Source organism: Cherax quadricarinatus, chromosome 67, assembly GCF_038502225.1.
Source record: "Cherax quadricarinatus isolate ZL_2023a chromosome 67, ASM3850222v1, whole genome shotgun sequence".
NCBI classification, from domain to species: domain Eukaryota; kingdom Metazoa; phylum Arthropoda; class Malacostraca; order Decapoda; family Parastacidae; genus Cherax; species Cherax quadricarinatus.
Window position 1 is genome coordinate 22,469,821 of NC_091358.1, and position 72,089 is coordinate 22,541,909.

Consider the following 72,089-nt stretch of genomic DNA (forward strand, 5'->3'; position numbering starts at 1 on the left):
GGGGAGACATGACATCGACATGCAAAATACTGCTAGAAATTGACAAGGTGGACAGAGACGGGATGTTCCAGAGATGGGACACAGAAACAAGAGGTCACAATTGGAAGTTGAAGACTCAGATGAGCCACAGAGATGTTAGGAAGTATTTCTTTAGACATAGAGTAGTCAGGCAGTGGAATAGTCTGGCAAATGATATAGTCTGGCAGTGTATATACTGCCAGAGTGTATATACACTCTGGTCTGTATATCTCAGTGTATATACACTGAGATAAACACGCCCCTTATTATATATATACTAAGATATTCGTGTCTCTAAGTGTATATACACTGAGATATATATAACAGAAAAAAGGCACAATACCGTGACTGGAACAATGAACAGATAACCCGCACATACGAGACGTTTACGACGACGTTTCGCTCAGACTTGAACAATTTACAAAGTCACGTTAACGACAAGGAGAGCAGGATATACACTTTAATACTCATTTCATGAATATTCCTTCATAGTAACAGTCCAGATATACCCTTAATAAACCTAGTATAGCCAGTAGATATACCCAGCTACTTCTAGGAAGCAACAACCTGCGTATATACGCACTAGGTATTCCCATCCCCTTCCAGTATTCTTGGAATATATTTATTCTGTTCACAGAGCATGAAGATGACTCAGAGAATGTCTGGCAACTTGTATATACATTGAGAGGCGTGTATATACATTGAGAGGCGTGTATATACATTGAGAGGCGTGTATATGCATTGAGAGGCGTGTATATACATTGAGAGGCGTGTATATACATTGAGAGGCGTGTATATACACTGAGAGGTGTGTATATCTCAGTGTACATACGTTGAGAGGTGTGTATATCTAAGTGTGTATACACTGAGAGTATGTATATCTATGTGTATATGCACTGAGAGGTTCATATCTCAGAGTATATACACTGATAGTTTACATTAATCAGTATTTTAGGTATTAAAGTATTCTTGACCCTGGTGTAGTAGATAGACTTTAAACCTCATTAACCAAACAACCAGTCTTAATGACCCTGGTGTAGTAGATAGACTTTAAACCTCATTAACCAAACAACCAGTCTTAATGACCCTGGTGTAGTAGATAGACTTTAAACCCCATTAACCAACCAACCAGTCTTAATGACCCTGGTGTAGTAGATAGACTTTAAACCCCATTAACCAACCAACCAGTCTTAATGACCCTGGTGTAGTAGATAGACTTTAAACCCCATTAACCAACCAACCAGTCTCAATGACCCTGGTGTAGTAGATAGGCTTTAAACCCCATTAACCAACCAACCAGTCTCAATGACCCTGGTGTAGTAGATAGACTTTAAACCCCATTAACCAACCAACCAGTCTCAATGACCCTGGTGTAGTAGATAGACTTTAAACCTCATTAACCAACCAACCAGTCTTAATGACCCAGGTGTAGTAGATAGACTTTAAACCTCATTAACTAACCAACCAGTCTTAATGACCCAGGTGTAGTAGATAGACTTTAAACCCCATTAACCAACCAACCAGTCTCAATGACCCTGGTGTAGTAGATAGGGTTTAAACCCCATTAACCAACCAACCAGTCTCAATGACCCTGGTGTAGTAGATAGACTTTAAACCCCATTAACCAAACAACCAGTCTCAATGACCCTGGTGTAGTAGATAGACTTTAAACCCCATTAACCAACCAACCAGTCTCAATGACCCTGGTGTAGTAGATAGACTTTAAACCTCATTAACCAACCAACCAGTCTCAATGACCCTGGTGTAGTAGATAGACTTTAAACCTCATTAACTAACCAACCAGTCTTAATGACCCTGGTATAGTAGATAGACTTTAAACCTCATTAACTAACCAACCAGTCTCAATGACCCTGGTGTAGTAGATAGACTTTAAACCTCATTAACCAACCAACCAGTCTTAATGACCCAGGTGTAGTAGATAGACTTTAAACCTCATTAACCAACCAACCAGTCTCAATGACCCTGGTGTAGTAGATAGACTTTAAACCTCATTAACTAACCAACCAGTCTTAATGACCCAGGTGTAGTAGATAGACTTTAAACCTCATTAACTAACCAACCAGTCTCAATGACCCTGGTGTAGTAGATAGACTTTAAACCCCATTAACCAACCAACCAGTCTCAATGACCCTGGTGTAGTAGATAGGCTTTAAACCCCATTAACCAACCAACCAGTCTCAATGACCCTGGTGTAGTAGATAGACTTTAAACCCCATTAACCAAACAACCAGTCTTAATGACCCTGGTGTAGTAGATAGACTTTAAACCCCATTAACCAAACAACCAGTCTTAATGACCCTGGTGTAGTAGATAGATTTTAAATCCCATTAACCAAACAACCAGTCTTAATGACCCTGGTGTAGTAGATAGACTTTAAACCCCATTAACCAACCAACCAGTCTTAATGACCCTGGTGTAGTAGATAGACTTTAAACCCCATTAACCAACCAACCAGTCTTAATGACCCTTGTGTAGTAGATAGACTTTAAACCCCATTAACCCACCAACCAGTCTCAATGACCCTGGTGTAGTAGATAGACTTTAAACCCCATTAACCAACCAACTAGCCTTAATGACCCAGGTGTAGTAGATAGACTTTAAACCCCATTAACTAACCAACCAGTCTTAATAACCCTGGTGTAGTAGATAGACTTTAAACCCCATTAACCAACCAACTAGCCTTAATGACCCAGGTGTAGTAGATAGACTTTAAACCTCATTAACCAACCAACCAGTCTCAATGACCCTGGTGTAGTAGATAGACTTTAAACCCCATTAACCAACCAACCAGTCTCAATGACCCTGGTGTAGTAGATAGACTTTAAACCCCATTAACCAACCAACCAGTCTTAATGACCCTGGTGTAGTAGATAGACTTTAAACCACATTAACCAACCAACCAGTCTCAATGACCCTGGTGTAGTAGATAGACTCTAAACCTCATTAACCAACCAACCAGTCTCAATGACCCTGGTGTAGTAGATAGACTTTAAACCCCATTAACCAACCAACCAGTCTTAATTACCCTGGTGTAGTAGATAGACTTTAAACCTCATTAACCAACCAACCAGTCTCAATGACCCTGTTGTAGTAGATAGACTTTAAACCCCATTAACCAACCAACCAGTCTTAATTACCCTGGTGTAGTAGATAGACTTTAAACCCCATTAACCAACCAACCAGTCTTAATGACCCTGGTGTAGTAGATAGACTTTAAACCCCATTAACCAACCAACTAGCCTTAATGACCCAGGTGTAGTAGATAGACTTTAAACCCCATTAACCAACCAACCAGTCTTAATAACCCTGGTGTAGTAGATAGACTTTAAACCCCATTAACCAACCAACTAGCCTTAATGACCCAGGTGTAGTAGATAGACTTTAAACCTCATTAACCAACCAACCAGTCTCAATGACCCTGGTGTAGTAGATAGACTTTAAACCCCATTAACCAACCAACCAGTCTTAATGACCCTGGTGTAGTAGATAGACTTTAAACCCCATTAACCAACCAACCAGTTTTAATTAATGACCCTGGTGTAGTAGATAGACTTTAAACCCCATTAACCAACCAACCAGTCTTAATGACCCTGGTGTAGTAGATAGACTTTAAACGTCATTAACCAACCAACCAGTCTTAATGACCCTGGTGTAGTAGATAGACTTTAAACCCCATTAACTAACCAACCAGTCTTAATGACCCTGGTGTAGTAGATAGACTTTAAACCCCATTAACAAACCAACCAGTCTCAATAACCCTGGTGTAGTAGATAGATTTCAAACCTCATTAACCAACCAAGCAGTCTTAATAACCCTGGTGTAGTAGATAGATTTCAAACCTCATTAACCAACCAAGCAGTCTTAATAACCCTGGTGTAGTAGATAGATTTTAAACCTCATTAACCAACCAACCAGTCTTAATGACCCTGGTGTACTAGATAGGCTTTAAATCCCATTAACCAACCAACCACTCTTATTGACCCTGGAGTAGTAGATAGACTTTAAACCCCATTAATTAACCAACCAGTCTTAATGACCCTGGTGTAGTAGATAGACTTTAAACCCCATTAACTAACCAACCAGTCTTAATGACCCTGGTGTAGTAGATAGACTTTAAACCCCATTAACCAACCAACCAGTCTTAATGACCCTCGTGTAGTAGATAGACTTTAAACCCCATTAACTAACCAGTTTTAATAACCCTGGTGTAGTAGATAGACTTTAAACCCCATTAACCAACCAACCAGTCTTAATGACCCTGGTGTAGTAGATAGACTTTATACTTAATAAAGTCTGGAAGAAGATACCTGGAAACTGGAATGTATGAATGGTATGCGTGTATATATATGTGGGAGGAAGACTGGAAGACTCATTCTGCTGGACTTCCTGGAGGTAAGTTGAAGTGTATCCTCTTGTGTACACACCTAGTTGTGTTTGCAGGGGTCGAGTCACAGCTCCTGGCCCCGACTCTTCACTGATCGTTTGTGTGTATATGTTTGTGTGTGTGTGTGTGTGTGTGTGTGTGTGTGTGTGTGTGTGTGTGTGTGTGTGTGTGTGTGTGTGTGTGTGTGTGTGTGTGTACTCACCTAGTTGTACTCACCTAGTTGAGGTTGCAGGGGTCGAGTCCAAGCTCCTGGCCCCGCCTCTTCACTGGTCGCTACTAGGTCACTCTCCCTGAACCATGAGCTTTATCGTACCTCTGCTTAAAGCTATGTATGGATCCTGCCTCCACTACATCGCTTCCCAAACTATTCCACTTCCTGACTACTCTGTGGCTGAAGAAATACTTCCTAACATCCCTTTGATTCATCTGTGTCTTCAGCTTCCAACTGTGTCCCCTTGTTACTGTGTCCAGTCTCTGGAACATCCTGTCTTTGTCCACCTTGTCAATTCCTCTCAGTATTTTGTAAGTCGTTATCATGTCCCCCCTATCTCTCCTGTCCTCCAGTGTCGTCAGGTTGATTTCCCTTAACCTCTCCTCGTAGGACATACCTCTTAGCTCTGGGACTAGTCTTGTTGCAAACCTTTGCACTTTCTCTAGTTTCTTTACATGCTTGGCTAGGTGTGGGTTCCAAACTGGTGCCGCATACTCCAATATGGGCCTAACGTACACGGTGTACAGGGTCCTGAACGATTCCTTATTAAGATGTCGGAATGCTGTTCTGAGGTTTGCTAGGCGCCCATATGCTGCAGCAGTTATTTGGTTGATGTGCGCTTCAGGAGATGTGCCTGGTGTTATACTCACCCCAAGATCTTTTTCCTTGAGTGATATTTGTAGTCTCTGACCCCCTAGAATGTACTCCATCTGCGGTCTTCTTTGCCCTTCCCCAATCCTCATGACTTTGCACTTGGTGGGATTGATCTCCAGGAGCCAGTTGCTGGACCAGGTCTGCAGCCTGTCCAGATCCCTTTGTAGTTCTGCCTGGTCTTCGATCGAATGAACTCTTCTAATCAACTTCACGTCATCTGCAAACAGGGACACCTCAGAGTCTATTCCTTCCGTCATGTCGTTCACAAATACCAGAAACAGCACTGGTCCTAGGACTGACCCCTGTGGGACCCCGCTGGTCACAGGTGCCCACTCTGACACCTCGCCTCGTACCATTACTCGCTGCTGTCTTTCTGACAAGTATTCCCTGATCCATTGCAGTGCCTTCCCTGTTATTCCTGCTTGGTCCTCCAGTTTTTGCACTAATCTCTTGTGTGGTACTGTGTCAAACGCCTTCTTGCAGTCTAAGAAAATGCAATCCACCCACCCCTCTCTCTCTTGTCTTACTGCTGTCACCATGTCATAGAACTCCAGTAGGTTTGTGACACAGGATTTCCCGTCTCTGAAACCATGTTGTCTGCTGGTGATGAGATCATTCCTTTCTAGATGTTCCACCACTCTTCTCCTGACAATCTTTTCCATGATTTTGCATGCTATACATGTCAGTGACACTGGTCTGTAGTTTAATGCTTCATGTCTGTCTCCTTTTTTAAAGATTGGTACCACATTTGCTGTCTTCCATGCCTCAGGCAATCTCCCTGTTTCGATAGATGTATTGAATATTGTTGTTAGGGGTACACATAGCGCCTCTGCTCCCTCTCTCAGGACCCATGGAGAGATGTTATCTGGCCCCATTGCCTTTGAGGTATCTAGCTCACTCAGAAGCCTCTTCACTTCTTCCTCGGTTGTGTGTACTGTGTCCAGCACACGGTGGTGTACCCCACCTCTCCGTCTTTCTGGAGCCCCTTCTGCCTCCTCTGTGAACATTTCTTTGAATCTCTTCTTGAGTTCCTCACATACTTCACTGTCATTTCTTGTTGTCTCTCCTCCTTCCTTCCTTAGCCTGATTACCTGGTCCTTGACGGTTGTTTTCTTCCTGATGTGGCTGTATAACAGTTTCGGGTCAGATTTGGCTTTCGCTGCTATGTCGTTTTCATATTGACGTTGGGCCTCCCTTCTTATCTGTGCATATTCGTTTCTGGCTCTACGACTGCTCTCCTTATTCTCCTGGGTCCTTTGCCTTCTATATTTCTTCCATTCCCTAGCACACTTGGTTTTTGCCTCCTTGCATCTTTGAGTGAACCATGGGCTCATCCTGGCTTTTTCATTATTCCTGTTACCCTTGGGTACAAACCTCTCCTCAGCCTCCTTGCACATTGTGACTACATATTCCATCATCTCATTAACTGGTTTCCATGCCAGTTCTCTATCCCACTGAACCTCATTCAGGAAGTTCCTCATTCCTGTGTAGTCCCCTTTCCTGTAGTTTGGTTTCATTCGTCCTGGCCTTCCTGCTTCCCCCTCCATTTGTAGCTCTACTGTGTATTCGAAGCTCAAAACCACATGATCGCTGGCCCCAAGGGGTCTTTCATATGTGATGTCCTCAATATCTGCACTACTCAAGGTGAATACTAAGTCCAGTCTTGCTGGTTCATCCTCTCCTCTCTCTCTTGTAGTGTCCCTTACGTGTTGGTACATGAAGTTTTCCAGTACCACCTCCATCATCTTAGCCCTCCATGTATCTTGGCCCCCATGTGGCTCCAAGTTCTCCCATTCGATCTCCTTGTGGTTAAAGTCGCCCATGATCAGGAGCTTTGCCCTGCATGTATGAGCTCTTCTGGCCACTGCAGCCAGTGTGTCAACCATCGCTCTATTGCTCTCGTCATACTCTTGCCTTGGCCTCCTGCTGTTCTGTGGTGGGTTATACATTACTGCAATTATCACCTTGGGACCTCCAGAGTGAAGCGTTTCCGCCATGCAATCACTTTCTTCTCCGCTGTCTCCTCTCTCCAGCTCATCAAAATTCCATCGGTGTTTGATCAGCAATGCCATTCCTCCCCCCCCCTGTTCCTTCTGTCTTTCCTCAGGATCTGGTATCCCGTTGGGAAGATGGCATCTGTTATCATACCTGTAAGCTTTGTTTCTGTGATTGCTATGATGTCTGGTGATGCCTCTTTGACTCTTTCGTGCCACTCCTCCCACTTGTTTGTTATTCCATCAGCGTTTGTGTTCCATACCTTCAGTTTCCTTTCCAACACTGTGGTTTGGTGGGCCTGTGGGGGTGGGAGACCTGGTAGCATACTGTGGGATTCTATGGTTGGGGGTTGGGTGGAAGCTGTGGGTATGGATTGTATTGTGTGTTGAGATGGTGTGGTAGGTTGTGGGGTTCTGAGGATAGTTGTGTGTGTGCTTGCTCTTACTGCTCTGTTCTGCTCTGACTGACCTCTGCTGGTTCCATCCTTGTCTCCTTTCCTAGCTCCTTTCGCTTTTTTGTCCTCTCCTTCAGCTGCTGTCTCTTTTTTTGTGTTCTGTCTCTCTCTAGGAACACCTTCTTGTACTCTTCCGAGCTTCTCAACCGTGGTTTTTCTTGGAGGATCCTGTTCTGCACTGTTTCTGTCCTGAGAATCAACTTGATCGGTCGGTTTCTCCCCTTCAAGTACCCCCCTATTCTCTGAAAATTTACAATCTCGTCCATGTCTTCCCCCCCTATTTCCGTGATGATTTTCTCAATCTCCTTTCTTTCTTCCTGCCGTCTTTCAGTGTGTGTCCTTTCCTCTCTCTCCCGAAGCCAATGGATAAACACTGATTTTGCCCTTTCCTCCTCCCATTGCCTCTCCCTCTGTGACTTTGGTTCCTGTCTGTATGTGGTCATTTTCTCCCTTGATTTTTCCAGTGGCTCTTGGTAGCATGGTTGTGCCTCAGCATTCGACCTATCTCCCTCTCCATCTGCACCCATCTGCTCTTCCCTTCCACTCCCTGGCCCTTCTTTGCAGGCTGATAGGACCTTAGCATATTTCATATCTCCTTCCTTCCTGTTCAGCCTCTCAGCTTCGTATGGTGTGTCTTCTCTGGTCACTACCCCTGAGACTTGCTTCAGCCTGTTTTCCTCAAATTCTAGGACCTTTACCCTGGCTACTGCAGTTTCGACTTGTGCCTCCCAATTCTTCGTCTCCTTCTCCAATCTCTTTTCCCATTTCACAGAGAGCTCTTTCTCCATTTTTTCAGAAAGTTCTCCTAATTTTCTCTCCCATTCTTGCTCTATCCTTTTCCACTGTTCCTCCATCCATTCCTCCCTACCAGTACCATTGTCATCTGATCCCTGATTCCTGCGAGTCCCAACCATTTTTTTTTTTTTTTAGTAAAAGAGAAAGTGAAAAAGAAAAAGGGGGAGAAAGTGAGAGAGAGGGAGAAAGAGAGAGAAGGGGAGGGTAGAAGGAGGGGAAAAAGGGGAGAAATTGAGAGAGAGAGGGAAAAGGTATGAGAGAGGGGGGAGTGACAAGGGAAGAGAGGGAGAGAGAGAGAAGAGGAAGAGAGAGAGAAAGAGAGGAAGAGAGAGAGGGAGAGAGAGAGAGGGAGAGGGAGGGAGAGGGAGAGAGAGGAAGAGAGAGAAAGAGAGAAAGAGTGAGAGGAAGAGAGAGAGGAAGAGAGAGAGGAAGATGGAGAGGAAGAGAGGATGAGAGAAAGGGGAGAGAGAGAGAGAGAGAGAGAGAGAGAGAGAGAGAGAGAGAGAGAGAGAGAGAGAGAGAGAGAGAGAGAAGGAGAGAGAGGAGGGGAGAGGGAGGCGGGGGGGAAGGAAGGGTTAGAGGGTCACTTCACAGGAAGGTGTGAAATCCTGTATATGGGTGTGTGTGTGTCTGTATGTGTGTGTGTGTGTGTGTGTGTGTGTGTGTGTGTGTGTGTGTGTGTTTATGTGTGTGTGCGCACGCTCGTGTGTATGTGTGCCCCCACTTCTAAGTATTCATACTGCTAATAAATATCAGTAGTAATACCTGTATTTCTAAAACTACCAACAGTGATTCTAGCACTTATCACTTCTACTTATAAAACACAGAAAGTAATTAGGTTGTAAAATTTAGCTTGTCTCAGCTTCTAGGAGTGTCTGACGTCACCCTCACTAGGCTTCCCCTCGCTAGGCTGCTCCTCGCTAGTCAACACTATCTTCACCTTATCTATGCTATTTCTGCTCTAATTCTGGTAATAACTTGCAGGAGTGAGTGACCAGTATCTAACAGTGACGCAAGACCAGGATTCAGAACCCCCAAAACAACCCCAACAGGTGAGTGATACTTAAACTGGCAGTGATGCGATGACAAGTTGCCAGATGCTGATGACGTAGTCGTACACACGCCTTCTATCACTATTTTGAAAATTCTTCACCCGTGATCTTTATAACCGTATATGCTCATGCATCCCGCGTCCATCAATGTCACTTATGATAGAATACACTTCACTTATATTGGAATACACTTCACATTCGGTGTTACACTTTATATGTATAATGTCACACAACTGTTGTGACATCACTGTTTCAGCAGGCCTACTGCCACCTTCCCTTGTTATATATTATATTTTTCCTTTCTACTTTTGCTTATTAACTTTTTCACTCTCACTGTATGGTGCCCCACATTTCACTTGTTATCCAATCTCTCGAAATTCTTGAACACCCGCTTCCACACTCACTTGAATCTTTGTATATTTGAATCTGTGTAGCAACAGAAGCCTACTAGCCACTAACGGTTTGACACTTTGAAATATTAAAGATTTCAGGCTTCCTCTCGACTTTTTTTAACTAATAACTCTGGTTATCACTCGTAGGATTGTTCACTGACGTTGTCACTACCACTGATTACTGCTAGCAGTTACTGCACGACTTAAAAACCACTAAAGTTCTCGGAGCCTTGTGACCCACGTCTGCTGACTGACTGTGTGTGTATATGTGTGTGTATGTGTGTGTACTCACCTAGTTGTACTCACCTAGTTGAGGTTGCGGGGGTCGAGTCCGAGCTCCTGGCCCCGCCTCTTCACTGATCGCTACTAGGTCACTCTCCCTGAGCCGTGAGCTTTATCCTACCTCTGCTTAAAGCTATGTATGGATCCTGCCTCCACTACATCACTTCCCAAACTATTCCACTTACTGACTACTCTGTGGCTGAAGAAATACTTCCTAACATCCCTGTGATATATCTGTGTCTTCAGCTTCCAACTGTGTCCCCTTGTTACTGTGTCCAATCTCTGGAACATCCTGTCTTTGTCCACCTTGTCAATTCCTCTCAGTATTTTGTATGTCGTTATCATGTCCCCCCTATCTCTCCTGTCCTCCAGTGTCGTCAGGTTGATTTCCCCTAACCTCTGCTCGTAGGACATACCTCTTAGCTCTGGGACTAGTCTTGTTGCAAACCTTTGCACTTTCTCTAGTTTCTTTACGTGCTTGGCTAGGTGTGGGTTCCAAACTGGTGCCGCATACTCCAATATGGGCCTAACGTACACGGTGTACAGGGTCCTGAATGATTCCTTATTAAGATGTCGGAATGCTGTTCTGAGGTTTGCTAGGCGCCCATATGCTGCAGCAGTTATTTGGTTGATGTGTGCTTCAGGAGATGTGCCTGGTGTTATACCCACCCCAAGATCTTTTTCCTTGAGTGAGGTTTGTAGTCTCTGGCCCCCTAGACTGTACTCCGTCTGCGGTCTTCTTTGCCCTTCCCCAATCTTCATGACTTTGCACTTGGTGGGATTGAACTCCAGGAGCCAATTGCTGGACCAGGTCTGCAGCCTGTCCAGATCCCTTTGTAGTTCTGCCTGGTCTTCGATCGAGTGAATTCTTCTCATCAACTTCACGTCATCTGCAAACAGGGACACCTCAGAGTCTATTCCTTCCGTCATGTCGTTCACAAATACCAGAAACAGCACTGGTCCTAGGACTGACCCCTGTGGGACCCCGCTGGTCACAGGTGCCCACTCTGACACCTCGCCACGTACCATTACTCGCTGCTGTCTTCCTGACAAGTATTCCCTGATCCATTGCAGTGCCTTCCCTGTTATCCCTGCTTGGTCCTCCAGTTTTTGCACCAATCTCTTGTGTGGAACTGTGTCAAACGCCTTCTTGCAGTGTATGTGTGTGTGTGTGTACTCACCTATTTGTACTCACCTATTTGTGGTTGCAGGGGTCGAGTCCTAGCTCCTGGCCCCGCCTCTTCACCGGTTGCTACTAGACCCTCTCTCTCCCCGCTCCATGAACTTTATCAAACCTCGTCTTAAAACTGTGTATGGTTCCTGCCTCCACTACGTCATTTTCTAGTCTATTCCACTGCCTTACAACTTTATGACTGAAGAAATACTTCCTACTATCTATCTGACTCATTTGTGTCTTCAACTTCCAATTGTGGCCTCTTGTTTCTGTGTCCCCTCCCTGGAACATCCTGTCCTTGTCCACCTTGTCTATTCCACGCAGTATTTTATATGTCGTTATCATGTCTCCCCTGACCCTCCTGTCCTCCAGTGTCGTCAGGCCGATTTCCCTTAATCTTTCTTCATAGGACATTCCCCTTAGCTCTGGAACTAACCTTGTTGCAAACCTTTGTACTTTCTCTAGTTTCTTGACGTGCTTTATCAAGTGCGGGTTCCAAACAGGTGCTGCATACTCCAGTATGGGCCTGACATACACGGTGTACAGTGTCTTGAATGATTCCTTACTAAGGTATCGAAATGCTGTTCTCAGGTTTGCCAGGCGCCCATATGCTGCAGCAGTTATCTGATTGATGTGTGCTTCCGGAGACATGCTCGGTGTTATACTCACCCCAAGATCTTTCTCCTTGAGTGAGGTTTGCAGTCTTTGGCCACCTAGCCTATACTCTGTCTGTGGTCTTCTGTGCCCTTCCCCTATCTTCATGACTTTGCATTTGGCAGGATTAAATTCGAGAAGCCAGTTGCTGGACCAGGTGTCCAGTCTGTCCAGGTCTCTTTGAAGTCCTGTCTGGTCCTCATCAGATTTAATTCTCCTCATTAACTTCACATCATCTGCAAACAGGGACACTTCTGAGTCTAACCCTTCCATCATGTCGTTCACATATACCAAAAATATGTGTATGTGTGTGTGTGTGTGTGTGTGTGTGTGTGTGTGTGTGTGTGTGTGTGTGTGTGTGTGTGTGTGTGTATGTGTGTGTGTGTACTCACATATTTGTACTCACCTATTTGTGGTTGCAGGGGTCGAGTCATAGCTCCTGGCCCCGCCTCTTCACTGATTGCTACTAGGTCCTCTCTCTCCCTGCTCCATGAGCTTTATCATACCTCGCCTTAAAACTATGTATGGTTCCCGCCTCCACTACTTCTCTTTCTAGGCTATTCCACGGCCTGACTACTCTATGACTGAAGAAATACTTCCTAACATCCCTTTGATTCATCTGAGTCTTCAACCTCCAATTGTGACCACTTGTGTCTGTGTCCCTTCTCTGGAACATCCCGTCTTTGTCCACCTTGTCTATTCCGTGCAGTATTTTATATGTCGTTATCATGTCTCCCCTGACCCTCCTGTCCTCCAGTGTCGTCAGGCCGATTTCCCTCAACCTTTCTTCGTAGGACAATCCCCGTAGCTCTGGGACTAGTCTTGTTGCAAACCTTTGCACTTTCTCTAATTTCTTGATGTGCATGACTAGGTGTGGATTCCAAACTGGTGCTGCATACTCCAGTATGGGCCTGACGTAAATGGTATACAGAGTCTTAAACGAATCCTTACTGAGGTATCGGAACGCTATCCGTAGGTTTACCAGGCGCCCGTATGCTGCAGCAGTTATCTGATTGATGTGCGCCTCAGGAGATATGCTCGGTGTTATACTCACCCCAGATCTTTTTCCTTGAGTGAGGTTTGCAGTCTTTGGCCATCTAAACTATATTGTGTCTGCGGTCTTCTTTGGCCTTCCCCAATCTTCATGACTTTGCATTTGGCAGGGTTAAATTCAAGGAGCCAGTTGCTGGACCAGGCTTGTAGCCTGTCCAGGTCTCTTTGTAGTCCTGCCTGATCCTCATCCGATTTGATTCTTCTCATTAACTTCGCATCATCTGCAAACAAGGACACTTCTGGGTCCATCCCTTCCGTTATTTCGTTCACATATACCAATAACAGCACAGGTCCTAGGACTGACCCCTGTGGAACCCCGCTTGTCACAGGCGCCCACTCTGACACCTCGTCGCGTACCATGACTCGTTGTTGCCTCCCTGTCAGGTATTCTCTGATCCATTGCAGTGCCTTTCCTGTTATGTGTGCCTGATCCTCTAGCTTTTGCAGTAACCTCTTGTGAGGAACTGTGTCGAAGGCCTTCTTGCAGTCCAAAAATATGCAGTCGATCCACCCCTCTCTCTCTTGTCTTACTTCTGTCACTTTGTCATAAAACTCTAGTAGGTTTGTGACACAGGATTTTCCTTCCCTGAAACCGTGCTGGTTTTCAATTATACACTTGTTTCTTTCCAGGTGCTCCACCACTCTTCTCCTGATGATCTTCTCCATGACCTTGCATACTATACATGTTAGTGATACAGGTCTGTAGTTTAGTGCCTCATGTCTGTCTCCCTTTTTAAAAATTGGGACTACATTTGCCATTTTCCATACCTCAGGGAGTTGCCCAGTTTCAAATGATGTGTTGAAGATCTTTGTTAATGGCTCACACAATATCTCTGCTCCCTCTTTAAGGACCCATGGAGAGATGTTGTCTGGTCCCACCGCCTTTGAGGTGTCAAGTTCGCATAGCAGCTTCTTCACCTCCTCCTTGGTTATATGTACCTCATCCAGCACTTGCTGGTGTGCCCCCCTGTTCTGATTTCCTGGAGTCCTACTGATTTCCACTGTAAATACCTCTTTAAATCTTGTGTTGAGCTCCTGACATACCTCTTGGTCGTTTCTTGTGAATTCCCCATCACCCTTCCTCAGTCTGATTACCTTGTCCTTGACTGTTGTTTTCCTCCTGATGTGGCTGTAAAACAGCTTCGGGTCAGTCTTTACTTTTGATGCTATGTCATTTTCATATTGTCTCCGAGCCTCCCTTCTTATCTGTGCATATTCGTTTCTGGCTCTTCGGCTGATTTCTTTATTTTCCTGAGTTCTCTGTCTTCTGTACCTTTTCCATTCTCTAGTACACCTAGTTTTTACCTCCCTACACATTTGGGTGAACCAAGGACTCGTTCTGTTCTTCCCATTATTTATATTTCCCTTGGGAACAAACCTCTCCTCTGCCTCCTTGCATTTTGTTGCCACATAGTCCATCATATCTTGTACTGGTTTTCCTGTCAGTTCCCTCTCCCACTGAATGTCTTGAAGGAAGTTCCTCATGCCTGAGTAGTTCCCCCTTTTGTAGTTTGGTTTTTCCCACCCTATTCCTGCTACTCTCTCCACTTGGAGCTCAACTATGTAGTCGAAGCACAGAACCACATGATCACTAGCTCCCAGGGGCCTTTCATACATGATACCCTCGATGTCCGAACTACTCATGGTGAATACAAGGTCCAGTCTTGCTGGTTCATCCTCTCCTCTCTCTCTGGTAGTGTCTCTAACATGTTGATGCATGAGGTTTTCCAGTACCACATCCATCATCTTGGCTCTCCATGTTTCGGGACCCCCATGGGGCTCCAGATTTTCCCAGTCAATCTCCTTGTGATTGAAATCACCCATAACTAGTAACTTTGCTCCCCCCATGTGTGCTCTCCTGGCCACCTCGGCTAGTGTGTCGATCATTGCTCTGTTGCTCTCATCATATTCTTCTCTTGGCCTCCTGCAGTTCTGTGGTGGGTTGTACATTACTGCAATTATCACCTTATGTCCCCCAGACTGGATTGTTCCTACTAAGTAGTCCCTTTCGCCCGTGCCATCCATTCCTTCCATTTTCTCAAAACCCCACTGGTTTTTAATGAGCAGTGCAACTCCTCCCCTTCTCCTCCCTCTGTCTTTCCTGAGGATTTGATATCCGGATGGAAAGATTGAATCTGTTATTCTTGTGAGTTTTGTTTCTGTCTGTGTACTCACCTATTTGTGGTTGCAGGGGTCGAGTCATAGCTCCTGGCCCCGCCTCTTCACTGATTGCTACTAGGTCCTCTCTCTCCCTGCTACATGAGCTATATCATACCTCGCCTTAAAACTATGTATGGTTCCCGCCTCCACTACTTCACTTTCTAGACTATTCCACGACTTGACTACTCTATGACTGAAGAAATACTTCCTAACATCCCTTCGATTCATCTGAGTCTTCAACTTCCAATTGTGACCTCTTGTGTCTGTGTCCCATCTCTGGAACATCCTGTCTTTGTCCACCTTGTCTATTCCGCGCAGTATTTTATATGTCGTTATCATGTCTCCCCTGACCCTCCTGTCCTCCAGTGTCGTCAGGCCGATTTCCCTCAACCTTTCTTCGTAGGACAATCCCCGTAGCTCTGGGACTAGTCTTGTTGCAAACCTTTGCACTTTCTCTAATTTCTTGACGTGCTTGACTAGGTGTGGATTCCAAACTGGTGCTGCATACTCCAGTATGGGCCTGACGTAAATGGTATACAGGGTCTTGAACGACTCCTTACTGAGGTATCGGAACGCTATCCGTAGGTTTGCCAGGCGCCCGTATGCTGCAGCAGTTATCTGATTTATGTGCGCCTCAGGAGATATGCTCGGTGTTATACTCACCCCCAGATCTTTTTCCTTGAGTGAGGTTTGCAGTCTTTGGCCATCTAAACTATATTGTGTCTGCGGTCTTCTTTGCCCTTCCCCAATCTTCATGACTTTGCATTTGGCAGGGTTAAACTCAAGGAGCCAGTTGCTGGACCAGGCTTGCAGCCTGTCCAGGTCTCTTTGTAGTCCTGCCTGATCCTCATCCGATTTGATTCTTCTCATTAACTTCACATCATCTGCAAACAAGGACACTTCTGAGTCTATCCCTTCCGTTATGTCGTTCACATATACCAAGAACAGCACAGGTCCTAGGACTGACCCCTGTGGAACCCCGCTTGTCACAAGCGCCCACTCTGACACCTCGTCACGTACCATGACTCGTTGTTGCCTCCCTGTCAGGTATTCTCTGATCCATTGCAGTGCCTTTCCTGTTATGTGTGCCTGATCTTCTAGCTTTTTCAGTAACCTCTTGTGAGGAACTGTGTCGAAGGCCTTTTTGTGTGTGTGTGTGTGTGTGTGTGTACTCACCTATTTGTACTCACCTATTTGTGGTTGCATGGGTCGAGTCCTAGCTCCTGGCCCCGCCTCTTCACCGGTTGCTACTAGGCCCTCTCTCTCCCCGCTCCATGAGCTTTATCAAACCTCGTCTTAAAACTGTGTATGGTTCCTGCCTCCACTACGTCATTTTCTAGGCTATTCCACTGCCTTACAACTCTATGACTGAAGAAATACTTCCTACTATCTATATGACTCATTTGTGTCTTCAACTTCCAATTGTGGCCTCTTGTTTCTGTGTCCCCTCCCTGGAACATCCTGTCCTTGTCCACCTTGTCTATTCCACGCAGTATTTTATATGTCGTTATCATGTCTCCCCTGACCCTCCTGTCCTCCAGTGTCGTCAGGCCGATTTCCCTTAATCTTTCTTCATAGGACATTCCCCTTAGCTCTGGAACTAACCTTGTTGCAAACCTTTGTACTTTCTCTAGTTTCTTGACGTGCTTTATCAAGTGCGGGTTCCAAACAGGTGCTGCATACTCCAGTATGGGCCTGACATACACGGTGTACAGTGTCTTGAATGATTCCTTACTAAGGTATCGAAATGCTGTTCTCAGGTTTGCCAGGCGCCCATATGCTGTAGCAGTTATCTGATTGATGTGTGCTTCCGGAGACATGCTCGGTGTTATACTCACCCCAAGATCTTTCTCCTTGAGTGAGGTTTGCAGTCTTTGGCAACCTAGCCTTGTCTGTGGTCTTCTGTGCCCTTCCCCTATCTTCATGACTTTGCATTTGGCAGGATTAAATTCGAGAAGCCATTTGCTGGACCAGGTGTCCAGTCTGTCCAGGTCTCTTTGAAGTCCTGCCTGGTCCTCATCAGATTTAATTCTCCTCATTAACTTCACATCATCTGCAAACAGGGACACTTCTGAGTCTAACCCTTCCGTCATGTCGTTCACATATACCAAAAATAGCACTGGTCCTAGGACCGACCCCTGTGGGACCCCGCTCGTCACAGGTGCCCACTGTGATACATCATTACGTACCATGACTCGTTGTTGCCTCCCTGTCAGGTATTCTCTGATCCATTGCAGTGCCCTTCCTGTTATATGCGCCTGATGCTCTAGCTTCTGCACTAATCTCTTGTGAGGAACTGTGTCAAAGGCCTTCTTGCAGTCCAAGAAGATGCAATCAACCCACCCCTCTCTCTCTTGTCTTACTTCTGTTATTTTATCATAAAACTCCAGAAGGTTTGTGACACAGGATTTGCCTTCCGTGAATCCGTGCTGGTTGGCATTTATACTCCTGTTCCGTTCCAGGTGCTCCACCACTCTCCTCCTGATAATCTTCTCCATAATTTTGCATACTATACACGTCAATGACACAGGTCTATAGTTTAGTGCCTCTTTTCTGTCTCCTTTTTTGAAAATGGGAACTACATTTGCCGTCTTCCATACCTCAGGTAGTTGCCCAGTTTCCAGGGATGTGTTGAAGATTGTGGTAAGTGGTACACACAACATATCTGCTCCCTCTCTAAGGACCCATGGAGAGATGTTGCCCTGGCAGTCTTCAAGCTGGCACTGGACAAGCACCTAAAGTCGGTTCCTGATCAGCCGGGCTGTGGCTCGTACGTTGGTTTGCGTGCAGCCAGCAGCAACAGCCTGGTTGATCAGGCGCTGATCCACCAGGAGGCCTGGTCACAGACCGGGCCGCGGGGGCGTTGACCCCCGAAACTCTCTCCAGGTAAACTCCAGGTCCCATTGCCTTTGAGGTATCGATGTCCCTTAGCAGTTTCTTCACCTCCTCCTCATCTGTATGTATGTCGTCCAACACTTGTTGGTGTATTCCTTGTTGGTGTCCCCATCTGGTCTGTCCCCCCAGAGTCCTTCCTGTCTCTACTGTAAATACTTCCTTAAATCTCGTGTTGAGCTCCTCACATACCTCTTGATCGTTTCTTATGAGTTCTCCACCTTCTTTCCTCAGCCTTATCACCTGGTCCTTGACTGTTGTCTTCCTCCTAATGTGGCTATACAGCAGTTTCGGGTCAGATTTGACTTTCGATGCTATGTCGTTTTCATACTGTCGCTGGGCCTCCCTCCTTATCTGCGCATACTCGTTTCTGGCTCTTCTACTAATCTCCTTGTTTTCCTGGGTCCTATGCCTCCTGTACCTTTTCCATTCTCTGTTGCACTTAGTTTTTGCCTCCCTACACCTTCGGGTAAACCAAGGACTCGTTTTGGTCTTCCTATTATTTCTGTTTCCCTTGGGAACAAAACTTTCCTCTGCCTCCTTGCACTTTGTTGCCACATATTCCATCATCTCGTTTACTGATTTTCCTACCATTTCTCTGTCCCACTGAACCTCCTGCAGGAAGTTTCTCATACCTGTGTAGTCCCCCCTTTTATAGTTTGGCCTGTCCCCTTCAGTTCCTGTTACCTTCTCCACTTGTAACTCTACTATATAGTCAAAACTCAGAACCACATGATCGCTAGCTCCAAGGGGCCTCTCGTAAGTGATGTCCTCAATGTCTGAACTGCTCAGGGTGAACACAAGATCCAGTCTTGCTGGCTCATCCTCCCCTCTCTCTCTGGTTGTGTCCCTGACATGTTGATGCATGAGGTTTTCAAGTACCACATCCATCATCTTGGCTCTCCATGTTTCGGGACCCCCATGTGGCTCCAGGTTTTCCCAGTCGATCTCCCTGTGGTTGAAATCGCCCATTACCAGTAACTTTGCTCTGCTCGAGTGAGCTCTTCTTGCCACCTCAGCCAGTGTGTCCACCATCACCCTGTTGTTTTCTTCGTACTCCTCTGTGTGTGTGTGTGTGTGTGTGTGTGTGTGTGTGTGTGTGTGCGTGTGTGTGTGTGTGTGTGTGTGTGTGTGTGTGTGTGTGTGTGTTTGTGTGTGTGTGTGAGTGTGTACTCACCTATTTGTGGTTACAGGGGTCGATTGATAGCTCCTGGCCCCGCCTCTTCACTGGTCACTGCTGGGTCACTCTTTCCCTGCTCCATGAGCTTCATCATACCTCGTCTTAAAACTATGTATGGTTCCTGCCTTCACTACGTCACTTTCCGAGCTATTTCACTTTCTGACAACTCTATGACTGAAGAAATACTTCCTAACACCCCTGTGACTCATAGGAGTCATCAATTTCCAAATGTGACCCCTTGTTTCTGTGTCCCATCTCTGGAACATCCTGTCTTTGTCTACCTCGTCAATTCCTAGCAGTATTTTATATGTCGTTATCATGTCTCTCCTAACTCTCATGTCCTCCAGTGTCGTCAGGCCGATTTTCCTTAACCTTTCTTCGTAGGACAATCCCCTTACCTCTGGAACTAACTTTGTTGCAAACCTTTGCACTTTCTCTAATTTTTTGACATGCTTGACCAGGTGTGGGTTTCAAACTGGTTCTGCATACTCCAGTATGGGCCTGACGTACACGGTGTACAGTGTTTTGAACGATTCCTTACTAAGGTATCGGAACGCTATTCTCAGGTTTGCCAGGCGCCCGTATGCTGCAGTAGTTATCTGATTGATGTGCGCCTCAGGAGATGTGCTCGGTATTATACTCACCCCAAGATCCTTTTCTTTGAGTGAGGTTTGCAGTCTTTGGCCACCTAGCCTGTACTCTATCTGTGATCTTCTTTGCCCTTCCCCGATCTTGACTTCACATTCAGCGGGGTTAAATTCGAGGAGCCAAGACACCTGGACCAAGCTTCCAGCTTGGCCAGGTCTCTTTGTAGTCCTGCCTGATGCACATTCGATTTAATTCTCCTCATTAACTTCACATCATCTGCGAACAAGGACACTTCCGTCAAGTCATTCACATATACCAAACACAGCTCTGGTCCTAGGACTGACCCCTGTGGAGCCCCGCTCATCACAGGCGCCCACTTTTACACCTCGTCACGTACCATGACTCGTTGTTGCCTCCTTGTCAGGTATTCTCTGATGTATTGCAGTGCCTTCCCTGTTATGCATGCCTGACCCTCTAGCTTTTGCACTAGCTTCTTGTGAGGAACTGTGTCGAAGGCCTTCTTACAGTCCAAGAAGATGTAATCTACCTACCCCTATTTATTGTGTCTTGCTTCCGTTACCTGTCATAAATCTCCAATGGGTTTGTGACACAGGATTTGCCTGCCCTTGAACCATGATGGTTGTCGTTCATCAGCTTGTTCCTTTCTATGTGCTCCACCACTCTCCTCATAATCTTCACCATGATTTTGTATACTATACATGTCAGTGACACTAGTCTGTAGTTTAATGACTCGTGTCTATCTCGTTTCATAAAAATTTGGGCTACATTTGCCACCTTCCATACTTCAGGTAGTTGCCCAGTTTCAATGAATGTGTTAAAGATTTTTGTAAGTGGCACACACAACGTCTCTGCTCCCTCTCTAAGGACCCACAGAGAGATGTCTGATCTCACTGCCCTTGAGGCATCAACTTCACAGAGCAGCTTCTTCACCTCCTCCTCAGTTGTGTGTATTTCATCCAGCACTTGTTGGTGTATCTCTTGTTGGGGTATACCCCTATTCCGACTTCCTGGAGTCTTTCCTGTCTCTACTGTGAACACTTCTTTAAATCTCATATTGAGCTCCTCACATACTTCTTGGTCCTTTATTGTGAATTCCCTACCTTCCTCCCTCAGCCTGATTACCTGATCAGTTGACTGTTGTTTTCCTCCTGATGTGGCTATACAACAGTTTCAGGTCAGACTTGACTTTTGATGCTGTGTCATTTTCGAATGATCCATGTGCCTCCCTTATCTGTGCATATTCGTTTCTGGCTCTTCAACTAATCTCTTAATTTTCCTGGGTCCTTTGTCTTCTGTATTTTTTCCACTCTCAAGCACAATTAGTTTTTGCCTATCTACACATTTGGGTGAACCAAGGACTCATTCTGGTCTTTCCATTATTTCTGTTTCCCTTGGGAACAAGCCTCTCCTCAGCGTCCTTGCATTTTTTTTGTCACATAGTCCCATCATTTCGTTTGCTGATTTTCCTACCAGTTTTCCTTCCCACTGTACCTCTTGCAAGAAGTTGCTTATGTCTGTGTAGTTCCCCCTTTCGTAGCTTGGCTTTTCCCATCCTACTCCTGTTACTCTCTCCATTTATAACTCTGGTAAATATTCAAAGCCCAAAACCACATTGTTACTAGCTCCGAGAGGCCTTTTGTATGTGATGTCTTCAGTGCCTGAATTACTCAAGGTGAATACGAGGTCCAGTCTTGCTGGTTCATCCTCACCTCTCTGATAGTGTCCCTGACAAGTTGATGCATGAGGGTTTCCAGTACCATATCCAGCATTTTAGATCTCCATGTTTTGGGTCCCCCATGTGGCTCCAAGTTTTTGCAATCTCCTTGTGATTAAAATCACCCATAACTAGAAACTTTGCTCTACCTATGTGAGCTCTTCTGGCCACCTCAGCCAGTGTGTCTACCATTGCTCTGTTGCTCTCTTCACATTCTTCTCTTGGCCTCCTGAAGTTCTGTAGTGGGATGCACATCACTGCAATTACCACCTTAGGTCCCCCAGACTGAATTATTCCAACTAGGTAGTCCCTTTCGCCCATTCTGTCCATTCCTTCCATTTCCTCAAATCCTCACCGGTTTTAATGAGCAGTGCAACTCATCCTCTCCCTCCGCTCCCACTATCTTTCCTCAGGGTCTGATATCCAGGAGGGAAGACGTGTCTGTTATCATCTTGGTGAGTTTCGTTTCTTGGTGAGGAGCTATGGCGGGTTGCTGTTAAGGTGGAGCTTGTGTTGAGGAGGGTGGGGGCAGTGGATATGGCATGTGGGTTAGTTTGTTTGGATGCATTAATGTTGTCAGGGTTTATGGCCTTCTGTAGGTGGCTCTGAGGAAGGTCGTATTTCTTAATCCTCCTGAGTCTGGGTTCTCCTGGCTATCTCCATCTTTGCCTCTCTTTCCTCCTTGCATCTTTGTACCCTCTCTTTCAGTGTCTGTCTTCTCACGTTCTGTGGTGATCGAGGTACACCCTCCCATATGCTGATATGTCCCTTAGTCATGCTTTATCCTGTAGGATCCTATTTCACATATGTGCATATATGTACTCACCTAGTTGAGGTTGCAGGGGTCGATTCCTATCTCCTGGCCCCCCCTCTTCACTGGTCGCTACTAGGTCACTCTCCCTGAACCGTAAGCTTTATCATAACTCTGCTTAAATCTATGGAAAACGTACGGAGGAGGATGACAAAGATGATCCCACGTATCAGAAATCTTCCATATGAGGACAGACTGAGGCCCTGAATCTGCACTCTCTCCAAAGGCGTAGAATTAGGGGGGATATGATTGAGGTGTATAAATGGAAAACAGGAATAAATAAAGGGGATGTAAATAGCATGCTGAAAATTTCCAGCCAGGACAGGACTCACAGCAATGGTTTCAAGTTGAAAAAATTCAGATTCAGGAAGGATATAGGAAAGCACTGGTTTGGTAATAGAGTTGTGGATGAGTGGAACAAACTCCCGAGTACAGTTATTCAGGCTAAAACGTTGTGTAGTTTTAAAAATAGGTTAGATAAATACATGAGTGGGTGTGGGTGAGTGTAAGTTGGACCTAACTAGCTTGTGCTGCTGGGTCTGGTGCCGTGCTCCATCCTTGAGTGGAGGTGGCCAGACTGGGGGGGTGGGTCATTGGTCTATTCCGGGGGAGGGACATGGACCTGCTCTTCATGGGTCAGTAGGCCTGTTGCAGTGTTCCTTCTTTCTTATGTTGTTATGTTCTTATGTATGGATCCTGCCTCCACTACATCGCTTCCCAAACTATTCCACTTCCTGACTACTCTGTGGCTAAAGAAATACTTCCTAACATCCCTGTGATTCATCTGTGTCTTCAACTTCCAACTGTGTCCCCTTGTTACTGTGTCCAGTCTCTGAAACATCCTGTCTTTGTCCACCTTGTCAATTCCTCTCAGTATTTTGTATGTCGTTATCATGTCCCCCTATCTCTCCTGTCCTCCAGTGTCGTCAGATAGATTTCCCTTAACCTCTCCTCGTAGGACATACCTCTTAGCTCTGGGACTAGTCTTGTTGCAAACCTTTGCACTTTCTCTAGTTTCTTTACGTGCTTGGCTAGGTGTGGGTTCCAAACTGGTGCCGCATACTCCAATATGGGCCTAACGTACACGGTGTACAGGGTCCTGAACGATTCCTTATTAAGATGTCGGAATGCTGTTCTGAGGTTTGCTAGGCGCCCATATGCTGCAGCAGTTATTTGGTTGATGTGCGCTTCAGGAGATGTGCCTGGTGTTATACTCACCCCAAGATCTTTTTCCTTGAGTGAGGTTTGTAGTCTCTGGCCCCCTAGACTGTACTCCATCTGTAGTCTTCTTTGCCCTTTCCCAATCTTCATGACTTTGCACTTGGTGGGGTTGAACTCCAGGAGCCAGTTGCTGGGCCAGGTCTGCAGCCTGTCCTGCCAGATCCTCATCCAGTTGAATTCTCCTCCTTAGCTTCACATCATCTGCAAACAAAGACACTTCTGAGTCTATCCCTTCCGTCATGTCATTCACTTATACCAGAAACAGCAGCAGTCATAGGACTGACCCATGTGGAACCCCGTTCTTTACAGGCGCCCGCTCTGACACCTTATTTCATATCATGACTAGTTGTTGCCTCCCTTTCAGGTATTCTCTGATCCATTGTCATATCTTACCTGTTATTCGTGCCTGATCCTCTAGCTTTTGCGTTAATCTCTTGTTTGGAACTGTGTCAGAAGCCTTCTTGCTGTCCATGAAAATGAAGTCTACCCACCCATCTCTCTCTCTCTCTTGTCTTACTTCCGTCACCTTGTCATAAAACTCCAGTAGGTTTGAGACACAGGATTTCCCTTCCCGTGCTTCACTACTCTTCTCCTGATAATCTTCTCCATGATTTTGCATACTGTACATGTCAGTGACACTGCTCTGTAGTTTAATTAATGCCATGTGTCTGTCTCCTTTCTTAAAAACTGGGACTACATTTGCTGTCTTCCACACCTCAGGTAGTCACCCTGTTTTGATGAATGTGTTGAAAATTGTTGTTAGTGGCACACACAGCCTCTGCCTTCTCTCAGGACCCATGGAAAGATGTTATCTGGTCCCACCGCCTTTGAGGTATCTAGTTCACTTAGCAGCCTCTTCACCTTCTAATTTGTTGTGTGTATTGTGTCCTGCACTTGTTGGTGTACCCCACCATTCCAGCTATCCAGAATCCTTTCTGTTTCCACTGAAAATACTTTCTTAATCCTCATGTTGAGCTCCGTTCCATGTGAACTCACCTCCTTCCTTCCACAGCCTGATTACCTGGTCTTTGCCTGTTGTTTTCCTCCTCATGTGGCTGTACAACAGTTTCAGGTCAGATTTGGCCTTCAAAGCTATGTCTTCTATACTTTTTCCATTCTTTAGCACACTTAATTTTGGCCTCTCTTCACCTCTGGGTGAACCAAGGGCTCGTTCTGGTATTCCCACTGTTCCTGTGATACTGGGAGACAACCTCTCCTCTGCCTCCTTGCATTTTGTTGTCACACAGACCATCAATTCTCTTTCCCACTGGACCTCCTGCAGGAAGTTCCTCATGCCTGTGTAGTCCCCCCTTTTGTAGTTTGGTTTTTCCCATCCTACTTCTGTTACCCTTTCTACTTGTAACTCTAATATGTATTCAAAGCTGAGAACCACGTTATCACTAGCTCCGAGGGGCCTGTCGTGTGTGATGTCCTCGATGTCTGAACTACTCAGGGTGAAGACGAGGTCCAGTCTTGCTGGTTCATCTTCACCTCTCTCTCTGGTAGTGTCCCTAAAATGTTGATACATGAGGTTTTCCAGTATGTGTGTGTGTGTGTGTGTGTGTGTGTGTGTGTGTGTGCTGGAGGGGATTTAGAGCGCAGAGGAGTGGTTACTAAGGTGACTGGAGCATTTAGAGAGGACAGAGCAGGACAGGATGCCCAGGAGTTGATATATCTGGGCTAAAATTGTGTAGTGGGTAGTGCATCAAAGGAGTGAGAGGAAACTAAGGGATTTGATGTACTGTGGGAGTAAACTTTATAGTACTTCGCAGGAGACAAGCAGTGTGTGGAGGCTGAGAAGACACACGGGAAAGATGAAGACACAAACATGGATTATGGTGGTTACCATGGTAGCAGCCATGATGGTAGCTCCCACAGCCACCCATCAGATGATGTGGGGGACGTGTTCCAGTAATTCCTATACACCCATGCCTGATTTTAACCCTGAGAAGGTACGATTCTCTGTCTGTCTGTCTGTCTGTCTGTCTCTCTCTCTCTCTCTCTCTCTCTCTCTCTCTCTCTCTCTCTCTCTCTCTCTCTCTCTCTCTCTCTCTCTCTCTCTCTCTCTCTCTCTCTCTCTCTCTCTTTTTTTTTTTTTTTTTTTTTTTTTTTTTTTTTTTTTTTTTTTACACAGGGTTTGACAAGGTTAAGGATCCCTAGCTTTATTGACAGCTATATTACAGGTTAAGGATTCCTAACTTTATTGGCAAGCTAAGAGCTGTTACCTACATCAGCTCATTTGAAAGCATTTTTATTGTTATGAGACATACAAATACGGGACAGGATGATGTTGGAGCCATCTGTGGGCCAGCATTTTCATTTGATCAACTGACTTTATCTCGTTGACATCATTATGCTGTACGAATGTGTTCCATACTCGAGTCATCCTGGGTATGTATGATCTCAGATGGAGTGATGTTCTGGAGAAGGGTACAGCCAGAGTGAAGTTGCTGCTTTCTGCCCGTCTTGTGGCATAAAAGCTTGTTTCACGCTGTCCTCGAAGTGGATCCAAGTGTGGTATTTTGACAATATTGGCCTTGTACATAACAGTAAGGCCACCCACATCCCTCCTATGTTGAAGGCTCTGCTGAAATGACAGATCTATCCAGGATGGGTCCAGGCGAGAGATGAGACGTCTTGCTCTGTTCTCTACTCTGTCAAGCAGTCGCAGATGAGAGGGGGGGCAGGCAAACCAAGAAAGTGGAGCATACTCAAGGTGTGAGCGTACTTGTGCCTCGTACAGGATCTTGCAACCCCTACTGTCAAGCAGATGCGAGATACGGCGAAGTGCTGTAAGCTTCCTGGCTGCCTTGTTTGCAAGATTTACAACATGGTTCTTCATGGTTAGTTTGGAGTTAAATTTCACCCCAAGGATATCAACTTCTTCTCCAGGTGCCAACATCCTCCCATTCATCCTTACTACTGCACCAGCATTACCATCATGGTGCCTAGAGACGATCATCATTTGCGTTTTCTCAGGTGCAAATGTTACTTGCCATCTATTTCCCCAAGCTGATATAGCTCTCAGCTGGTGATTGATGTAGCTTAGAGCAGCTGGCATTTCTTCTCTTGGATAAGTGAATGTCAGTGTACAGTCGTCTGCATATGCATGTGATTCTGGGATGAGATGAAGAAGGTCGTTGAAGTAGACATTCCATAACAGTGGACCCAGCACGCTTCCTTGTGGAACGCTTGCCCCAATAGGATGCCTTGCTGATTCCGCTCCATTGAGGACTACACTTAGAGATCTACCATGAAGGTAATCACTGAGGAGACATAGCGTAGAGCCTGCAATTCCCAGTGCTTGAAGTTTTGCTAAGAGGCCCTGGTGCCACACCCGGTCGAAAGCACCAGCAATGTCCAGTGCTACCACACAGCTGACTTTGGATTCATCCAGTGACTAGTGCCACTTAGTGGAGAGGTTTAACAACAGATCAGCAGCAGAGTAACCTTTCCTGAAGCCATATTGACGATCACAAAGTAGTGAGTGGTAGTCAAAAAAATCTGTCATTTGTCTTGAGATTATTGTCTCAAGGATCTTACCAGTGATTGACAGGAGTGACACTGGTCTGTAGTTGCTGATTTCTGCTCTGCTCTTCTTTTTGTGAACAGGGACTACATTTGCCTCTTTCCATAGAGAGGGCCATTTACACTGTACTAGGCAGTGCTGAAAGATGCGAGTTAGAGGTGCTGCTAGCTGGTCTGCACATCTTCTCAACAATCTTGGGCTCAACTTGTCTGGGCCTACAGCCTTTTCTTGGTCAAGTGATTTAAGAAGGAAATGCACCTCCTCCTGCCTTATTGTCACCACTGACAGTTTTGACACAGTTCGTGCAGCTAGCCAAGGAGGGTCCCTTGCTGGATCAGGAACTTGCATTTTGGTAGCAAAGTTTTCAGCAAAGAGGTCCGCCTTCTCTTGACTACTAGTAGAGGTGGTCCCATCCTGTCGATTTAGAGGTGGAATAAGTTCATCAGGCAGATAACCTTGTCTGTCCTTGACCAGGGACCACCAGGTTTTGGAGCCTACCCTACCTGATGCTAACTTTCTTTAGTGTCCACCTCCCATTTAGCAATGGCCCACTTTTGAACATCACCCATATGCCTACAGGCTTGCATGTGCAAGTTCCTGTTATAGGTGGTAGGATGTCTCTTATACCTTCGCCATGCTTTGTACTTAGCAGTAGCAGCCTCTCTACAACGAAAGCCAAACCAAGGCTGATCTCTAGGCTTTGTCACATATTGCCGGTGAGGAATGTGTTCTTGTTGCAGATTAAGGATGTGTCCAGTGAAGGCTTTCACTTGGTTGTCAACATCCCCCTGGAGAAGAGCATTCCAGTCGGTGGTGGCGAGCTCAGAGCAAAGGGCTGGCCAACTACCTCTTTCCCATAGCCAGGTTGTGCGTGTGGACTCCTCACCTCGTTCTGTTGGGATCTTAAGTGTGGTAAAAACAGCCTTGTGGTCAGACGATCCAACGTAGCTGAGGGGTTGACAAGAGACTATGTCTTCTGCCAGATCACTCACTACTGGGTCAAGGGAGGAGCCAGAGATATGAGTAGATAAATCAACAAAGTTTCTCATGTCAAACACTGCAAGAAGGTCATCAAAGTCCCTCTGTATAAGGTGCTGGTTGAGGTCACCAACAATTATAATATGTTGACAGTTGTGTTGTAGCAGAAGGGAGTCAATATTTTCCATTAGGAAGTTGATAGGGTCTGCGTGTTGCCACTGAGGTCTGTACATTGCACATGCTAGTACAGAGGTACTAGTGTTTATACAGAGCTTGAAGAACATCATTTCAAGATGTGTAGGGGTGGCAACATGTATGTGCTGGGCATGAACACTTTTAGAGAAGCACACAGCAACACCACCTCCTTGCCCTTGCCTGTCTCTTCTCATCCATGAGGTGTAGCCAGCAATTCTTGCAAAATTTTCTGGAGTCCTGTCATCCAAAAATGTTTCAACAACAGCTATCATGTCGGGACGTCGAGTGTTCACAAAACTATGTGTGAGCTCTCTCTCTCTCTCTCTCTCTCTCTCTCTCTCTCTCTCTCTCTCTCTCTCTCTCTCTCTCTCTCTCTCTCTCTCTCTCTCTCTCTCTCTCTCACTCTCTCTCTCTCTCTCTCTCTCTTTTTTTTTTTTTTTTTTTTTTTTTTTTACACAGGGTTTGACAAGGTTAAGGATCCCTAGCTTTATTGACAGCTATTTACAGGTTAAGGATTCCTAACTTTATTGGCAAGCTAAGAGCTGTTACCTACATCAGCTCATTTGAAAGCATTTTTATTGTTATGAGACATACAAGTAGGGAACAGGATGAAGTTGGAGCCATCTGTGGGCCAGCATTTTCATTTGATCAACTGACGTTATCTCGTTGACATCATTATGCTGTACGAATGTGTTCCATACTCGAGTCATCCTGGGTATGTATGATCTCAGATGGAGTGATGTTCTGGAGAAGGGTACAGCCAGAGTGAAGTTGCTGCTTTCTGCCCGTCTTGTGGCATAAAAGCTTGTTTCACGCTGTCCTCGAAGTGGATCCAAGTGTGGTATTTTGACAATATTGGCCTTGTACATAACAGTAAGGGTCCAGGCGAGAGATGAGACGTCTTGCTCTGTTCTCTACTCTGTCAAGCAGTCGCAGATGAGAGGGGGGGGCAGGCAAACCAAGAAAGTGGAGCATACTCAAGGTGTGAGCGTACTTGTGCCTCGTACAGGATCTTGCAACCCCTACTGTCAAGCAGATGCGAGATACGGCGAAGTGCTGTAAGCTTCCTGGCTGCCTTGTTTGCAAGATTTACAACATGGTTCTTCATGGTTAGTTTGGAGTCAAATTTCACCCCAAGGATATCAACTTCTTCTCCAGGTGCCAACATCCTCCCATTCATCCTTACTACTGCACCAGCATTACCATCATGGTGCCTAGAGACGATCATCATTTGCGTTTTCTCAGGTGCAAATGTTACTTGCCATCTATTTCCCCAAGCTGATATAGCTCTCAGCTGGTGATTGATGTAGCTTAGAGCAGCTGGCATTTCTTCTCTTGGATAAGTGAATGTCAGTGTACAGTCGTCTGCATATGCATGTGATTCTGGGATGAGATGAAGAAGGTCGTTGAAGTAGACATTCCATAACAGTGGACCCAGCACACTTCCTTGTGGAACGCTTGCCCCAATAGGATGCCTTGCTGATTCCGTTCCATTGAGGACTACACTTAGAGATCTACCATGAAGGTAATCACTGAGGAGACATAGCGTAGAGCCTGCAATTCCCAGTGCTTGAAGTTTTGCTAAGAGGCCCTGGTGCCACACCCGGTCGAAAGCGCCAGCAATGTCCAGTGCTACCACACAGCTGACTTTGGATTCATCCAGTGACTGGTGCCACTTAGTGGAGAGGTTTAACAACAGATCAGCAGCAGAGTAACCTTTCCTGAAGCCATATTGACGATCACAAAGTAGTGAGTGGTAGTCAAAAAAATCTGTCATTTGTCTTGAGATTATTGTCTCAAGGATCTTACCAGTGATTGACAGGAGTGACACTGGTCTGTAGTTGCTGATTTCTGCTCTGCTCTTCTTTTTGTGAACAGGGACTACATTTGCCTCTTTCCATAGAGAGGGCCATTTACACTGTACTAGGCAGTGCTGAAAGATGCGAGTTAGAGGTGCTGCTAGCTCGTCTGCACATCTTCTCAACAATCTTGGGCTCAACTTGTCTGGGCCCACAGCCTTTTCCTGGTCAAGTGATTTAAGAAGGAAATGCACCTCCTCCTGCCTTATTGTCACCACTGACAGTTTTGACACAGTTCGTGCAGCTAGCCAAGGAGGGTCCCTTGCTGGATCAGGAACTTGCATTTTGGTAGCAAAGTGTTCAGCAAAGAGGTCCGCCTTCTCTTGACTACTAGTAGAGGTGGTCCCATCCTGTCGATTTAGAGGTGGAATAAGTTCATCAGGCAGATAACCTTGTCTGTCCTTGACCAGGGACCACCAGGTTTTGGAGCCTACCCTACCTGATGCTAACTTTCTTTTAGTGTCCACCTCCCATTTAGCAATGGCCCACTTTTGAACATCACCCATATGCCTACAGGCTTGCATGTGCAAGTTCCTGTTATAGGTGGTAGGATGTCTCTTATACCTTCGCCATGCTTTGTACTTAGCAGTAGCAGCCTCTCTACAACGAAAGCCAAACCAAGGCTGATCTGTAGGCTTTGTCACATATTGCCGGTGAGGAATGTGTTCTTGTTGCAGATTAAGGATGTGTCCAGTGAAGGCTTTCACTTGGTTGTCAACATCCCCCTGGAGAAGAGCATTCCAGTCGGTGGTGGCGAGCTCAGAGCAAAGGGCTGGCCAATTACCTCTTTCCCATAGCCAGGTTGTGCGTGTGGACTCCTCACCTCGTTCTGTTGGGATCTTAAGTGTGGTAAAAACAGCCTTGTGGTCAGACGATCCAACGTAGCCGAGGGGTTGACAAGTGACTATGCCTTCTGCCAGATCACTCACTACTGGGTCAAGGGAGGAGCCAGAGATATGAGTAGGGAAATCAACAAAGTTTCTCATGTCAAACACTGCAAGAAGGTCATCAAAGTCCCTCTGTATAAGGTGCTGGTTGAGGTCACCAACAATTATAATATGTTGACAGTTGTGTTGTAGCAGAAGGGAGTCAATATTTTCCATTAGGAAGTTGATAGGGTCTGCATGTTGCCACTGAGGTCTGTACATTGCACATGCTAGTACAGAGGTACTAGTGTTTATGCAGAGCTTGAAGAACATCATTTCAAGATGTGTAGGGGTGGCAACATCTATGTGCTGGGCATGAACACTTTTAGAGAAGCACACAGCAACACCACCTCCTTGCCCTTGCCTGTCTCTTCTCATCCATGAGGTGTAGCCAGCAATTCTTGCAAAATTTTCTGGAGTCCTGTCATCCAAAAATGTTTCAACAACAGCTATCATGTCGGGACGTCGAGTGTTCACAAAGCTATGTGTGAGCTCTCTCTCTCTCTCTCTCTCTCTCTCTCTTGCCTAATTATCAACAAGAAACTAAACTGGTCTTGTATGTGAAAAAATTCTTAGCATTTAGAAAAATAAAAAAAATTCTCACAGCCCAGCTAACAACAGATGCCTTGTGCTTGACCCAACAGTTCAGTGGATCCTGGTACGTGTTGAAGAAGCTAGTGACGACCAGCAGGTGCCTGAGTACGACCTTTGAGCTGCAGAACGACACCAGGACCTTCAAGGTCAAGGAGATACGAACCCCAGTTGTAGCAGACATGACACCTTACAAGGCAACGGTGACCAATGAAGGGATTCTGGAAATGAATCCAGAACAACCTGCTAAGATGAAGCTAGACTGGAGTGGTAGTAAGTTGTTGTAGTTGTAGTTGTTGTGGTTGTAGTTGTAGTTGTATGGCTGTAGATTTATGGGCCAGTAGTCCTACTGTAGTGGTCCTACTGTTTATAGAGACGTGCAAAAAGAATGGTTACATAGTGGTTTTGAGAGGTCTGTGAGCTAGAGACCAAAACGGTCTGTAGAGACGTTAGGTCTTAAGTAAGACCTGGGTCGGTAGTAGGTACGATAATCTTTGCTAAGACCTCAGATGTGGTCAAAGATCACGATCCAGACTGTTATGTTATAACCACAGAATATGTTTTGCTACCGAAGTGGCTAGTTCATTGTGCAGGTTATATCCACCGTGTGGACGGTAGCGCCAGAGTATATGGATACACAATAGGCCCAGGAACTAGGCCCCAAAAGGGTTAACAGGAGCATATCTGAATTTATATCTACAGTTCACTTATCTGTACTCACCTAATTGTGGTTACAGGGGTCGAGACTCAGCTCCTGGTCCCTCTCTTCACTGACCGCTACTGGGTCCTCCCTCTCCCTGCTCCATGAGCTTTATCATACCTCGTCTTAAAACTATGTATAGTTCCTGCCTCCACTACATCGCTTGCCAGACTATCCCACTTCCTAACAACTTTGTGGCTGAAGAAATACTTCCTAACATCCCTTTGACTCATCTGAGTCTTCAGCTTCCAATTGTGACCTCTTGTTTCTTTGTCCCATCTCTGGAACATCCTGTCTCTGTCCACCTTCTCTATTCCACGCAGTATTTTGTATGTCGTTATCATGTCTCCCCTGACCCTCCTGTCCTCCAGTGTCGTCAGCCCGATTTCCCTCAACCTTTCTTTATAGGACATTCCCTTTAACTCTGGAACTAGCCTTGTTGCAAACCTTTGCACTTTCTCTAATTTCTTGACGTGTTTGACCAGGTGTGGGTTCCAAACTGGTGCTGCATACTCCAGTATGGCCCTGACGTACACAGTGTATAAAGTCTTGAACGATTCCTTACTGAGGTACCGGAACGCTATTCTCAGGTTTGCCAGGCGCCCATATGCCGCAAATTTAGGGGATTTGCTTAATATATCTGATATCTTATTTTCATTAACAAGATATCTTGGCACGTGACATATCTATACCTCTATATTCTTCAATAAGTGGACAATTAAGCACATAGTGTTCAAGATAGTGACCATAGAGCTGGCTACATACTTTGTACTTGATGTGATTATCATCTGTGTGTCTGTCAGACTGCCAGAAATACTTGTAACCAAGTCTAAGTCTGGCTACTACAACGAGATCAAAACGGAACTTAATGAACTATTAACTAGCATTTTAATATATATCTTCAAACAGGTGTAGTGTCTGATATGTGGAAGATGACTGATGTAATTCCTATTTTTAAATCAGGAGACAAGACATTACCATCAAATTACCGCCCAATAAGCCTAACCTCAATCGTAGACAAATTACTAGAGTCAATTATACCTGATATTATAAGAAGCCATCTTGAAAAGCCTAATTTGGTTAATGATACTCAGTATGGATTTACGAGGGGCCGATCATGCCTAACTAATTTACTTTCTTCAGCATAGCATCTGAAGCAGTTGACCACTATAAAGAATTCGATATTATTTATTTAGATTTTAGTAAAGTTTTTGATGGAGTATCACACAAAAAACTGTTGAAGAAAGTGGCAGCTCATGGTATTGGGGGAAAAGTGTTGTCATGGATCGAGTTATGACTCACAGACAGGAAGCAGAAAGTGTTCATATACGGAGTAAAGTCTGAGTGGGGATCTGTAACAAGTGGCGTTCCACAGGGATCAGTTTGAGGCCCATCGTTGTTTATAATGTACATTAATAACCTTGACGAGAGAATTACTAGTGACATGGACAAATATGCGGATAACACGAAGATAAGCAGGATAATTGATTCAATGAAAGATATCAGGGAACTTCAGAGGGATTTAGACAAACTCATGTCGTGGTCAGGAAAGTGGCAGATGTAGTTCAGTGCAGACAAATGTAAAGTCCTGAAGCTCAGGAATCTTCGTAACCCTAGCACTTATAAACTAAATAATGTAGAACCTGATCATAGAGAATGCAAAAAGACTTAGGAATTATTGTAACCAGGAACCTGAAATCATGACAGCAATACCTAAGCATACGTAAAACGGCAAACTGACTACTGGAATTTATCAAGAAATATACATTAAATAACAGGAGTCCAGAGGTTATACTACAGGTCTACACATCATTAATAAGGCATAATTTAGATTATCAACATCGGTTCTGGCCTCCACATTACAGAATGGATAAATTCCTTACAGAACATTCGAAAAAGAATGAAAAACTTATTCCACTGCATAAGGAATCCTCCTTACGATGAGAGAAATTGGAACCCCTTAAATTATATTAACTTGCTAGACGAAGAATGATATAAACCTTGGTAATATATACCGATAAATTAGATTAGCAAGACAGGTAAGCAAACACTAGCACGTATTTATTACTAAATGTTACGGTCCTGGGACCTTGATCACTTCTAACATACAGACGTTAACAAGACGGTATATGTAGGTGGAGAGTGAGGTGTGAGTGACACAGGGTGGCCTGAGTGAGGTGTGAGTGTCACAGGGTGGCCTGAGTGAGGTGTGAGTGTCACAGGGTGGCCTGAGTGAGGTGTGAGTGTCACAGGGTGGCCTGAGTGAGGTGTGAGTGTCACAGGGTGGCCTGAGTGAGGTGTGAGTGTCACAGGGTGGCCTGAGTGAGGTGTGAGTGTCACAGGGTGGCCTGAGTGAGGTGTGAGTGTCACAGGGTGGCCTGAGTGAGGTGTGAGTGTCACAGGGTGGCCTGAGTGAGGTGTGAGTGTCACAGGGTGGCCTGAGTGAGGTGTGAGTGTCACAGGGTGGCCTGAGTGAGGTGTATCACTCACACCTCACTCAGGTCACCATGTGTCACTCACACCTCACTCAGGTCACCATGTGTCACTCACACCTCACTCAGGTCACCATGTGTCACTCACACCTCACTCAGGTCACCATGTGTCACTCACACCTCACTCAGGTTACCATGTGTCACTCACACCTCACTCAGGTCACCATGTGTCACTCACACCTCACTCAGGCCACCATGTGACACTCACACCTCACTCAGGTCACCATGTGTCACTCACACCTCACTCAGGTCACCATGTGTCACTCACACCTCACTCAGGTCACCATGTATCACTCACACCTCACTCAGGTCACCATGTGACACTCACACCTCACTCAGGTCACCATGTGTCACTCACACCTCACTCAGGTCACCATGTGTCACTCACACCTCACTCAGGTCACCATGTGTCACTCACACCTCACTCAGGTCACCATGTGTCACTCACACCTCACTCAGGTCACCATGTGACACTCACACCTCACTCAGGTCACCATGTGTCACTCACACCTCACTCAGGTCACCATGTGTCACTCACACCTCACTCAGGTCACCATGTGTCACTCACACCTCACTCAGGTCACCATGTGTCACTCACACCTCACTCAGGTCACCATGTGTCACTCACACCTCACTCAGGTCACCATGTGACACTCACACCTCACTCAGGTCACCATGTGTCACTCACACCTCACTCAGGTCACCATGTGACACTCACACCTCACTCAGGTCACCATGTGACACTCACACCTCACTCAGGTCACCATGTGACACTCACACCTCACTCAGGTCACCATGTGTCACTCACACCTCACTCAGGTCACCATGTGACACTCACACCTCACTCAGGCCACCCTGTGACACTCACACCTCACTCAGGTCACCATGTGTCACTCACACCTCACTCAGGTCACCATGTGTCACTCACACCTCACTCAGGTCACCATGTGTCACTCACACCTCACTCAGGCCACCCTGTGACACTCACACCTCACTCAGGCCACCCTGTGACACTCACACCTCACTCAGGTCACCATGTGTCACTCACACCTCACTCAGGCCACCCTGTGACACTCACACCTCACTCAGGCCACCCTGTGACACTCACACCTCACTCAGGTCACCATGTGACACTCACACCTCACTCAGGACACCATGTGTCACTCACACCTCACTCAGGCCACCCTGTGACACTCACACCTCACTCAGGTCACCATGTGACACTCACACCTCACTCAGGTCACCATGTGACACTCACACCTCACTCAGGTCACCATGTGACACTCACACCTCACTCAGGTCACCATGTGTCACTCACACCTCACTCAGGTCACCATGTGTCACTCACACCTCACTCAGGTCACCATGTGACACTCACACCTCACTCAGGTCACCATGTGTCACTCACACCTCACTCAGGTCACCATGTGTCACTCACACCTCACTCAGGCCACCATGTGTCACTCACACCTCACTCAGGTCACCATGTGTCACTCACACCTCACTCAGGTCACCATGTGACACTCACACCTCACTCAGGTCACCATGTGTCACTCACACCTCACTCAGGTCACCATGTGTCACTCACATCTCACTCAGGTCACCATGTGACACTCACACCTCACTCAGGTCACCATGTGTCACTCACACCTCACTCAGGTCACCATGTGACACTCACACCTCACTCAGGTCACCATGTGTCACTCACTCCTCACTCAGGTCACCATGTGTCACTCACACCTCACTCAGGTCACCATGTGTCACTCACACCTCACTCAGGTCACCATGTGACACTCACACCTTACACTCCACCTATATATACCGTCTTGTTAACCTCTGTATGTTAGAAGTGATCAAGGTCCCAGGACCGAAACGTTTTCTGTTAATACGCCCTAGTGTTTATTTACATATGTTGCTACACCAAGACGTAGAATGAGGGGGAGATATTACTGAATTGTATAAGCCACCAGGCCCGTGGCCTGGTGGCTAAAGTTCTCGCTTCACACGGTGAGTGTCCGGGTTCGATTCCCGGCTAGGGTAGAAACACTGGGTGTTTCCTTACACCGGGTGTCTATGTTCCCCATCAGTAAAATGGGTACCTGGGTGTTAGTGGACTGGTGTGGGTCACATCCTGGGTGTTAGTGGACTGGTGTGGGTCACATCCTGGGTGTTAGTGGACTGGTGTTGGTCGCATCCTGGGTGTTAGTGGACTGGTGTGGGTCACATCCTGGGTGTTAGTGGACTGGTGTGGGTCACATCCTGGGTGTTAGTGGACTGGGGTGGGTCACATCCTGGGTGTTAGTGGACTGGCGTGGGTCACATCCTGGGTGTTAGTGGACTGGTGTGGGTCACATCCTGGGTGTTAGTGGACTGGTGTGGGTCACATCCTGGGTGTTAGTGGACTGGTGTGGGTCACATCCTGGGTGTTAGTGGACTGGTGTGGGTCACATCCTGGGTGTTAGTGGACTGGTGTGGGTCACATTCTGGGTGTTAGTGGACTGGTGTGGGTCACATCCTGGGTGTTAGTGGACTGGTGTGGGTCACATCCTGGGCGTTAGTGGACTGGTGTGGGTCACATCCTGGGTGTTAGTGGACTGGTGTGGGTCACATCCTGGGTGTTAGGGGACTGGTGTGGGTCACATCCTGGGTGTTAGTGGACTGGGGTGGGTCACATCCTAGGTGTTAGTGGACTGGGGTGGGTCACATCCTAGGTGTTAGGCGACTGGGGTGGGTCACATCCTGGGCGTTAGTGGACTGGTGTTGGTCACATCCTGGGTGTTAGTGGACTGGTGTGGGTCACATCCTGGGTGTTAGTGGACTGGTGTGGGTCACATCCTGGGTGTTAGTGGACTGGTGTTGGTCGCATCCTGGGTGTTAGTGGACTGGTGTGGGTCACATCCTGGGCGTTAGTGGACTGGTGTGGGTCACATCCTGGGTGTTAGTGGACTGGTGTGGGTCACATCCTGGGTGTTAGGGGACTGGTGTGGGTCACATCCTGGGTGTTAGTGGACTGGTGTGGGTCACATCCTAGGTGTTAGTGGACTGGGGTGGGTCACATCCTAGGTGTTAGGCGACTGGGGTGGGTCACATCCTGGGCGTTAGTGGACTGGGGCGGGTCACATCCTGGGTGTTAGTGGACTGGTGTGGGTCACATCCTGGGTGTTAGTGGACTGGTGTGGGTCACATCCTGGGAGTTAGTGCGCTGGTGTGGGTCACATCCTGGGTGTAAGTGGATTGGTGTGGGTCACATCCTAGGCGTTAGTGGACTGGTGTGGGTCACATCCTGGGTGTTAGTGGGCTGGTGTGGGTCACATCCTGCGTGTTAGTGGACTGGTGTGGGTCACATCCTGGGTGTTAGTGGACTGGTGTGGGTCACATCTTGGGTGTTAGTTGACTGGTGTGGGTCACATCCTGGGTGTTAGTGGACTGGTGTGGGTCACATCCTGGGACAAAACTGACCTAATTTGCGGGAAATGCTCAGAATAACAAGGGACTTTCTATATAGTAGTATGTTACTGATGTCAGCTATGGTCTGTATACCTTGTACATGTACTGGTATACCTTGTACATGTACTGGTATACCTTGTACATGTACTGGTATACCTTGTACATGTACTGGTATACCTTGTACATGTATTGGTATACCTTGTACATGTACTGGTATACCTTGTACATGTACTGGTATACCTTGTACATGTACTGGTATACCTTGTACATGTACTGGTATACCTTGTACATGTACTGGTATACCTTGTACATGCACTGGTATACCTTGTACATGTACTGGTATACCTTGTACATGTACTGGTATACCTTGTACATGTACTGGTATACCTTGTACATGCACTGGTATACCTTGTACATGTATTGGTATACCTTGTACATGTACTGGTATACCTTGTACATGCACTGGTATACCTTGTACATGTATTGGTATACCTTGTACATGTACTGGTATACCTTGTACATGTACTGGTATACCCAGTCCCTCCAGGCCGAGGGACTGACAACCTCAAATTCTACGACTTCAAGGGTGATGGACTGATTACATCGTCTTCACATCTCTACTGTTCCTGCCTACTTTCTGTATTCGATTGAAGAAGCCTACTGTGTAGGCGAAACGTTTCGGAATAAAGTTGCCTAACTGTTGCCTATGTGTCTTACCTAGAGTTATATTCTACATTCACCTTCTGGATACTCTTCTTGGCTAACATATCAACTCTATTGTTATGGATGAGATCAATAACAATAGCATAGTAAAAGGACACAAGTGCAACTAATGTGACATTTATTGTGGCAATGTTTCGCTCTCCAGGAGCTTTATCAAGCCATTACAAACAATACATGGACACAGAGGATATATAAAGGCTCAGAGTGAGGTGCAATACTAGTGGTGGTAGTAGTAGTAGTAGTAGTAGTAGTAGTAGTAGTAGTAGTAGTAGTAGTAGTAGTAGTGGTAGTGACAAAAGTAATACAATATGGTAGAGCAATTAATTCGTACAAGAGTAAAAGGATATAAAAGCTATTACTTGGGTAACATAAAAATAGGTTGGACAAATATAAACTGGAAAGAGGCAGCTTGTTTCAGTGTTCACTCTCTGTAATGTGCTTCGTCTCTCCTGTTATACTACACAAAGCACATTACAGAGAGTGAACACTGAAACAAGCTGCCTCTTTCCAGTCTATATTTGTCCAACCTATTTTTATGTTACCCAAGTAATAGCTTTTATATCCTTTTACTCTTGTACGAATTAATTGCTCTATCATATTGTATTACTTTTGTCACTACTACTACTACTACTACTACTACTACTACTACTACTACTACTACTACTACTACTACTACTACTACTACCACTAGTGAACATCGAAATGGTACCTCACTAGTATTGCACCTCACTCTGAGCCTATATATACCCTCTGTGTCCATGTATTGTTTGTAATGGCTTGATAAAGCTCCTGGAGAGCGAAACGTTGCCACAATAAATGTCACATTAGTTGCACTTGTGTCCTTTTACTTTACATATAGTCGGTAATTCTACCAACTTTATTATAACAATAGCATAACAATTCCCGTCTTCCTGGAGCTCAGAGAGGATCAACGACCAGTATACAGTCTGCTGTCTAACATAACTTAATTTATAACTAATTATGACTGTAACTACAACTACAACTGTTGTTGTAGTTGTAATTCCTGAAGGAGTCTTGGTGATGGGGGGGGGGTGATCAGTCAGTTAAGATGAAAGTTACCCAGAGTTGTGGTTGTGGTAGTTACAGTTGTGGTAGTTACAGTTGTGGTAGTTACAGTTGTGGTAGTTACGGTTGTGGTAGTTACGGTTGTGGTAGTTACAGTTGTGGTAGTTACAGTTGTGGTAGTTACAGTTGTGGTAGTTACGGTTGTGGTAGTTACAGTTGTGGTAGTTACGGTTGTGGTAGTTACAGTTGTGGTAGTTACAGTTGTGGTAGTTACAGTTGTGGTAGCTACGGTTGTGGTAGTTACGGTTGTGGTAGTTACGGTTGTGGTAGTTACGGTTGTGGTAGTTACAGTTGTGGTAGTTGCGGTTGTGGTAGTTACAGTCGTGGTAGTTACAGTTGTGGTAGTTACAGTTGTGGTAGTTACAGTTGTGGTAGTTACAGTTGTGGTAGTTACAGTTGTGGTAGTTACGGTTGTGGTAGTTACGGTTGTGGTAGTTACGGTTGTGGTAGTTACGGTTGTGGTAGTTACAGTTGTGGTAGTTACGGTTGTGGTAGTTACAGTTGTGGTAGTTACAGTTGTGGTAGTTACAGTTGTGGTAGTTACAGTTGTGGTAGTTACAGTTGTGGTAGTTACAGTTGTCGTAGTTACAGTTGTCGTAGTTACGATTGTGGTAGTTACGGTTGTGGTAGTTACAGTTGTGGTAGTTACGGTTGTGGTAGTTACGGTTGTGGTAGTTACGGTTGTGGTAGTTACAGTTGTGGTAGTTACAGTTGTGGTAGTTACAGTTGTGGTAGTTACGGTTGTGGTAGTTACAGTTGTGGTAGTTACGGTTGTGGTAGTTACAGTTGTGGTAGTTACAGTTGTGGTAGTTACAGTTGTGGTAGTTACAGTTGTGGTAGTTACAGTTGTGGTAGTTACAGTTGTGGTAGTTACAATTGTGGTAGTTACGGTTGTGGTAGTTACAGTTGTGGTAGTTACAGTTGTGGTAGTTACAGTTGTGGTAGTTACAGTTGTAGTAGTTACAGTTGTGGTAGTTACAGTTGTGGTAGTTACAGTTGTGGTAGTTACAGTTGTGGTAGTTACAGTTGTGGTAGTTACAGTTGTCGTAGTTACAGTTGTCGTAGTTACGATTGTGGTAGTTACGGTTGTGGTAGTTACAGTTGTGGTAGTTACGGTTGTGGTAGTTACGGTTGTGGTAGTTACAGTTGTGGTAGTTACAGTTGTGGTAGTTACAGTTGTGGTAGTTACAGTTGTGGTAGTTACGGTTGTGGTAGTTACGGTTGCGGTAGTTACAGTTGTGGTAGTTACAGTTTTCGTAGTTACAGTTGTGGTAGTTACGGTTGTGGTAGTTACGGTTGTGGTAGTTACATTTGTGGTAGTTACGGTTGTGGTAGTTACGGTTGTGGTAGTTACAGTTGTGGTAGTTACAGTTGTGATAGTTACAGTTGTGGTAGTTACGGTTGTGGCAGTTACGGTTGTGGTAGTTACGGTTGTGGTACAGTTGTAGTTACAGTTGTGGTAGTTACAGTTGTGGTAGTTACAGTTGTGGTAGTTACAGTTGTGGTAGTTGCGGTTGTGGTAGTTACGGTTGTGGTAGTTACGGTTGTGGTAGTTACGGTTGTGGTAGTTACGGTTGTGGTAGTTACGGTTGTGGTAGTTACAGTTGTGGTAGTTACAGTTGTGGCAGTTACGGTTGTGGTAGTTACAGTTATGGTAGTTACGGTTGTGGTAGTTACAATTATGGTAGTTACGGTTGCGGTAGCTACGGTTGTGGTAGTTACGGTTGTGGTAGTTACGGTTGTGGTAGTTATAGTTGTGGTAGTTACGGTTGTGGTAGTTACGGTTGTGGTAGTTACAGTTGTGGTAGTTACGGTTGTGGTAGTTACAGTTGTGGTAGTTACAGTTGTGGTAGTTACAATTGTGGTAGTTACGGTTTTGGTAGTTACAGTTGTGGTAGTTACGGTTGTGGTAGTTACGGTTGTGGTAGTTACAGTTGTGGTAGTTACGGTTGTGGTAGTTACAGTTGTGGTAGTTACAGTTGTGGCAGTTACGGTTGTGGTAGTTACAGTTATGGTAGTTACGGTTGCGGTAGTTACAGTTGTGGTACTTACAGTTGTGGTAGTTACGGTTGTGGTAGTTACAGTTATGGTAGTTACGGTTGCGGTAGTTACAGTTGTGGTAGTTACAGTTGTGGTAGTTACAGTTGTGGTAGTTACGGTTGTGGTAGTTACGGTTGTGGTAGTTACAGTTGTGGTAGTTACGGTTGTGGTAGTTACAGTTGTGGTAGTTACAGTTGTGGCAGTTACGGTTGTGGTAGTTACAGTTATGGTAGTTACGGTTGCGGTAGTTACAGTTGTGGTACTTACAGTTGTGGTAGTTACGGTTGTGGTAGTTACAGTTATGGTAGTTACTGTTGCGGTAGTTACGGTTGTGGTAGTTACGGTTGTGGTAGTTACGGTTGTGGTAGCTACAGTTGTGGTAGTTACGGTTGTGGTAGTTACGGTTGCGGTAGTTACAGTTGTGGTAGTTACAGTTGTGGTAGTTACAGTTGTGGTAGTTACAGTTGTGGTAGTTACGGTTGTGGTAGTTACAGTTGTGGTAGATACGGTTGTGGTAGTTACGGTTGTGGTAGTTACAATTGTGGTAGTTAAGGTTGTGGTACAGTTGTAGTTACAGTTGTGGTAGTTACAGCTGTGGTAGTTACGGTTGTGGTAGTTACAGTTGTGGTAGTTACGGTTGTGGTAGTTACAATTGTGGTAGTTAAGGTTGTGGTACAGTTGTAGTTACAGTTGTGGTAGTTACAGTTGTGGTAGTTACGGTTGTGGTAGTTACAGTTGTGGTAGTTACGGTTGTGGTAGTTACAGTTGTGGTAGTTACGGTTATGGTACAGTTGTGGTAGTTACAGTTGTGGTAGTTACGGTTATGGTACAGTTGTGGTAGTTACAGTTGTGGTAGTTACAACTATGGTAGCCTTTCATGAAGGAATCTTAGTGATCAATACTGGAGTGATGGTGGTTGTTGTGGTAGTTAAGGTTGTAACAGTAGTGATGGTGGTTGTTGTGGTAGTTAAGGTTGTAACAGTAGTGATGGTGGTTGTTGTGGTAGTTAAGGTTGTAACAGTAGTGATGGTGGTTGTTGTGGTAGTTAAGGTTGTAACAGTAGTGATGGTGGTTGTCGTGGTAGTTAAGGTTGTAACAGTAGTGATGGTGGTTGTTGTGGTAGTTAAGGTTGTAACAGTAGTGATGGTGGTTGTCGTGGTAGTTAAGGTTGTAACAGTAGTGATGGTGGTTGTCGTGGTAGTTAAGGTTGTAACAGTAGTGATGGTGGTTGTTGTGGTAGTTAAGGTTGTAACAGTAGTGATGGTGGTTGTTGTGGTAGTTAAGGTTGTAACAGTAGTGATGGTGGTTGTCGTGGTAGTTAAGGTTGTAACAGTAGTGATGGTGGTTGTCGTGGTAGTTAAGGTTGTAACAGTAGTGATGGTGGTTGTTGTGGTAGTTAAGGTTGTAACAGTAGTGATGGTGGTTGTCGTGGTAGTTAAGGTTGTAACAGTAGTGATGGTGGTTGTCGTGGTAGTTAAGGTTGTAACAGTAGTGATGGTGGTTGTCGTGGTAGTTAAGGTTGTAACAGTAGTGATGGTGGTTGTTGTGGTAGTTAAGGTTGTAACAGTAGTGATGGTGGTTGTCGTGGTAGTTAAGGTTGTAACAGTAGTGATGGTGGTTGTTGTGGTCTTAGCAGTAGTAACAGTAGTGATGGTGGTTGTTGTGGTCTTAGCAGTAGTAACAGTAGTGATGGTGGTTGTTGTGGTCTTAGCAGTAGTAACAGTAGTGTTGGTGGTTGTTGTGGTCTTAGCAGTAGTAACAGTAGTGTTGGTGGTTGTTGTGGTCTTAGCAGTAGTAACAGTAGTGTTGGTGGTTGTTGTGGTCTTAGCAGTAGTAACAGTAGTGATGGTGGTTGTTGTGGTCTTAGCAGTAGTAACAGTAGTGATGGTGGTTGTTGTGGTCTTAGCAGTAGTAACAGTAGTGTTGGTGGTTGTTGTGGTCTTAGCAGTAGTAACAGTAGTGTTGGTGGTTGTTGTGGTCTTAGCAGTAGTAACAGTAGTGTTGGTGGTTGTTGTGGTCTTAGCAGTAGTAACAGTAGTGATGGTGGTTGTTGTGGTCTTAGCAGTAGTAACAGTAGTGTTGGTGGTTGTTGTGGTCTTAGCAGTAGTAACAGTAGTGTTGGTGGTTGTTGTGGTCGTAGCAGTAGTAACAGTAGTGATGGTGGTTGTTGTGGTCGTAGCAGTAGTAACAGTAGTGATGGTGGTTGTTGTGGTCGTAGCAGTAGTAACAGTAGTGATGGTGGTTGTTGTGGTCGTAGCAGTAGTAACAGTAGTGATGGTGGTTGTTGTGGTAGTTAAGGTTGTAACAGTAGTAGCAACAATAGTGATGGTGGTTGTTGTGGTAGTTAAGGTTGTAACAGTAGTAGTAACAATAGTGATGGTGGTTGTTGTGGTCGTAGCAGTAGTAACAATAGTGATGGTGGTTGTTGTGGTAGTTAAGGTTGTAACAGTAGTGATGATTGCTGTTGTGGTAGTTATGGTTGTAGTAACAGTGGTATTAACAGTCTTGTATCAACACAGACTTCCTGGATGAGGTGCTTAACACATACTACACCATCATTGACACTGACTACACCTCCTACGCCTTGGATCTAGAATGCCAGTCCTGGGGTTTTTTCAAACGAGTCTCAGCCACAATACTCAGCAGATCCAAGGAGCTCCCAGCTGAGAAAATTACTGAGGTAAGCTAATTCTCCTTCAAGAATGTCATTTAACCCACTTCCCAACCCATTTCTTCTCTCAGTGACTGCCAAAATATATTTAATTTCTAATTATTTCTAAAAAATATTGATGTGAAATGACAGAAATATTACTGGAGAGGAGGCACAGTTAGTGGCTCCCACTCCAGAACAACAGTCAGTGGCTTCCACTCCAGAGCAACAGTCAGTGGCTCCCACTCCAGAACAACAGTCAGTGGCTCCCACTCCAGAACAACAGTCAGTGGCTCCCACTCCAGAACAACAGTCAGTGGCTCCCACGCCAGAACAACAGTCAGTGGCTCCCACTCCAGAACAACAGTCAGTGGCTCCCACTCCAGAACAACAGTCAGTGGCTTCCACTCCAGAACAACAGTCAGTGGATCCCACTCCAGAACAACAGTCAGTGGCTCCCACTCCAGAACAACAGTCAGTGGCTCCCACTCCAGAACAACAGTCAGTGGCTCCCACTCCAGAACAACAGTCATTGGCTCCCACTCCAGAACAACAGTCAGTGGCTCCCACTCCAGAACAACAGTCAGTGACTCCCACTCCAGAACAACAGTCAGTGGCTCCCACTCCAGAACAACAGTCAGTGGCTCCCACTCCAGAACAACAGTCAGTGGCTCCCACTCCAGAACAACAGTCATTGGCTCCCACTCCAGAACAACAGTCAGTGGCTCCCACTCCAGAACAACAGTCAGTGGCTCCCACTCCAGAACAACAGTCAGTGGCTCCCACTCCAGAACAACAGTCAGTGGCTCCCACTCCAGAACAACAGTCAGTGGCTCCCACTCCAGAACAACAGTCAGTGGCTCCCATTCCAGAACAACAGTCAGTGGCTCCCACTCCAGAACAACAGTCAGTGGCTTCCACTCCAGAACAACAGTCAGTGGCTCCCATTCCAGAACAACAGTCAGTGGCTCCCACTCCAGAACAACAGTCAGTGGCTCCCACTCCAGAACACCAGTCAGTGGCTCCCACTCCAGAACAATAGTCAGTGGCTCCCATTCCAGAACAACAGTCAGTGGCTCCCACTCCAGAACAACAGTCAGTGGCTCGTACTCCAGAACAACAGTCAGTGGCTCCCACTCCAGAACAACAGTCAGTGGCTCCCACTCCAGAACAATAGTCAGTGGCTCCCATTCCAGAACAACAGTCAGTGGCTCCCACTCCAGAACAACAGTCAGTGGCTCGCACTCCAGAACAACAGTCAGTGGCTCCCACTCCAGAACAACAGTCAGTGGCTCCCACTTCAGAACAACAGTCAGTGGCTCCCACACCAGAACAGCAGACATTAGTGCCAACTAAAACCCACATACATACCATCAATATGACGTTTGTATCTGCAAACATACAGGATCTATAGCCATCAACAAACAACAAAATATCTTTCATCAGTGGACTGCTCACGGAGTTAATTGCAGTGTTTGTGGCTTTCACAGAGACCCACATAAAAGATCACTTTGACAAAGAAATATGGATGACAAGCTATAATTTATTCAGATGCGACAGAATAAACAGGCAACAAGGGGGGTTGGCCTCTATGTCACAGAGTCGCTGGGAACTACTAAACACCACAAATAATGTGGTCGATGTTTTGGCAGTAAAGACTGTCATTGTGCCACCCACCAGATCAACTTCCCAACAATTCAAGGAACGCTTTTGAAAATTGACTACTGTCTAGAAAATCTCCCAACCCCAGGGAGATTTCAGCTTAAGACACCTAAAATTCACACACACATGAGCTATTAAATCTCTGCAACAAATTCACCTTAAGACAGCAAATAGTGGAACCAACGTGACTGGAAAATACACTTGACCGTATATTCAATAATAATGATGATCTGTTACGAAATATAACATTATCAAGAACATTACACTCAGATCACAACATAACAAAAGTACAGACATGTATGTGCAGGGCTCCTGACCAAGAAAATGTTATCAGTTATGAGGGAGTCTTCACCAAATTCAATTTCAATAACAAAAGCATAAAGTGGGATCAAGTCAACTATGTGCTAAGAAGATGTAAACTTGAAAGAGAGAGACGCTCCCTGTACAGGCAAAGGAGAAGAATCACAGAGCTACTGAAAGGGACCAGTAAATATGAAATATGGATGGAGGCACCGGCCAGAGAAATAGTAAGCATCGAAATTAAGCTAAAATAATCATACAGGAGCCAAGAAACACAAGAACTTAAATCCATAAATGAAACTAAAAATAAAAAATATTTCTTTCCTTATGCCAAACCTAGAGTAAAAACCACATCCAGTATTGGACCTCCGGTTAAACAAGGGTTTAGTGAGCCGTTAATCAGACTATGGGTCGACAACTTACATTTTTTTTATACCCAAGACTCAAAATTTGGTTAATTCAAGAATTTTGGATATAACCCTATCACCACAGCAATAAACGACATGTCCATGCACTCTGCCTCAGGCCCAGACTCGTGGCTCTGTGTTCATCAAGGACTGTAATAAACCTCTTTCGCGAGCCTTAAATATTTTATGGAGAAAGAGCATAGACACAGAGATCATCCCACAGTCACTAAAAACACTAGACATAGCCCCAATCCACAAAGATGGCAGTGAAGCAATTACAGACCTATAGCACTAACGTCCCACATCATAAAAATCTTTAAAAGGGTTCTAAGAAGTAAGATTAACTACCTAGAAACCCATCAGTTACACAACCCAGGGCAACACGGGTTTAGAGCAGGTCGCTCCTGTCTGTCCCAGCTACTGGACCACTATGACAAGGTCCTGGATGCACTAGAGGACAAACAAAATGCGGATGTAGTATACACAAACAATGCGAGAGACTTCAACAAGTGTGATCATGGTGTAACAGCACACAGAATGTGTGATAAAGGAATAACGGGAAAAGATGTTAGATGGATCTATAACTTCCTGACAAACAGAACACAAAGAGTAATAGTAAACAGAATAAAGTTTGAGGCGGAACAGTGAAAACCTTTGTTCCACAAGGCACAGTACTCACTCCCATCTTGTTCTTCATCCTCATATCTGACAGAAAGAGATGTAAGACACAGCACTGTGTCTTTCTTTGCAGATGACACCGGATTCTGCACAACCGTGACACTGAAAATCTCCAAGCGGATATTAACTAAGTCTTTAAATGGTATTCAGAAAACAAAATGAAGTTCAATGAAGACAAGTTTCAATTACTCCACTATGGGAAACTCGAGGAAATAAAACCGTATCAGAGTATAAAACAAATTCCAATCGCTCAATAGAGTGAAAACCTAATGTGAAGGACCTGGGAGTGATAATGTCATGGAATCTCACTTTCAAAGATCACAACAATGCTAGAAAAATGACGGGATGGATACTGAGAACCTTTAAAATTAGGGATGACAAGCCCATGATGATTCTCTTCAAGTCCCTTGTTCTCTCTAGGCTGGTCTATTAAAGCACCTAAATTACTGGGAACGGTTGAAGGGCTTCGATCTGTACTTCTTGGAATGCAGGCGAGAAAGAAACGTAATAATATACACTTGGAAAATCCTAGAGGGACTAGTCCAAAATCTACACAAGGAAATCACTCCCTATGAAAGCAAAAGACTCGGCAGGAGATGCAACATTTCCCCAATGAAAATCAGGGGCGCCACGAGTACACTGAGAGACAACACAATAAGTGTCAGGGGCCCAAGACTGTTCAACTGCCTCCCAGCATACATAAGGGGGATTGCCAATAGACCCTTGACTGTCTTCAAGAAGGCATTGGACAGGTACCTAAAATCAGTACCTGACCAACCGGACTGTGGTTCGTACGTCGGCTTGCGTGAGGCCAACAGTAACAGCCTGGTTGATCAGGCCCTGACCCACCATGAGTCCTGGTCATGGGGGAGTTGGCCCCTGGAACATCCCCCAGGTATATTCTCCAACTTAAAAATCATTAGTTTAGAAGTTAATTCATTTTCCACCTTATTAAAACCAAAAAAATAATCTTTTACCCAATTTTACTAAATATATCTCTTCTTCCAATTTAAAAGAACATTTATGGTGGGTATTTAGTGTTCTTCAGCGAATGAAAGATCATAAAATCTCTGTTTTAATCAAAATTTCTCACAAAATCTTGTGTTGTCACCCACCACAGCTGGAAAATACATTGTCTACGAAGTACAAGATCGACCTGACTCGACTGAACACCATCGACCACAGTAACTGCTTCAGCGCCACTGATGTCGACTACAACATCAAGATTGATGCCAATGGTCTCAGTCTACTGGGTCTCCTGAGTGATGACAACCTGACTCAAATCCATACCGTTGATGCAGCTGAAGCTTACTTAAATATTTCGGAAAATCTGGCTTAGTTGAAGCCTGCTCCACCTGTAGGCCTGCTTTCGGTTTTATAGGCCTTTTCTTTTGGTCTACTTGATCTGACACAAAGAAAAAGTTAATCTTAATTTTTAAGGCCTATTTTATGACTTAAGGCTTATACTGACAACCAGTTGGGCTTTAGGCCAACTGTCTGTCTACTGTAAGCCTACTCACTGCCTTCTGGTCTACTCTCCACTTTCTGCCTACTCTAAGCCTACTTTCTGCCTTTAGGGTCACTTTCTGCCTACTCAAGCCTGCTTCCTGCCTTCAGGACCACTTTCTGCCTACTCTAAGCCTACTTTCTGCCTTCAGGCCCACGTTCTGCCTACTCTAAGCCTACTTTCTGCCTTCAGGCCCACTTTCTACCTACTAAAAGCCTATTTTCGGCTCTTGGAATCAGTCATTGCATATTCAAAGTCGTCCCTCAAAGACCTATCTCACAATTAAAGTGTTACCTAAGCCCTATTCTGCACCACTCACTTCCACAGGTAAATAGGAACCTAAGCACCTTGACCCTAATTAAGAGAATTAGGTGGTCATAATAAAATATATTGGAATTTAATTAGTTGTTATTTATGTACAGTGGTACCTAGGGATATGAACCTAATTCGTTCCAGGAGGCTGTTCAAGTGCCGATCTAAATATGAACCTACTGGAACCTACTGGACCAGGTTCATAGTGAGTTTAATAAACAATTTCGAACCTTACTGAGAGGTATTGAGGAATTAATTAAACAGGTGGGAGACACTACATTACATGTACGGTCTGATTAAAACCCACAAGCCAGGTTTCCTAGTGAGAAATATTTGCCTCGGCCACATTTGTCCGGTCAAAATGGTTGGTAAAAATATTAAGTTCAATACTAGGCAACATTTCTGAAGATAAAGAACAATATTGATCTCATTGACAAATTACAAATTGTTTATATGTCTAATAATTTTGCGCTAGTAAATTTTGATGTTAGGGTGCTGTCTACCTGTCTACCTGTCTAAGTGCTTGTTCCCGATCTGCTGTCTTATCCACACTTCTCCATGACTTTCGATAAGAATACCATTATTGATTTGATAAAGTCGTGTGTAGTTGATCGTAAGCTTGAGTTTGAAGGGTAATATTACGCTCAAAGGTATGGAATGGCAATGGGTAATCCACTGTCTCTCTTATTAAGCAATCTGTATATGGAGTTTCTCAAGGTTAGACTGTTGGAAGACATGGTGCCCTGTAAATCTAAATGGTTCGGATATGCGGATGACATCTTGTGTCTTTGGCCAAATGATATGACCCTTGATACATTTTAACGAAGACTTAACACTCTAGTTCCGTCTATTAAATTCACTGTGGAGAAAGAAGTACAATCTGAACTTCCATTCTTAAATGTGTTGATATACCGGGTTGATAGAAAGTTTAAGTATACAGGAAGGCCAGTAATGTGTGTTCACGTATTCACTATCCTAAGGAGTTTGTGGAATCAGCATTTCTGGGATCTAGGAAAACTTATTACAGGACAACTGAATCTAGGAAAGCACCTCAGACCAAGCATATGCTGGTTCTCCCATTCAATGAGTATCTATCTATCCTGTCGAATGCCCTTTAAAAGGTTTAATATACAAGTAGATTTTAAGAATTCACAGATTATTAAAAGCATTTTGAGAAAGAATTCTCCTCAACAATGTATTGGTGGTGATGCCTGCAACTTATGTGAAACAGACCAGCAAACCTCTAGATGTTAGGATATCACAACAATGACATTTGATACGAATCAAATGAAATTTTCAGCCATATTAGAGTCTGCAATAACTCTGCAAATTGGTCATGACTAAATTAATACATAGCATTAGAAATCTTCCTTATGAAGAAAGATTGAAGTCTTTTAAGTTACATTCACTTGTTAGACGAAGAATGAGGGGAGACCTGATCGAAGTGTATAAGTGGAAGATAGGTATTAATAAAGGGGATATAAATAAGGTCTTGAGGATGTCTCTCCAAGAGAGAACCCACAGTAATGAATTTAAATTAGATAAGTTTAGATTTAGAAAGGACATAGGACAGTATTGGTTTGGAAATAGGGTAGTTAATGAGTGGAACAGTCTACCTAGTTGGGTTATTGAGGCTAGGACTTTGGGTAGTTTCAAATTTAGGTTGGATAAGTATATGAGTGGGAGGGGTTGGATTTGAGAGGGACTTTCACATCAGAGCTTATTTCTTGGGTGGCATTGAAATTTGGGTTGTTTTATGAGTGGGATGAATTGTAAAGGACCTGCCTAGTATGGGCCAATAGGCCTGCTGCAGTGTTCCTCCTTTCTTATGTTCTTATGTTCATTGTCCCTTATTCCACTTGGTGTGAAATAAATATTGTAGACTCGGCAATTATAAAACTTGATAAATATTCAGTATATAATAACAGTGGTGGCTTATTCAAACCTGATTCATTTATAGTTGAGGCTATCATGCACAGCCTAAAAGACGACTAATATATGAATGCCTTGTATTGTCTTAAGTGATGTTGTAGTTCCACACCAAGGAGTTAGGACCTGTTTTCCTGCTTGCTTAATGGATAGATCTGCGTCTGTCCAAGAATCTTGTGGATATATAAACTATGGCCGTCTTTCTATGGATAAACTACAGATGTCTACCATTAGTTTTAAGTGTATCGGCAGTGGGCCCGTTTTCTAAACATACAACAAATTCCTAGGACAACTACCAGGTATATCTATAGTCAGACTGTAAAATCTTTTATATCGTATCGAAGTCTGGCCGAATATTTTGATAATTGTTATGTTACTAATGTTACATTCGTTAGGTCGTTATTGGCTGTCTTCCAGTGCTTTAATATTCAGTCTTTCTGGCACTGGGCACTGGTATACCTGAGGCACTGAGCACTAGTATGCCTGGGGCACTTAGTGTCTCCTGCCTCCCTACCTCACTCGAGCTGGGACTTCCTCCTCTTTTCTGCAGCATTACCAGCTCTTAATGATGTGTTGATTACAACATGAAAGGCCTAAAGCTATTATTCAACTCCCCCCGTGGTTGTTTTGCTTGCACACACACACACACACACAGTGTGTGTGTGTGTGAAGAGGCGGGGCCAGGAGCTATGACTCGACCCCTGCAACCACAAATAGGTGAGTACAAATAGGTGAGTACACACACACACACACACACACACACACACACACACACACACACACACACACACAAACACACACACACACACACACACACACACACACACACACACACACACACACACATACACACACACACACACACACACACACACACACACACACACACACACACACACACACACACACACACACACACACACACACACACACACACAGCTCTGTGTGAAATTGGAAAAGAGGTTGGAGAAGGAGACGAAGAATTGGGAGGCACAAGTCGAAACTGCAGTAGCCAGGGTAAGGGTCCTAGAATTTGAGGTAAAGAGGCTGAAGCAAGTCTCAGGGGCAGTGACCAGAGAAGACACAGCATATGAAGCAGAGAGGCTGAACAGGAAGGAAGGAAGGAGATATGAATTATGCTAAGGTCATATCAGCCTGCAAAGAAGGGCCAAGGAGTGAAAGGGAAGAGCAGCTGGGTGCAGATGGAGAGGGAGACAGGTCGAATGCTGAAGCACAACCATGCTACCAAGAGTCACTGGAAAAATAAAGGGAGAAAATGACCACATACAGACAGGAACCAGAGTCACAGAGGGAGAGGCAATGGGAGGAGGAAAGGGCAAAATCAGTGTTTATCCATGGGCTTCGGGAGAGAGAGGAAAGGACACACACTGAAAGACGGCAGGCAGAAAGAAAGGAGATTGAGAACATCATCACGGAAATAGGGGGGGGCAAGACATGGACGAGATTGTAAATTTTCAGAGAATAGGGGAATACTTGAAGGGGAGAAACCGACCGATCAAGCTGATTCTCAGGACAGAAACAGTGCGGAACAGGATCCTCCAAGAGAAACCACGGTTGAAAAACTCGGAAGAGTACAAGAAGGTGTTCCTAGAGAGAGACAGAACACAAACAGAGCAACAGCAGCTGAGGGAGAGGACAAAAAAGCGAAAGGAGCTAGGAAAGGAGACAAGGATGGACCCAGCAGAGATTAATCAGAGCAGAACAGAGCAGCAAGGGCAAGTACACACACAACTATCCTCAGAACCCCACAACCTATCACACCATCCCAACACACACTACAATCCATACCCACAGCTTCCACCCAACCGCCAACTATAGAATCCCACAGTATGCTACCAGGTCTCCCACCCCCACAGGCCGCCCAAACCACAGTGTTGGAAAGGAAACTGAAGGTAAGGTACACAAGCGCTGATGGAATAACAAACAAGTGGGAGGAGTGGCACGAAAGAGTCAAAGAGGCATCACTGGACATCATAGCTCTCACAGAAACCAAGCTTACACGTATGATAACAGATGCCATCTTTCCAATGGAATACCAGATCCTAAGGAAAGACAGAAGGAACAGGGGAAGGGTGGAGGAGTGGCACTGCTGATCAAAAACCGATGGAATTTTGATGAGCTGGAGAAAGGAGACAGCGGAGAAGAAAGTGATTACATAGCGGAAACGCTTCACTCTGGAGGTCCCAAGGTGGTAATTGCAGTGATGTATAACCCACCACAGAACAGCAGGAGGCCAGGGCAAGAGTATGCCGAGAGCAATAAAGCGATGGTTGACACACTGGCTGCAGTGGCCAGAAGAGTTCATGCATGCAGGGCAAAGCTCTTGATCATGGGTGACTTTAACCACAAGGAGATCGACTGGGAGAACTTGGAGCCACAAGGAGGGTCAAGATACATGGAGGGCTAAGATGGTGGAGGTGGTACTGGAAAACTTCATGTACCAACACATATGGGACACTACAAGAGAGAGAGGAGAGGATGAACCAGCAAGACTGGACTTAGTATTCACCTTGAGCATTGCAGATATTGAGGACATCACATTTCAAAGACCCCTTGTGGCCAGCGATCATGTGGTTTTGAGCTTCGAATACACAGTAGAGCTACAAGTGGAGGGGGAAGCAGGAAGGCCAGGACGAATGAAACCAAACTACAAGAAAGGGGGCTACACGGGAATGAGGAACTTCCTGAACGAGGTTCAGTGGGACAGAGAACTGGCAGGGAAGCCAGTTAATGAGATGATGGAATATGTAGCAACAATGTGCAAGGAGGCTGAGGAGAGGTTTGTACCCAAGGGAAACAGGAATAATGAAAAAGCCAGGATGAGCCCATGGTTCACCCAAAGGTGCAGGGAGGCAAAAACCAAGTGTGCTAGGGAATGGAAGAAATATAGAAGGCAAAGGACCCAGGAGAATAAGGAGAGCAGTCGTAGGGCCAGAAACGAATATGCACAGATAAGAAGGGAGGCCCAACGACAATATGAAAACGACATAGCAGCGAAAGCCAAATCTGACCCGAAGCTGTTATACAGCCACATCAGGAGGAAAACAACAGTCAAGGGCCAGGTAATCAGGCTAAGGAAGGAGGAGAGACAACAAGAAATGACCGTGAAGTATGTGAGGAACTCAAAAAGAGATTCAAAGAAGTGTTCACAGAGGAGACAGAAGGGGCTCCAGAAAGATGGAGATGTGGGGCACATCACCATGTGCTGGACACAGTACTCACAACCGAGGAAGAAGTGAAGAGGCTTCTGAGTGAGCTAGATACCTCAAAGGCAATGGGGCCAGATAACATCTCTCCATGGGTCCTGAGAGAGGGAGCAAAGGCGCTGTGTGTACCCCTAACAACAATATTCAATACATCTATCGAAACAGGGAGATTGCCTGAGGCATGGAAGACAGTAAATGTAGTCCCAATCTTTAAAAAAGAAGACAGACATGAAGCACTAAACTACAGACCAGTGTCACTGACATGTATAGTATGCAAAATCATGGAGAAGATTATCAGAAGAATGGTGGAACACCTAGAAAGGAATGATCTCATCAACAGCAACTAACATAGTTTCAGGGACGGGAAATCCTGTGTCACAAACCTACTGGAGTTTTATGACATGGTGACAGCAGTAAGACAAGAGAGAGAGGGGTGGGTGGACTGCATTTTCTTGGACTGCAAGAAGGCGTTTAACACAGTACCACACAAGAGATTAGTGGAAAAACTGGAGGACCAAGCAGGGATAACAGGGAAGGCACTACAATGGATCAGGGAATAATTGTCAGGAAGACAGCAGCGATTGGTGGTACGTGGCGAGGTGTCAGAGTGGGCACCTGTGACCAGCGGGGTCCCACAGGGGTCAGTCCTAGGACCAGTGCTGTTTCTGGTATTTGTGAACGACATGACGGAAGGAATAAACTCCTAGGTGTCCCAGTTTGCAGATGATGTGAAGTTGATGAGAAGAATTCATTCGATCGAAGACCAGGCAGAACTACAAAGGGATCTGGACAGGCTGCAGACCTGGTTCAGCAATTGGCTCCTGGAGTTCAATCCCACCAAGTGCAAAGTCATGAAGATTGGGGAAGGGCAAAGAAGACTGCAGACAGAGTACAGTCTAGGGGGGCCAGAGACTACAAACCTCACTCAAGGAAAAAGATCTTGGGGTGAGTATAACACCAGGCACATCTCCTGAAGCGCACATCAACCAAATAACTGCTGCAGCATATGGGCGCCTGGCAAACCTCAGAACAGCATTCCGACATCTTAATAAGCAATCGTTCAGGATCCTGTACGCCGTGTACGTTAGGCCCATTTTGGAGTATGCAGCACAAGTTTGGAACCCACACCTAGCCAAGCACATAAAGAAACTAGAGAAAGTGCAAAGGTTTGCAACAAGACTAGTACCAGAGCTAAGAGGTATGTCCTACGAGGAGAGGTTAAGGGAAATCAACCTGACGACATTGGAGGACAGGAGAGATAGGGGAGACATGATAACGACTTACAAGATACTGAGAGGAATTGACAAGGTGGACAAAGACAGGATGTTCCAGAGACTGGACACAACAACAAGGGGACACAGTTGGAAGTTGAAGACACAGATGAATCGCAGGGATGTTAGGAAGTATTTCTTCAGCCACAGAGTAGTCAGGAAGTGGAATAGTTTGGAAAGCGATGTAGTGGAGGCAGGATCCATACATAGCTTTAAGCAGAGGTACGATAAAGCTCATGGTTCAAGGAGAGTGACCTAGTAGCGATCAGTGAAGAGGCGGGGCCAGGAGCTTGGTCTCGATCCCTGCATCCTCAACTAGGTGAGTACACACACACACACACACACACACACACACACACCCACACACACACACACACACACACACCCACACACACACACACACCTCTATATATATATATATATATATATATATATATATATATATATATATATATATATATAAATATATATACACAAACACTGATCTCTGGCTGAAGGAGACTCGAACCTACGAACCTTAGGACAAGGTACGCAGTGCTTTACCAATCTACCCACACTGGACCAATACCTTGGCGTGTAGCATGCGCTACACGTTTGATCCAAGGCAGCCAGCTTTCAGGGAGAAGGCTTACAGCTTTTCATCTCATCCCCTGCATGCATCAGCCTTACTAGAGATTTGAACAATGCAAGGAATTCGCGAGAGCATGCGAAATATTTCGCGAATTCCTTGCATTGTTCAAATCTCTAGTAAGGCTGATGCATGCAGGGGATGAGATGAAAAGCTGTAAGCCTTCTCCCTGAAAGCTGGCTGCCTTGGATCAAACGTGTAGCTCATGCTACACGCCAAGGTATTGGTCCAGTGTGGGTAGATTGGTAAAGCACTGCGTACCTTGTCCTAAGGTTCGTAGGTTCGAGTCTCCTTCAGCCAGAGATCAGTGTTTGTGTATATTTCGCATGCTCTCGCGAATTCCTTGCAATGCATATATATATATATATATATATATATATATATATATATATATATATATATATATATATATATATATATATATATATATATATATATATATATATATATATGTAAGTATATATACTATCACAACAACTACCACCAACGTGACCCAGTTTTAGCAACATCACACAAGTGACCTTACACAGTCGGTCAGTGGTAAGGTCACTTATATCTGTACACATGTTTGTGTTTTTTGCTCTCTCTCTCTCTCTCTCTCTCTCTCTCTCTCTCTCTCTCTCTCTCTCTCTCTCTCTCTCTCTCTCTCTCTCTCTCTCTCTCTCTCTCTCTCTCTCTCTCTCTCTCTCTCTTTCTCCAGAGATAGTACAGTGTAGTACCAAGATGATACTATCACTAGAGATAGTACAGTGTACTCACAACACTCTTGCTCATATATGACGGGAGGTAACTGAGCAGTCGTGGGCCCCTGACACTTATTGTTTGTCACTATGGGTTATATAGCACCGTCTGCTTTCATAGGGAGATAATTGTTGGGAAGTTGCATCAGGAGGCTTCTAAACAACCACAATGACCAGGTTTTGGCTTTCAGTCTTTACTGCCAAAACTTCAACTACATCATTTGTGGTGTTTAGCAGTTGCGAGCAAATGAGTGACTCTGTGACACACAGGTCAACCCCCTCACACAGGTCAACCCCCCACACAGGTCAACCCCCCCTTGTTGCCTGTTCCTCGTGTCACATCTGAATAAGTTGTAACCTGTGATCCACATTTCCTCATCAAAGTGATTATTTATGTGGGTCTCTGTGAATGCCACAAACACTGCATTAGACTCTGTGAACAGTTCCTTGATGTAAGGTGTTCGTTGATGGCTTTACACCTTGTATGTTTGTTGTTGTATTGGTTCTTTGTTGGTGGGATTTATTTGTTAGCACTAATATCTGTTGTTCCGGAGTGGTGGCCACTGACTGTACCACTGACTGTACCACTGACTGTACCACTGACTGTACCACTGACTGTACCACTGACTGTACCACTGACTGCACCACTGACTGTACCACTGACTGTACCACTGACTGTACCACTGACTGTACCACTGACTGTACCACTGACTGTACCACTGACTACACCACTGACTGTACCACTGACTGTACCACTGACTGTACCACTGACTGTACCACTGACTGTACCACTGACTGTACCACTGACTGTACCACTGACTGTACCACTGACTGTACCACTGACTGTACCACTGACTGCACCACTGACTACACCACTGACTGTACCATTGGCTGTACCACTGACTGTACCACTGACTGTACCACTGACTGTACCACTGACTGTACCACTGACTGCACCACTGACTGTACCACTGACTGTACCATTGGCTGTACCACTGACTGTACCACTGACTGTACCACTGACTGTACCATTGGCTGTACCACTGACTGTACCACTGACTGTACCACTGACTGTACCACTGACTCTACCACTGACTCTACCACTGACTTTAACACTGACTGTACTACTGACTGTACCACTGACTCTACCACTGAATCTACCACTGACAGTACCACTGCCTGTAAGACTGACTGTACCACTGAATGTACAACTGACTGCACCACTTTCTGTACCACTGTCTGTACCACTGGCTGTACCACTGACTGTACCACTGACTGTAAGACAGATTGTACCACTGACTGTACCACTGACTGTAAGACAGATTGTACCACTGACTACACCACTTACTGTACCACTGACTACACAACTTACTGTTCCACTGACTGTACCACTGACTGTACCACTAACTGTACCATTGACTGCACTACTGACAGTACCCCTGACTGTACCACTGACTATAACACTGACTGTACCACTGATTGTACCACTGACTGTACCACTGATTGTACAGCTGACTGTCCCACTGACTGCACCACTGACTGCACCACTGACAGTACCACTGACTGTACCATTGACTGCACCACTAACTGTACCACTGACTGTACCACTGACTGTACCACTAACTGTACCATTGACTGCACTACTGACAGTACCCCTGACTGTACCACTGACTATAACACTGACTGTACCACTGACTGTACCACTGACTGTACAGCTGACTGTCCCACTGACTGCACCACTGACTGCACCACTGACAGTACCACTGACTGTACCATTGACTGCACCACTAACTGTACCACTGACTGTACCACTGACTGTACCACTGACTGTACCAATGACTGTACCACTGAATCTAACACTGACTCTACCACTGACTTTACCACTGACAGTACCACTGACTCTACCACTGACTCTACCACTGACAGTACCACTGACTCTACCACTGACTCTACCACTGACAGTACCACTGACTGTACCACTGACTCTAACACTGACTGTACTACTGACTGTACCACTGACTCTACCTCTGACTCTACCACTGACAGTACCACTGACTCTACCACTGACTCTACCACTGACAGTACCACTGACTGTACCACTGACTCTAACACTGACTGTACTACTGACTGTACCACTGACTCTACCACTGAATCTACCACTGACAGTACCACTGCCTGTAAGACTGACTGTACCACTGAATGTACAACTGACTGCACCACTTTCTGTACCACTGTCTGTACCACTGGCTGTACAACTGACTGTACCACTGACTGTAAGACAGATTGTACCACTGACTACACAACTTACTGTTCCACTGACTGTACCACTGACTATAACACTGACTCTACCACTGACTGTACCACTGACTGTACCACTGACTGTACAGCTGACTGTCCCACTGACTGCACCACTGACTGCACCACTGACAGTACCACTGTCTGTACCACTAACTGTACCACTGACTGTTCCACTGACATTACCACTGACTGTACCATTGACTGTATCACTGACTGTATCTCTGGCTGTACCACTGACTGCACTACTGACAGTACCAGTGTACCACTGACTGTACCACTGACTGCACCACTGACTGTACCACTGACTGTACCACTGACTGTACCACTAACTGTACCACTGACTGCACCACTCACTGTACCACTAACTGTACCACTGACTGCACCACTGACTGTACTACTGACAACACCACTGACTGTACCACTGACTGTACCACTGACAACACCACTAACTGTACCACTGACTGCACCACTGACTGTACCACTGACAACACCACTGATTGTACCACTGAATGTACCACTTACTGCACCACTGATTGCACCAGTGACTGTACCACTGACTGCACCACTGACTGTACCACTGACAACACCACTGATTGTACCACTGACAACACCACTGATTGTACCACTGAATGTACCAATGATTGCACCACTGACTGTACCACTGACGGTACCACTGACTGTACCACTGACTGTACCACTGACTGCACCACTGACTGTACCACTGACTGTATCACTGACTGTGCCACTGATTGTACCACTGAATATACCAATAACTGTACCACTGACTGTACCACTAACCGTACCACTAACTGTACCACTGACTGTACCACTGACTGTACCATTAACTGTACCACTGATTGTACCACTAACTGTACCACTGACTATACCACTGACTATACCACTGACTGTACCATTAACTGTACCACTGACTGCACCACTGACTCTACCACTGACTATACCACTGACTCTACCACTGACAGTACCACAGACTGCACCACTGACTCTACCACTGACTGCACCACTAACTGTACCACTGAATGCACCACTGACTGTACCACCGACTGTACCACTAACTGTACCACTTATTGTACCATTAACTGTACCACTGACTGTACCACTGATTGTACCACTGACTGTACCACTGACTGCACCATGACTGTACCACTGACTGTGCCACTGACTCTACCACTGACTGTACCACTGACTGCACCACTGACTGTACCACTGACTGCACCACTGACTGTACCACTGACTGCACTACTGACTGCACCACTGACAGTAACACTGTCTGTACCACTGACTGTACCACTGGCTGTACCACTGAGTGTACCAATGACTGTATCTCTGGCTGTACCACTGACTGCACTACTGACAGTACCAGTGACTGTACCACTGACTGTACCACTGACTGCACCACTGACTGTACCACTAACTGTATCACTGACTGCACCACTGATTGTACCACTGACAACACCACTGACTGTACCACTGACAACACCACTGACTGTACCACTGACAACACCACTGACTGTACCACGGACTGTACCACTGACTGTACAACTGACTGTACCAGTGACTGTACCAGTGACTGCACCACTGACTGTACCACTGACTGTACCAGTGACTGTACCAGTGACTGCACCACTGACTGTACCACTGACTGTACCACTGATTGTACCACTGACTGTACCACTGACTGTACCACTGACTGTACCACTGATTGTACCACTAACTGTACTACTGACTGTACCAATAACTGTACCACTGACTGTACCACTAACTGTACCACTAACTGTACCACTGACTGTACCACTGACTGTACCACTTACTGTACCACTGACTGTACCACTAACTGTACCACTGACTACACCACTGACTCTACCACTGACTCTACCACTCACAGTACCACTGACTGTGCCACTGACTGTATCACTGACTGCACCACTGACTGTACAACTAACTCTACCACTGACTCTACCACTGACTCTACCACTGACTTTACCACAAACTGCACAACTGACTGTACCACTGAATGCACCACTGTCTGTACCACTGACTGTACCACTGACTGTACCACTAACTGTACCACTGACTGTACCACTGACTGTACCACTGACAACACCACTGACTGTACCACTGACTGCACCACTGACTGTACCACTGACTGTACCACTGACTGCACCACTGACTGTACCACTAACTGTACCACTGACTGTACCACTAACTGTACCACTGACTATACCACTGACTGTACCACTGACTGTACCACTTACTGTACCACTGACTGTACCACTAACTGTACCACTGACTACACCACTGACTCTACCACTGACTCTAACACTCACAGTACCACTGACTGCACCACTGACTCTACCACTGTACCACTGACTCTACCACTGACTCTACCGCTGACTATACCACTGACTCTACCACTGACAGTACCACTGACTCTACCATTGACTCTACCACTGACTGCACCACTGACTGTACCACTGAATGCACCACTGTCTGTACCACTGACTGTACCACTGACTGTACCAATAACTGTACCACTGACTCTACCATTGACTCTACCACTGACTGCACCACTGACTGTACCACTGAATGCACCACTGTCTGTACCACTGACTGTACCACTGACTGTACCAATAACTGTACCACTGATTGTACCACTGACTGTACCACTGACTGCACCACTGACTGTACCACTGACTGTACCACTGACTGCACCACTGACTGTACCACTGACTGTACCACTGACTGTACCACTGACTGTACCACTGACTGCACCACTGACTGTACCACTGACTGCACCACTGACTGTACCACTGACTGTACCACTGAATGCACCACTGACTACCACTGACTGTACCACTGACAGCACCACTGACTGTATCACTGACTGCACCACTGACTGTACCACTTACTGTACCACTGACAGTCACCACTGACTGTATCACTGACTGCACCACTGACTGTACCACTAACTGTACCACTGACTGTACCACTGATTGTACCACTGACTGTACCACTGACTGCACCACTGACTGTACCACTGACTGTACCACAGACTGTACCACTGACTGTACCACTGACTGTACCACTGACTGCACCACTGACTGTACCACTGACTGCACCACTGACTGTAAGACTGACTGTACCACTGACAGCACCACTGACTATCACTGATTGCACCACTTACTGTACCACTGACTGTACCACTGACTGTACCACTAACTGTACCACTGACTGTACGACCAACTGTACCACTGACTGTACCACTGACTGTACCACTAACTGTACCACTGACTGTACCACTGACTTTTCCAATGACTCTACCACTGACTCTACTACTGACTCTACCACTAACTGTACCACTGACTCTGCCACTAACTGTACCACTGGTTCTACCACTGACTCTACCACTGAGTCTACCACTGACTCTACCACTGACAGTACCACTGACTCTACCACTGACTCTACCACTGACTGTACCACTGACTGTACTACTGACTGTAGCACTAACTGTACAACTGGCTGTACCACTGACTATACCACTGACTGTACCACTGACTGTACTACTGACTGTACCACTAACTGTACCACTGGCTGTACCACTGACTATACCACTGACTGTACCACTGCCTGTAAGACTGAATGTACCACTGAATGTACCACTGACTGTACCATTGACTGTACCACTGACTGTACCACTGACTGTACCACTGTCTGTTCCACTGGCTGTACCAGGGGCTGTACCACTGACTGTAAGACAGTTTGTGCCACTGATTACACCAATTACTGTACCACTGACTACACCACTTACCGTACCACTGACTGTACCACTAACTGTACCATTGACTGCACTACTGACAGTACCACTGTCTGTACCACTGACTGTACCACTGACTGTACCACTGACTGTACCACTGACTGTACCACTGACTGTACCACTGACTGTACCACTGACTGTACCACTGACACTACCACTAACTGTACCACTGGCTGTCCCATGACTGTACCACTGATTGTACCACTGACTGCACCACTGACAGTACCACTGTCTGTACCACTGACTGTACCACTGACTGTACCACTGACAGTACCACTGACTGTACCACTGACTGTACCACTGACTATATCTCTGGCTGTGCCACTGACTGCACTACTGACAGTACCAGTGTACCACTGACTGTACCACTGACTGCACCACTGACTGTACCACTGACTGTACCACTGACTACACCACTAACTGTACCACTGACAGCACCACTACTGTACCACTGACTGTACCACTGACTGTACCACTGACTGTACCACTGACTGTACCACTGACTGCACCACTGATTGTATCACTGACTGCACCACTGACTGTACCAGTGACTGTACCAGTGACTGTACCATTGACTGCACCACTAACTGTACCACTGACTGTACCACTGACTGTACCACTGACTGTACCACTGACTGCACCACTGACTGCACCACTGACTGTACCACTGACTGTACCACTGACTGTACCACTGACTGTACCACTGACTGTACCACTGACTGCATCACTGACTGCACCACTGACTGTACCACTGACTGTACCGCTGACTGTACCACTGACTGTACCACTGACTGTACCACTGACTGTACCACTGACTCTACCGCTGACTCTACCACTGACTGTACCACTGACTGCACCACTGACTGTACCCCTGACTGTACCACTGACTGTACCACTGACTGTACCACTGACTGTACCACTGACTGTACCACTGACTGTACCACTGACTGTACCACTGACTGTACCACTGACTGCATCACTGACTGCACCACTGACTGTATCACTGACTGTACCTCTGACTGCACCAGTGACTGTACCACTGACTGTACCACTGACTGTACCACTGACTGTACCACTGAGTGTACCACTGACTGCACCACTGACTGTACCCTCTGACTGTACCTCCGCGGTCTGCCAGCTGTTTCTTCTCCCCGACCGTAAGAAACCCTGGTATTGGAATGGGTGTTACTACCGTGGTTATTGTTCCAGGGTGTGTGGGGCCGTAGCTCCTGGTCCCTTCCAAGTGGTATGCTGGGCAGAATGACACATCACTTGGGTAAGTAGGTCGCAGCACTTTTGGGCGGATGGTCAAAATAACATGCCAGTTTTTGGGTACTGCGTCCCTGTAGATACCCCGGGTATTGATTTTTGCACAGTCCTGCGTTCTGTTGGCTAGAAAATTAGGTGTTTGGAGTTCTGACTGTGGAAGATTGTAGACCCGCACCAGCACTGTCTTTAACAATCATACCAGAACCACCAGTACCAGATATCTTTACAAATCATACCAGAACCACAAGTACCAGCTGTCTTTAATTAACAATCATACCAGAACCACCAGTACCAGCTGTCTTTACAAATCATACCAGAACCACCAGTACCAGTTGTCTTTAATTAACACTCATACCAGAACCACCAGTACCAGTTGTCTTTAACAATCATACCAGAACCACCAGTAACAGCTGTCTTTAACAATCATACCAGAACCACCAGTACCAGCTGTCTTTAACAATCATACCAGAACCACCAGTACCAGCTGTCTTTTCAAATCGTACCAGAACCACCAGTACCAGCTGTCTTTAATTAACAATCATACCAGAACCACCAGTACCAGCTATCTTTAGCAATCATACCAGAACCACCAGTACCAGCTGTCTTTAACAATCATACTAGAACCACCAGTACCAGCTGTCTTTAACAATCATACCAGAACCACCAGTACCAGCTGTCTTTAACAATCATACCAGAACCACCAGTACCAGCTGTCTTTAACAATCATACCAGATCCACCAGTACCAGCTGTCTTTAACAATCATGCCAGAACCACCAGTACCAGCTGTCTTTAACAATCATACCAGAACCACCAGTACCAGCTGTCTTTAACAATCATACCAGAACCACCAGTACCAGCTGTCTTTAACAATCATACCAGAACCACCAGTACCAGATGTCTTTACAAATCATACCAGAACCACCAGTACCAGCTGTCTTTAACAATCATACCAGAACCACCAGTACCAGCTGTCTTTAAAAATCATACCAGAACCACCAGTACCAGCTGTCTTTAACAATCACACCAGAACCACCAGTACCAGCTGTCTTTAACAATCATACCAGAACCACCAGTACCAGCTGTCTTTAACAATCATACCAGAACCACCAGTACCAGCTGTCTTTAACAACCATACCAGAACCACCAGTACCAGCTGTCTTTAACAATCATACCAGAACCACCAGTACCAGCTGTCTTTAACAATCATACCAGAACCACCAGTTCCAGCTGTCTTTAACAATCATACCAGAACCACCAGTACCAGCTGTCTTTAACAATCATACCAGAACCTCCAGTACCAGCTGTCTTTAACAATCATACCAGAACCACCAGTACCAGCTGTCTTTAACAATCATACCAGAACCACCAGTACTAGCTGTCTTTAACAATCATACCAGAACCACCAGTACCAGCTGTCTTTAACAATCATACCAGAACCACCAGTACCAGCTGTCTTTAACAATCATACCAGAACCAGCAGTACCAGCTGTCTTTAACAATCATACCAGAACCACCAGTACCAGCTGTCTTTAACAATCATACCAGAACCACCAGTACCAGCTGTCTTTAACAATCGTACCAGAACCACCAGTACCAGCTGTCTTTAACAATCATACCAGAACCACCAGTACCAGCTGTCTTTAACAATCGTACCAGAACCACCAGTACCAGCTATCTTTAACAATCGTACCAGAACCACCAGTACCAGCTGTCTTTAACAATCATACCAGAACCACCAGTACCAGCTGTCTTTAACAATCGTACCAGAACCACCAGTACCAGCTGTCTTTAACAATCATACCAGAACCACCAGTACCAGCTGTCTTTAACAATCATACCAGAACCACCAGTACCAGCTGTCTTTAACAATCATACCAGAACCACCAGTACCAGCTGTCTTTAACAATCAAACTAGAACCACAAGTACCAGCTGTCTTTAACAATCATACCAGAACCACCAGTACCAGCTGTCTTTAACAATCATACCAGAACCACAAGTACCAGCTGTCTTTAACAATCATACCAGAACCACCAGTACCAGCTGTCTTTAACAATCATACCAGAACCACCAGTACCAACTGTCTTTAACAATCATACCAGAACCACCAGTACCAGCTGTCTTTAACAATCATACCAGAACCACCAGTACCAACTGTCTTTAACAATCATACCAGAACCACCAGTACCAACTGTCTTTAACAATCATACCAGAACCACCAGTACCAACTGTCTTTAACAATCATACCAGAACCACCAGTACCAGCTGTCTTTAACAATCATACCAGAACCACCAGTACCAGCTGTCTTTAACAATCATACCAGAACCACCAGTACCAGCTGTCTTTAACAATCATACCAGAACCACCAGTACCAGCTGTCTTTAACAATCATACCAGAACCACCAGTACCAGCTGTCTTTAACAATCATACCAGAACCACCAGTACCAGCTGTCTTTAACAATCATACCAGAACCACCAGTACCAGCTGTCTTTAACAATCATACCAGAACCACCAGTACCAGCTGTCTTTAACAATCATACCAGAACCACCAGTACCAGCTGTCTTTAACAATCATACCAGAACCACCAGTACCAGCTGTCTTTAACAATCATACCAGAACCACCAGTACCAGCTGTCTTTAACAATCATACCAGAACCACCAGTACCAGCTGTCTTTAACAATCATACCAGAACCATCAGTACCAGCTGTCTTTAACAATCATACCAGAACCACCAGTACCAGCTGTCTTTAACAATCATACCAGAACCACCAGTACCAGCTGTCTTTAACAATCGTACCAGAACCACCAGTACCAGCTGTCTTTAACAATCATACCAGAACCACCAGTACCAGCTGTCTTTAACAATCATACCAGAACCACCAGTACCAGCTGTCTTTAACAATCATACCAGAACCACCAGTACCAGCTGTCTTTAACAATCATACCAGAACCACCAGTACCAGCTGTCTTTAACAATCATACCAGAACCACCAGTACCAGCTGTCTTTAACAATCATACCAGAACCACCAGTACCAGCTGTCTTTAACAATCATACCAGAACCACCAGTACCAGCTGTCTTTAACAATCATACCAGAACCACCAGTACCAGCTGTCTTTAACAATCGTACCAGAACCACCAGTACCAGCTGTCTTTAACAATCATACCAGAACCACCAGTACCAGCTGTCTTTAACAATCATACCAGAACCACCAGTACCAGCTGTCTTTAACAATCATACCAGAACCACCAGTACCAGCTGTCTTTAACAATCATACCAGAACCACCAGTACCAGCTGTCTTTAACAATCATACCAGAACCACCAGTACCAGCTGTCTTTAACAATCATACCAGAACCACCAGTACCAGCTGTCTTTAACAATCATACCAGAACCACCAGTACCAGCTGTCTTTAACAATCATACCAGAACCACCAGTACCAGCTGTCTTTAACAATCATACCAGAACCACCAGTACCAGCTGTCTTTAACAATCATACCAGAACCACCAGTACCAGCTGTCTTTAACAATCATACCAGAACCACCAGTACCAGTTGTCTTTAACAACCATACCAGAACCACCAGTACCAGCTGTCTTTAACAATCATACCAGAACCACCAGTACCAGCTGTCTTTAACAATCATACCAGAACCACCAGTACCAGCTGTCTTTAACAATCATACCAGAACCACCAGTACCAGCTGTCTTTAACAATCATACCAGAACCACCAGTACCAGCTGTCTTTAACAATCATACCAGAACCACCAGTACCAGCTGTCTTTAACAATCATACCAGAACCACCAGTACCAGCTGTCTTTAACAATCATACCAGAACCACCAGTACCAGCTGTCTTTAACAATCATACCAGAACCACCAGTACCAGCTGTCTTTAACAATCATACCAGAACCACCAGTACCAGGTGTCTTTAACAATCATACCAGAACCACCAGTACCAGCTGTCTCTAGAATAGTACCAACTCCATCACCAGAACTGTACCAACCTGGAGTATACCTGGAGAGGCTTTCAGGGGCCAACGCCCCCGAGGCTCGGCCCATAACCAGGCCTTATGGTGGATCAGGATCTGATCAACCAGGCTGTTACTGCTGGCCGCACATAAGCTATCTTATGAACCCTAACGACCACAGGACTTTTCAAAAGTCTTGTGGTGTCAGGTATTTTATCATAAGTTCTGGAATTAACCAAATTTTGAGTCCCGATCATAAGAAATTCTTCCTGAGTTTCTTGTCTTAAGCTTAAGCTTCCTTAAGCTTAAGTTCGATATTTTTCCTTTCTCTGACCAGTGCCTCCGTCCATATTTCAGATATACTGGTCCCTTTCAGCAGCTCTGTGATTCTTCACCTTCGCCTGTAGAGGGAGCGTCTCTCTCTTTCTAGTTTACATCTTCTCTTTTTTTTTTGAAGGAATGTATCTTGAGCTGACGTCAGAGTTAATTCTTTCTAGACAAAGGTTTGGATCCGTGTTGTTTAGGATATCTTCCCAACTTGTTTCATTTAGGACATAGTTGACGTGTTCCCACTGTATGTTTTTGTTATTGAAGTTGAATTTAGTGAAGACTCCCTCTAACTGGTCACCTTAACCAAATCATCGAATTGGCCACTCAAAATAATATGAAGTTCAACGAGGAGAAATTTCAACTACTCAGATGTGGGAAACTTGAAGAAATTAAAAATGTGTGAGGGTATACAGCAAATTCTAAGCATATAATAGAGAGGAAAAGTAATGTGAAGGACCTGGGAGTGATAATGTTAGAGGATTTCGCCTTCAAAGACCACAACACGGTCCTTACCTCATGCGCTAGGAAAATGATAGGATGGATAATGAGAACCTTCAAAACTAGGGAGACCAAGCCATGATGATTCTCTACAAATCGCTTGTGCTCTCTAGACTGGAATACTGTTGTACACAAACGGCGTCCTTCAAGGCTGGCGACATTGCAGACCTGGAGAGTGTACAAAGACTTTCATGGCACATATAAGTGCGATAATGCACCTAAATTACTGAGAACGGTTGAAGGTCCTAGATCTGTATTCCCTGGAGCGCAGGCGAGAGAGATACGTGATAATATACACGAGGAAGATCCTGGAGGGATTGGTACCAAACCTGCACACGAAAATCACTCCCAATGAAAGCAAAAGACTCGGAAGGAGATGCAACATTCCCCTGATGAAAAGCAGCGGCTCCAAGAGTACACTGAGAGACAACACAATAAGTGTCAGGGGCCCAAGACTGTTCAACTGCCTCCCAGGATACACGAGCAAGATTACCAATAGACCGCTGACTGTCTTCAAGAAGGCACTGGACAGGTACCAAAAGTCAGTACCTGACCAACCAGGCTGTGGTTGCGTGCGGCGAGTAGTAACACCCTGGTTGATCAGACCCTAATCCACCGTGAGGCCTGGTCTCAGACCGAGCCTCACAGGGGGCGTTGACCCCCGAAACCCTCCCCAGGTAAACTTCAGGTAAACATTATGCTGGTCAGCAGCCCTGTGCATACATGTCTGTACCTCTGTTATGTTGTGATCTGACTGTATTGTCTTTGACACTGTTATATTTTGTATCAGATAATCATTGTTTCTGGAGATAATGTCTGGTATATTTTCCAGTGTTGTTGGTTCCACTATTTGCTGGTTTAAGGTGAATTTGGTGCAGAGATTTAATAACTCATGTGTGTGTGACTTTTCACCTGAGCTGCTGCTGCATCCTGGGCTGATCTCTGCTACAACATTATTTGCTACATTCCTCCATTTTAGGTTAAGTTGAAATTACCCAGTAACAAGATGTCTGGGGCAGGAGCTGGAATATTTTCCAGGCAGTGCTCAATTTTCAAAAGCTGTTCCTGGAACTGCTGGAAAGTTGCATCTGGAGGCTTGTATACAACCACACTGACAAGGTTTTGGTTTTAATCTTATCTGCCAAAACTTTCCCCAGAGACACAATCCGAGGCACTGTTAAGTATTTCTAGACGTGCAGAAGCACAGTCTTGGAAAACAGCTCCTGGTCCAGCAACATCACCAGCTGAACCACTGTTGTGAGTCACGCAGGTCACCCTGTTGTTATCTGTACTAAGTCTCTATCTAATCTCTGTTCACCTTGTGTTCCTTGAGAACCTTACACGTTACATACATGTTTCTTTCCTGTTTCAGTTCCCTCTGTCTTATTTTGCCTCTGTCTTGTGTCTATGTAGTACCTTTACTCTCCCAACTCTCACTTACAAGTTCTTCAAGAATGGTAATGTTATTTTAGAGTGTGTCTTTACAGATTAAACAACTGTACTCACTGGCCTATTTGTGGTTGCAGGGGGTCGATTCACAGCTCCTGGCCTCGTATGTATGAATGACTGTGTGTATATGCTTGACTGTATGTACGTGTACGTGTGTGCATGTGTGTATATCTGTGTGTACACGTGCATTAAGCTCATACGAAGGAAAAAATATTGATATCAATGCTGGCAAGTCCACCCACACACAAACACACACACAAACACACACACACACTCACACACACACACAAAAACACAGACACACATCAGAGAGAGTAAACACAGGGGTCGACCTAAATCCTTCTATTAAGTTAAAAGTTCACATACACTGAACACCTTTCACTCTCAGAGGTTCAGCCAGGAGATGTGACTCGACCCCCTCAACCACTATTAGGCCAGTTGTTATAATTACCACCAGAAACCTGCAACAACCACCAGCTAGTCTTTACTGACCTTCAACAACCTGTAACAAACAGATCAGGCTTGTAACAAGCAGGTCAGGGCCTAAAGAGCACTCAGACGACCTGTAGCAAACAGGTCAGGGGTTAATAAGTACTCAAACAACCTGTAACAAACAGGACAGGTGCTAAGAAGAACTCAGACAACGTGTAACAAGCAGGTCAGGGGCTAAAAAGCACTCAGATGACCTGTAGCAAGAAGGTCAAGGCTAACAAACACTTAGACGACCTATAACAAGCAGGTCAGGGGCTAACAAGCACTGAGATGACCTGTAGCAAGCAGGTCAAGGCTAACAAGCACTCAGACAACGTGTAACAAGCAGGTCAGGGGCTAAAAA

General features: G+C 45.3%; 1 protein-coding gene across 1 annotated transcript; it reads left to right on the forward strand.

The window, feature by feature from the left end:
* The first annotated feature begins 9,293 nt into the window (after window positions 1-9,293).
* Window positions 9,294-51,735, forward strand: LOC128699681 (apolipoprotein D-like). Its single transcript, XM_070099447.1, has 5 exons — window positions 9,294-9,584; window positions 25,499-25,678; window positions 31,858-32,077; window positions 44,812-44,972; window positions 49,110-51,735. Exons 2-5 carry the CDS (start codon window positions 25,541-25,543, stop codon window positions 49,326-49,328), a joined length of 738 nt encoding a protein of 245 aa, XP_069955548.1. The 5' UTR covers window positions 9,294-9,584; window positions 25,499-25,540; the 3' UTR covers window positions 49,329-51,735.
* Window positions 51,736-72,089: the final 20,354 nt, after the last annotated feature.

Bases quoted from the DNA above. Each gene is read 5' to 3' on its own strand.
- LOC128699681 (XM_070099447.1), top strand. From the start codon at position 25,541: ATGAAGACACAAACATGGATTATGGTGGTTACCATGGTAGCAGCCATG. The intron at 32,078-44,811 runs GTAAGTTGTTGT...GTATCAACACAG, and splicing joins GAAGCTAGACTGGAGTGGTA to ACTTCCTGGATGAGGTGCTT. The intron at 44,973-49,109 runs GTAAGCTAATTC...CACCCACCACAG, and splicing joins CAGCTGAGAAAATTACTGAG to CTGGAAAATACATTGTCTAC.